The sequence below is a fragment of the Mesoplodon bidens genome, assembly GCF_964165515.1.
Source record: "Mesoplodon bidens genome assembly, chromosome: 2".
In the NCBI taxonomy this organism is placed as follows: Eukaryota; Metazoa; Chordata; class Mammalia; order Artiodactyla; family Ziphiidae; genus Mesoplodon; species Mesoplodon bidens.
Genome location: NC_138177.1, coordinates 125,671,648 through 125,743,736, shown reverse-complemented (window position 1 = coordinate 125,743,736; position 72,089 = coordinate 125,671,648). Strand labels below are relative to the sequence as shown.

At 37.8% G+C, this 72,089-nt stretch overlaps 2 protein-coding genes across 2 annotated transcripts in view; one reads left to right on the top strand and one right to left on the bottom strand.

Moving 5' to 3' along the window:
- ANKRD13C (ankyrin repeat domain 13C) overlaps window positions 1–14,057 on the bottom strand; it is an 80,897-nt gene extending 66,840 nt beyond the window's left edge. Inside the window, exon 1 of the mRNA XM_081214314.1 lies at window positions 13,124–14,057. Within this exon, the coding sequence (XP_081070440.1) occupies window positions 13,124–13,568 (445 nt within the window). The 5' untranslated portion in view covers window positions 13,569–14,057. The remainder of the gene's footprint in view (window positions 1–13,123) is intronic.
- A 32,868-nt stretch (window positions 14,058–46,925) lies between these two features.
- Window positions 46,926–69,877, top strand: CTH (cystathionine gamma-lyase). Its single transcript, XM_081224359.1, has 12 exons — window positions 46,926–47,204; window positions 50,610–50,691; window positions 52,274–52,369; window positions 54,879–54,988; window positions 57,060–57,191; window positions 60,096–60,153; window positions 60,596–60,673; window positions 62,272–62,424; window positions 63,957–64,078; window positions 65,836–65,888; window positions 68,898–69,036; window positions 69,324–69,877. The coding sequence occupies exons 1-12, from the start codon at window positions 47,037–47,039 to the stop codon at window positions 69,348–69,350; spliced, it is 1,218 nt and encodes a 405-aa protein (XP_081080485.1). The 5' UTR covers window positions 46,926–47,036; the 3' UTR covers window positions 69,351–69,877.
- Window positions 69,878–72,089: the final 2,212 nt, after the last annotated feature.

Here is a 72,089-nt window from a genome sequence, read left to right as displayed (position 1 = left end):
GTTGGCAAGGAAGAAAAACTGAAATCCTCAAACACTGCTGTTGGACCAGTAAAATAGTGCAACCACTTTGCAAAACAGTTTGGTAGTTCCTCAAGATGGTAAACACAGACTTATCACATGACCCAGCAAAAGATATATACCCAAGAAAATGAAAACATGTCCACACAAAAACTTATATACAAGTGTTCATAGCAGCATTACTCATAATAGCCAAAAAGTAGAAACTCAGATGTCCAATAATTGATGAATGTGCAAACAAAATGAGGTACATCCATACAATGTAATCTTAATCAGCAATAAAAAGGAATGAAATACTGATACATGCTACAACACGAATGAACCTTAAAAAACAATGTGCTAAGTGAAAGACCACAGATTGTGTGATTTCCATTTACATGAAGTGTCTAGAATAATAAAATCTAAAGAGACAGAAAGTAGATTAGAGATTGTCTAGGGCTGGAGGAAATGGAGTGATGGGCAGTGAAAGGAAAAAAAAATACATGATTTCTTTTTAAGGTGATAAAAATGTTCTCAAAGTGATTGTGGTAATGGCTGCACAACTCTGAATATACCAAAAACCATTTCATGGTACACTTTAAATGGTTCAACTGCATGCTATAGGAATTATATCAGAATAAAGCTGTTTAAAGATAAATAAGAGATAGGTGGCCGATAAGTAAAAACTTATTCACTCTCCTAATAATTTTAAAAGAAAAAGTCTTCCTTAAAAAGGCTTTTTTTTTTTTTTTTGCGTTACTCGGGCCTCTCACTGTTGTGGTCTCTCCCATTGCGGAGCACAGGCTCCAGACGCGCAGGCTCAGTGGCCATGGCTCACGGGCCTAGCCACTCCACGGCATGTGGGATCCTCCTGGACCAGGGCACGAACCTGTGTCCCCTGCATCGGCAGGCGGACTCTCAACCACTGCGCCACCAGGGAAGCCCTAAAAAGGCCTTTTTACTGGATTTATTGTTCCTTAACAACCATCACCAAGGTTAATCTAGCTCTCAACTAAAATAAGCTCTCTTGCCCACTTGCTTCTCTAGTGTGAATTTCTCTATTCAAAATATGGTACCAGAAAAAGTTTTATTTTTTTCCTACTGTTATAAATCTTAATGATAACAATAAATGAAGGCAGGAAGAAAGGGTAAGCTTGCTGTCGGGCACAAACTTGCTCCTGCCATCTGTTTCCCATATTAGAAACTTCTTCATCCTCTAATTCAGGGACGACGTAAAGTTTTACTGGAACACAGCCACATGCTGATTGTTTATGAACTGTCTATGGCTACTTTCATGCAACAAATGGTATGGCCTGCAAGCCTATAATATTCACTATCTTGCCCTTTAATGAAATGTTTGTAGACCAATGCTCTAATCACTAAGGGTTTCATGTCACATTACAGGTGACAGGATAGAACACCTGTCATTCATCAATATAATTTCTATATGTAATCACACTACATTATTATTATTGAAAATTTCTCTCATTATCTAGTTTACTTGATTCTAGAGTTATCATTGTATTTTAATACAAAGTTAGAAGGAGTTCATAGGTTCTGTTATTTCTCCAACATTTTACCCAGAAGGAAAATCCATTCATTTCCATTCAATAAATATTTACTGAAGATCACTATGTGCTAGGCATAGTGCTAGACACTAGAGATTCAACCATTAATTAGCTAGAAATAATTCTTGCCCTCGTGGAAGGGATGTGGGAACAGATGTATATGTATGACTGATTCACTTTGTTATAAAGCAGAAACTAATAATAAAAAAAAAAGCCAAAAAAAAATTCTTGCCCTAGTGGAGTTTATATTCATAAAAAAAGAGAAGTATAAAATTAAATAAAATAGATTGTAAGTGTTGAGAAAAATAAAAGGCTAAGGCTGAAAATAATAAGGACAGACATACTTTTTGATATTTAAGTCAGGAAAATCTCTCTAAAATGAGATCTAAAAGCTAAGTAAGAACTATGAAATCAAAGAATGAGTAGAAATGCTTTCCAGACAGAGGCCAGAAATAAGCTGGCATGTTCAAGGAACTGAAAGAAAATAAGTATGGCCAGACATAGAAAAAAAGGAGGGATTGGTAAAAGATTATATCAGAGAAGTAAGAAAGGGCTAGATCGTGCAGGGTTCTATAACATATGGTAAAAAATATAAACTTACTTTTAAGTGGAGAAGGCATTAAAGGACCTTGAGCAGGGACATGACATGATACAAATTACATTTTAAGATCACTATTCTTAACATACAGAGAATGGAATGGAAGGGGACATAGGAAGACTAGTTATGAGTCTGGTGCAGTATTCCAGGGAAAAGATAATAAAAATTGGTTGGTCTCAAAGTGGTAGCAGCAGCGACAGAAAGTAGACTGATTCAAAATAACTTGTTAATTAGACATGTATGGGTAAAAAGAGGGGGTAAGACAAAGAATGATCCCAGTGATTGATGCTTGAGAACTGGATAGCTAAATGATGTGATTTACTAGACAGGTGGGAAGTGGAAAATGATAACTCCATTTTGAACAAATAAATTTTGAAATATCTCTGATATTCCCAAGTGGAGATAATTATAAAATCTGGAACTCCAAGGAGAAGTCGAGGCTGGATATATAAATTTAAAAATAAGAAAAGAGAAAGAAATTTAAAATCAAACATATAAATTTCTGAATATCCATTTTTGTCCTAATAGTAGGAAAGGTTGTAATAGCTCTTTCTTCACTTCCCTATCTTTTAGGAGAAAAAAAAAGTACCATGTTCTAAATGGTAGCAGAAAAAGAAAACAAGGAACTAATAACACTAGCTGCTGTCAAAGAGGATAACTGGGTGGATAAATATGGGTGGGAGAGAAATTTTATTTTTACATCATATCCTTTTATATCTTTTTATACTTTTGTAGCATGTGAACATAGTAACTATTCAAAAAATTACACAAATTAAGGAGAACCTACCAGAGTCTAGACAGAGCATACAAGTGAAGAAACCAAGGCATTTATGCACCTAGATAAGTACTCTTTGTTTTCTTAAACCCTCCAGGAACATATAGATGAAAAGGTAAAAGCCTCAGCACCTACTTAAGTTACAAATAAAACTTCCCATTACTAGTCCAAATTAATCACGATTTCAAAAGATTTATGAACTAGAAATGACTTTGAGTTCAACAATCCAGTCCCTCTCACTTTAAGGTAAGAACATAATCAGAAATACATACTACTTACAATCAAGGATGCCAAATGTCATGCTATGATTTCAATATTTTAAACGCAAAATAATCTTCATCAACATCATTATCTACCCAATACCACATTTACTTTACTGACTAAATGTATCATGAAACTAAGCGCTCAAGTATCCTAGTTTGACCCTTCACCTACTATCCCCTCAGTTTTCTAAGTCCTCAACCTACTGCTTAAACTAATTTGTTACACAAAGGACACTAAAAACTTAAAATAACTTTCTCCGTTAACTTTTCAAAATATACATTTATTTATTTATTTACTTATTTATTTGTTTGTTTGTTTGCAGTACGCGGGCCTCTCACTGTTGTGGCCTCTCCCGCCGCGGAGCACAGGCTCCGGACGCGCAGGCTCAGCGGCCATGGCCCACGGGCCCAGCCGCTCCACGGCATGCGGGATCCTCCCTGTCCGGGGCATGAACCCATGTCCCCTGCATCAGCAGGCGGACTCTCAACCACTGCGTCACCAGGGAAGCCCCAAAATATACTTTTAAATCTGAAATTGGATGCCTTGGTTCTAACTTGGTAAACAAAACTGAACTCTGTTTTGTTAAATGAGTAAAAAACATTCCAGTAATATTAAGACCACTACAGTCTTAAAGTACGCAAATTATCAACCAAATGGCTGGCATTTACAGGGCATATATTATATACTATGTGCCCAGCACTACGCTGTATACTTTAGATATCTTATTTAATTTGCTCCCTAACTCTGTGAGACAAAGATTATTCCTATTTCACATGTCATAAGAAAAATACGTCTAAAAATGGTTAAGTAATTTCCTAAAATTACATATCCAGAAATTGTGGGAGTCATGACTCTAAAATCAGTATTCTTTTTACTATACCAACAGATTTCAAATTTTCTGGTTTCAAGACCCCATTATACTCTTAAGAATTACTGAAGATCCCAAAAATCTCTTATATGAATAAATCTATTGATATTTACACCACGTTAGAAATTAAAATTATTTTAAATTTTTCCTTATTAATTTTAAAATTACAGTAAAACCAGTACATGTTAATATAATTTTTTTATGAAAAAAAATTCAATTTTCCAAAACAAAACAAAAAGAATGACAAGAGTGGTACTATTTTAAATTCTTTAATTAAAAATAAAAACAAATTTAATTTAATGTCTGGCCTAATAGAAGACAGCTGGGTTTTTATAACTGGTTCTGCATTCAGTCAGGTGTAAATGCTGTTGTGAAGTATATGAAGAAAATCCAGATTCAGACGATATGCACTTGAAAAAAGAAGAGTATTTTAACAGCCTTTCCAAATAACTGGGGGTATTCTTTGATACTACACCAAAACTTAGTAAGTGGTTATTTCTTTAAGGTTTGTTGCCATGTGAGATCTCAAACCGTATCAATAAATTTTTTGTACTGTGGTACACTGAAATTCATTGGTTTCTCTTACACTTTGAATGGATCTTTTACTGATGCATGGTTTTGTAACATCAGGCATTGATCAGTCTAAAAAATACTGATTTACTGAGTTATGCAGATCTTCCAAATGTCAACACATTTCAGTATACAAAAATTTTTGAATCACATTTAGTAATATCACCAATCTGACCAGAACAGTCTTCAAATACTAGGAAGCTGTCAAGCTTACAGTGACAGAGACAAGTTTTCCAAATTCTAAATTTAATTTCAAAGCTTGAATTTTTTAATTGGCAACAAATACTGTCAATTGTTTTCCTTGAGGTCACAGGTTCACTTCATCCAATTTCCAGAAAATGTATGCCAAATATCCAAATTGTGATAACCATAGTTTGTGTGTAAGCTGTTCTTTCAAATAAAAATGGTGTTCCATGACAAAAGCAGCTAGTTTGGCTTACAACTCAACTGCACAAATGTTCTCCCTTTTTTTCTCTTCAGTATGTAGCAGAAAAGCATTATGCATAATTCGTATTATGTCACAAAGAATATAAAAAGTATGTACTCAAGATTAAAACTTTAAAAATTAACAATTTCTACACCTTCATCAAAGACATTGTGAAATTGGCTTTTTTTTTTTCCTACTTCAAGTACACGGCAGTGAATAATACAATGACTACTAGCAGTTTGGTGCCTTGATTCATGCTAATGTTCCAACAATTTTACCCACCACTGCTTTTGTACCATCAGTGAAAATGTCAGCGCTGTGAAAAAGGCAAACAATGACTTTGGGTTATTACAAAAATAGTTTTGACTTCATGTGCCCCCTAATGAGGGAGCAAAGCAGGAAATTACAAGTCCTAGAACCAACACAGCTCCAGCTTCCACAGACATCTTCAAGTCTCATCCAAGCAAGCAATAAAAAGGGAGAATTTTTGTGCTTTCTCTCGTAAATGGTACTATAGTACTAAAACTCACATACACACATATTACTTTCAATCTATCATCGACTCCTAACCAGCTCTACCTTCTCATTATTTCCAGTTACCCCCACTTATTATAATAGCATGTTAAATTGACCCATGCCCCCCCAACTGGTTTCTTTTCTGCCTCATATAGTAGCCAGAAAGAGCCTTTTAAAATCAGATCATGTTACCTGGCTACTCAAAACCCTCAAATAGCTTCCTATGTTACGCAAAGTAAAAGCCAAAATCCTTAACAATGGCCTACAAAAGTTCTACATGTTTACACCCCGGTCTCAAAAATCTCCCATATCCCACCACACTCTGCCTTGTTCCAGCCACACTATTCTTTGAACATGGTACTTTTGTGTTTGCAATTCTCTGCCTAAAACTCTTTTCTGCCATATTCTCTTTACCATATTTTTACTAGTTCGTTTATTATTTATCTTCCCCCATTAGAATGTAAGCTCCCTGACAGCAGGGATGACTTCGTTCATTTTGTTCACTGCTGTAACCCCAGCACCTAAAACACTGTTTATCACATATCAGGAGTTCAGTATATATCTGTTAAGTGAAGGAATGAATGAACAAAAAAAGGGGGAAAAAAACTATGAAGAACCGTTAGAATAGTGTTAAAATCTGTTTTTACTCTCCAAAAAGCATTTTACCTCAGGACAATGCAGGTCTCCACATGATTCTCTATGAAAGCCAACCAATATCCAAGAAGATATGCAACACAGCACAGGTGGCTTTACAGAAGTCAGCGTAGTGCTGATTAAGAGAGGATAAATTAACACACCTGACATATATCTACAGCCAAGAATCCAAATGCACTGAACCGAGTTACACCAGTAGTAGATGAAAGATGACTGACAGGAGAGTCAAATAAACCTTTTAGCAAACTGATAAGCAGTATAAATTCAAGAATCAGATAAAACCTCAATTGAATGAAGTCCTAACTAAACCTCAAAAACTAGAATGTCCTCTGCTGAAAGGTACGTCACAGCAAAAGTAGAGCAAGATATTGATATTAATGGATATTACTATGATATGAGCCTTCATCATTAAAATATTTTCAAGTGTGGTCTCCCATTTAATACTATAATGCCCCAAGAGATAGATATTATTATATCATCTTATTTCAGCAGTTAAATAAATAGTATAATTACATAAAAACCAGTTTGTAGAGAAGCATGGTCTCAAACTCAGATCTGACTCCATATATAGAAAAAGCCTTCTAGTTTTACAGATGATCTTTGGGATATCAACAAGACTAACAGGCTTAAGAACAGATGAAATGCAACCACACAGTTAAACCTCACATATCCTGATAACTAACACCATTCATAATCTTTAAACAGTTAGAAAAGAGACCTTTTCCCTTTTTCCTACCCTGATTTGACATGCTTCTGTCTTGCTCTAAAACTGATCTTCTACCACTCCCCAGTGAAATAAATGGTATACGAACAGGAATATACTGTTTGTCTTTCCAGCCCCTATCCAATTTTTGAGAATCTACATTCATTTTCTAGAACACAAAGCACCCTGACAATGACCTCGTACTCTTCATTTAGATTTCTATGACTTATGAATGCCATTAACTTGGGACAGACATATTCAGTTCTCCAATAAGTCCTCCAGAATTCTCCTGCCTCATTGCCGATGCCCAGGACACAATATCATCAGTAATTGCTCACTTCTGCTTCCTTTTTTGCCAAAGTTTGAAGGTCAGACTTCCTACTTCTACTGTGGTTCAATGAAGGCAGCTCTCCAGAGGTAGCTCTGCAGATGTGTTCATATCACAATTTCAAGTAGCAGTTCATGTTCTATAGTGCTAATGATGATGGCATCAGGAAACAGTCATTTAACACCAGGAGAGTCCTATTCTGTTGGAGATGAACATGCAGGAAAAGGTGAAAGGAAGAAGGTTCTATTCATACAGTCATGAAGATCAACTGAATCAACCCCACAGGATCAGTGGAGTGACAGATTTCACAGCCAAACCACCCTCATACCCAGTGACAGTGCATAAAACTTTAATGGATTATCTTGGGCCTCCAGAAACCACTTTTTTTCCTAAGGGAAAATGAGGTATGCCTTCCAAAAACAAAATTCAGAAAAGACTACAAAACACGAGGAGGACAGATACAAAACTACTAGTGTTCTTTTAAAGATGTGCCCCTTGACTAAAATTGTTCACCTGAGACTTCAAGATTTTTTTTTTCCATGCAAAGTTTACCCTTATAGTCACCTTTTCTCAGACATATTGTGCTTTATTCTCTTGTATCACCCATCAGGAATGTTAGGGACAAAAACGAAGCAGAGAAAATGATATCAAAAGAAAGATCAATTCATATAGAATAAGCCAAAATAAACATATTGTATGGGCACCAAAAAGATTTCCTATCGTCTCCATTCTCAAATGTACATTTTTAAATTTTCTGAACGTAAGATGTTTTAAAATCTCTGTCTGAAGAAATCTGTCAGCCACCAGACACAAGTTAACCGTTTCTTTATCACTTCATTGAGTTACCTGCATTGGCAGGAATATTCTCAAACTGACTTTTATTTTAAATTTGAAATCTCTAATCACTATGTAAAATAGCTTCAAGAAGATTACACTACAATTCAGTAAAAATGAAAATTAACTGTGTATAGAGAAGATGGCTTGTCACATGCCAGACGATGTAATTAAAGGCAGTAGAAACTGCCAAACCTCTCAGAATAGATCAGAAATTTTTCACATCTAGGAAAGGCTGGTTTGAACAATTCATACATCAAGGACTTTTGTCACTCTGTCCCCTAAAAGCTTCTGACTAATGTCCAAGATAAGGTGCTTAACTTCCAAAGATATTTGACTCAATTAAGGGAAAAAACAAAATTACAAGTTTAACAAATAGGATGCAGTCAAAATCAAGAAAGTCTTCTATAAACTTCATAAGCATTCTCAGTTCTAAAGGGGAAGAAGTAAATATCATTAGCATCAACTATAAAAAATAGCATGTTACCATGATGCTTTGTTTAACTACCAATGGCAAAAAAGGATTCAGAAAAATCTTCACACTCAATGTGAAAAAAAGCCTAGACTTAAACTTTAATCCTATACTAAAAAAAAAAGGGCATATGACTAAAGATATACTAATGATATAAAGTTTAAGTAATTTTTGTACACTTAATGTATCTTTTTCCCCACCCGAGAAGAGCTGTTATTAAATATACCATGTGACAAAATCATTGGCATATTTGAACACAGTATATATATGATATTAGGGCTGTTACTGTATTTAACTTATATTTCAAGAGATATGTTTGGATCCAAATATAATATTCCTTAATATAATTGATGGCTTAGAAAAAGCAATTCAAACTCAACATTTTTCCATAAAAGAAAAAGCTCTATCCTTGCTCCTACTCAATTTGACAATAATTTGTAAATACACATACATACTCACACACCAAAAACAGTTTTTCAATTCAGAGATCACTGCAAACTGAAAGAGCTAATGAACAGTGAGCTAAATAGTGACCAAATTCGGATTCAATAAGCTTTCCAGGTAGGTAGGATAAAGGATCAAGATTAACAAGATAAAAATTAATAAATGTAAAGTCTTGTTTTGAGGTTAAAAAAAAAAATAAGGACGAGAAAGGACAGAATGGAAAGACAGCCACTTACTTGAGAATAAACAGTATTTAAAAATCCAAATACTCTTGTACTATATTATTTAATGTATGCTCTTTACTAATATACATTACTAAATGTGTATTGCTTAGAGCAATAAATATAGTCTCTTTGTCTTTGCTGATGAGGCTACTATAGCTTCAACACTAAGGCTAGTTCTGGGCACCATCCTCAAAGGAAAGAACTAACAACCAGAGTTTCACTAAAAGAAGATGACTAAGATTTTCATTTACTTTTTTAATACACTTCTATAGCATTTACTGTGTTTCAGGGACCATTCTTAGCACTTTATAAACCATGTCATATGAAGAATGGATAAGGAAGTTAGGAATGTTTAACCTGAAGATAAGGAGAACATGATAGCTCTTGCTTGTCAAATAAGGGCTATCATGTGGACAAAGTAGCCTATTTATCCGTGCCATTACATAAAAAGAAACATAACAACAGTGAGAGATTTGGGCTCTACAGAAAATCTCTGTGAGCTGTTCAGTGGCATTCTCTCCCTACAAGTACTAAATGAGAAATATATATTAAAGAACTTTGCCATAAATTGCCACATACACATTATTAAAATTGACTTCTTTGCAAAATAGTGCATCCTGATCAACAGAAATATTTACAAACAGGCTGATCATGTGCTTTGAAGTTCCTGCTGTTAGTTCAGTTCCCAGCTTTGGAGCTTATTTACTAAGTATGCAACTTTGGCAAAGTTTCCTTGCCTCTCCAGGCTTCACTTTCCTCACCTTTAAAACAAGGATAAAGCTACCCTTTATAGCAGGGTTATTGTGAGAATTAAATGTAATAATGTATGTAAACACTTAGCATAGTGCTGATGTATTTAATAAGCTGTATCTGTGATGATGATTATCATCATCATTACATTCTGGAAGGAACATCTAGTGAATATAAAACTAACTATGTCATATGATGGGATATAATTGTATGCCTCTGCTATGCACCTGTATGAGTGTATGATTCTGCTATGTACTCATCATGCTATAACAATCCAAATATAACAAAGAGCTTGTTTTTGTTGGTTGACTCAAAATGCATTTATCTTTTGTAATTTGAAAGGAAAAATAATCTAAAAAGATTAAAGTATCCAGGTTAGTAAAATTTCGTAAGTAATGTAATATAGCAGGGAAATTATGCAGCTACAGGGGAAAAGGAGATTAAAGAAGTAGCACATTAAATAGAAGCTACTCTTCCTTAGGAGTCTTCACTGCAGGAGATGAGAATGTAAATTGCAGGCAAAACAATTACACTTTCCACAGGTATGTGAACCATTGGTTACATTCATCAAAAATATCAACAATGTAACAGAATGTAAACTGGTGCAGCCTTTAAGAACAGTATGGAGGTTCCTTAAAAAACTAAAGATAGAGTTCCCATATGATCCATCAATCCCACTCCTGGGCATATATCTAGAAAAGATGAAAACTCTAATTCAAAAAGATACATGCACACCAATGTTCATAGCAGCACAATTTACAATAACCAAGACATGGAAGTAATTTAAATGTCCATGGATAGATGAATGGATAAAGAAGATGTGGTATATATAGGCAATGGAATACTACTCAGCCATAAAAAAGAATGAAATAATTGCCATTTGCAGCAATATGGATTGACCTAGATTATCAGACTAAGTAAATCAGAGAAAGACAAATATCTTATGATATCACTTATATGTGAAATCTAAAAAAATGATACAAATGAACTTATTTACAAAACAGAAATAGACTCACAGACATAAAAAACAAATTTATGATTACCAAAGGGGAAAGGGGGAGTAATAAATTGGGAATTAGGGATTAACAGATACACACTACTATATATAAAATAGATAAACAACAAGGACCTACTGTATAGCACAGGGAACTATACTCAATATCTTGTAACAACCTATAATGGAAAAGAATCTGAAAAAATTTAAAATACATATATATAAAAAACTGAATCGCTTTGCTGTACACCTGAAACATTGTAAGTCAACTATACGTCAATAAAAAAAAATAAAATCAACAATGTAAGGGCAGCTAAGTACAATGCAAGCATTTAGTATATCAAGACGACTTATAAAGAGAATTTCAGTGGGCTAAGGAAGAGTTCAAGGGTATTCAGGATTCGAATTACTTTGAACACAATTTGTACTTTAACAAACCAACTCGTAAATGCTAGATGACAGATATTTAAGCCCAATAATCCTGCAATTCAGTACCTTCTGTGATCAGTCAAGAAAATCAGTTCTAACATACTATACTAACATACTGTGTCAGTCATAGTCACCTCTTTCGTCTTTCAAAGGGAATCAACTCTCAAAAACAAAGTTTTATCTGTTTTCAGGTACATTTCAATGTAATGGAACTCTATATTTTAAAGGCAATGGCCATAAGATAAACTCTATATAAATAGCTACTATGAAGACCAAATCTGAAAAATGTCCTAATAACTAAACAACCTGAAGCTACAACAGATCTCCCACTAAAAACTGTTTCCCAAAGGGTTAGAATATAATTACCATCAACGAACAATATTATGTCGTTGCAACAATAGTAAAGTAATTAAATAAATTAAATGTAGGAATGAAAAACTGGGTGCAGCTTTTAGGAACACTCTGGGGGATTTGATTTTTGATAAATGAGAGGTAGTAATTCTTACAATATTGGAAATTCAGAATACAAATGCAGTTGTTAGAGAATTATACAACCAACAGAAATCTTACTTTTTTTTTTTAATGGCGATTTTTGCCCTAATTGTACATAAGAAGCCTAGAGTCCAACAGAATTAAGGGAGGTTATTCCACAGGCAAGTATTTCATTAATGTGTTACACTATTTTGAGCAGAGTTGAGTGTGTTCTAACTGAATGTATACAATACTCACGTTCAGTTAAAAGCCGAGCTATTAAAAATATTTGCCAACTACCCAGTTTAAAATGGCCTATCAAATGTTGAAAATATCAGTGCTGACAATAGTTTTCATAATTTACTGTGGCTTAAATGTCAACTCAGTCACATTATGTTTTTAGAAGAAACAGAAAAAAATTCAGCTATTAAAGCAAAAAGTAGAAATACAGTCCTTGAATAACAAATGACACTATATGTTGTCATGGAGGATATGATGAGGTTACTATGAAAAATCATAGTACTATTTTTAGTCACAGATCATCAAGATAAAACATTACTATTAGCAATTATCTATCTAAAACAAGCAAAAAACTCTAAGCTCTACTTCAGCAAAATCTTAGCCACTCAGAAGTCACTTTACATGCTCTAGGTATCAAATGCCAACAAATTTGTACTGTGGCTTTCAGAAATCAAAGCATTTGCAAAGTGTAAACACTTTGTACCAAACTAAGCTTCCTAAAAGTAGAAGAAAAAAGAAAGAAGAAAAACAGACAACCTGATCGCACATAGAAATCACAACCAGTTGCAGTCAGGTTGGGATTTGTACCTGGGCAATGAAGGGAGGTGGGCAATTTATATGTTCAAAATTCAAGATCCCAAGGGGGTAGGGGGGTTGAAGAAGAAAAGATACAGTTTAATAAACAATGGATGATGACCAGGTTGGATGAGAGGCAATCTAAAATTTCTTATGGTCAAGAATCAACACACTGAAGCCCTGTCTCAAACATAAACAAAACAGCTTCTAAGAGTTTGAAGTAGCCAAGGAAGAAACATTCCTTCGCACCCACAAGAACCAATCCCGAAACCACTGGCATGCTATTACAAGATTTACGGGCATTTGGCTTAGAATGGTGGGCAAAAGAGAGGAAAGAAGGGTCTGTTAGGATTTCAGAGGCCTGGGGAGGCACAACCTAGGCTCTGGGAAGGAGAGGTGGACAGGGGCGAGCACTCCTCACCGTGATTATCTTTCTGCCCGATATTGTGCGTGCGGATGAGAGAGGACAGTCTCCTCACATCCCCCTTGAAGACGCACTCGTGCACCGGGTAGTGTGCGGGGAAACTGCCTCCACCTGCGACGACAGCAACGGGGTTGGTGCCTGCTAAAAGAGCCGGGGACTGGGAGGTGGTAGTCACGGAGGAATTGTGCAGCGGCAGGGCCGGGGCGCCGGGGGGATTGGAGGAGGCCGGAGCTGTCTTCAGCTGTAGCCGGTGGTGATGGTTACTGAAGATCTTATGACAGGCTCTACCGCCCTTGCTGCTGCTGCCTGTGCCAATCCTGCCTCCGGTAAAGGTGCCGCCGAGGGCAGCCGCCGCTTCCTCATCCCCGGGCTCCAGCAGGTCCCCCTCTTCTTTGCTGGGCTTGTGGTCCCTCCGCAATGAGCGGATCTTCTCCCCGGTCATCGCCGCCAGGGGCAGAGAGGGGATCCAGGAGGTTCACCCCTGGCGACGAAGCTTGCGCTGCGGCCGCACAAGGCGATTAGAGCGGTGGCCAGGATACCCCAGCGCAGCATGAACTCCCAGAGCGCCCCCGAGCCCGGGACAAACGCATCTCCCGGAGGAAGAAGAGCCGGCTCTCGCCTAGGCACGAAGGGACGCGCGCTCGCTGGGGGGAGCTAGAGTTCAGGTGTCCAAGACACCAGAATCCCAGTCTCCACCGCCGCAGCCGCCGCCACTGCCTCACACCGAAAAACAGGCGACGGCCATCTTCCCCTGGCTTCTCTCGCGAGAACTCCCCTGGGAGGGAGGAGGGAGGAAACACCGCGATAAGTGAGCTGCCTGCTCCCTCCCTTGCAGGTTCTGTTCCCAGGGTTGTAGAATGCCGGCGCTTCCGAGGCAATGGGTTCCCGCCCCAAGCTGGAGTCTCTGAACTAAAAGACCGGGATCCAGCGTCCTGATGGCCGCGCTTCTTGTGGGCCGTCTGAAACCTTAGCCTGCGTTTGAGATATTCGATGCACGTTATAAACAATGACAAACCCTGCGACCTCTGGGCCTCCCTCAGGAGTGTTGACTGACGCCAAGGCACACAGGATATGATGTCACTGAAATGCACAGGACACTCATTCAATAAACTTTCGCTAAGCACCTACTTCGTGCCGTACACTCTGCTAGTAGATTTATAAAACACCACTCCTGGCTCCAAGGTGATCGTTAGAGAAGGAAAGATAGTCAAGCAATTGACTACAAAATGTAACTGCGAATGAAGTGGATGCGGAGTGCTGGGTTGCACGAAAAAACAAAGCAGTGGGGTGGCGGGGGGAGAGGGAAATTTTAGTGTTGGAGTGTCAGAAAAGTCACCACAGAAGTTTAGGGACTGACCCTGGACAACAGGCTATTCAGCAGACTGGGAGAGGGGAGGTCACTCAAATTTGTCGGATGAATGAATTTCGGGCAGGCGTCAGAGTTAAAGCATGGGGAGTGGACCCTGAAGGATAGCAAACAATAATTGTGTAACCGGAATATCGCTGGACTAGTTCATGGCCAGCCTCGACCTAGCGTCAAATTCTGAAGAACATAAATCTGACCTTGACAAAATAACTAATGCTGTTGGGAACTGGAGGGCAGAGGAGTTAGCAATGTCCGAAAGATATTAACCTGTTTATCTCTCCTAAGTCCCATTTACTCTGACAGCTGCTTCTCTCAAAACTCTTCTTTCTTAAACCAACTTTATCACTACCTCCATAACACCACCCCTGCAAATAAAAACTCCTGTGGGAACTGTCCTCTCTTCATCCTTCCCTGCTACTCAGGTTTCACCTCCCATTGTCTTTCAAATCTATTCAAATTAGTGTCATTGTTCCCTTCTTCCTTTTCTTTCTTGTGTGTGTGTGTCGGGGCGGGGGCGGGGGGAGGCCAGGGGCTGGGGGTGGGGCGGTGTTCCAATTCTGTTCAAGCACTGCATGGGCAATCTGCACCTCAAAGGGCCCTCCTACTCAGAAAGCAAGAGGGACTGGACACCTATGTACAAAAACATTTTCTTCTTCCACAATAGCCTCTGAAACAGGTGGTAGGCTCAGCACTTTATATGCTATTTCCTTGTGGTAAGTATTATTTTCAATCTTCATTTGACAGTTGGAAAAACTTCCCAACGCATCAAAGGTGGAATGTAGCACAGTCAAGTCTAACTTCAGGGCTAGAGAAATAGGAAGGGGCCAGATCGTGTAGGATTTTGTATGTTATCTCAAAAGTTTAGACATTATCCTACAAGAAATGGATAGGCTTTTAGGGATGTTAAACAGGAGAATAGTAAACACACACACACACAAACAGGGGAATAGCATGATGCGATTTGCCTTTTAGAAAAGGCACCCAGTCACCCATACCTTAGAAAAGTATGTATCCAGAATAGATTACAAGGGGGCTACTATAGAGACAAGGAAACTGAGAGACTCCTGCATAAATCAAATAAAAATGTGTGTAAAAATATTCATGTAAAAGTCTGGTAGAATATACATCACACAGGGGGAACAGTAGTTCACTCTGGAAGATAAGATTGCTAAATCACATATTTCCTGCATTGTTTGAATTTCTTTTTACAAAGAGAAAGTATTCCTTTTTATTAATCAGAAAAAATAATAAATTAATTTTCAGAAGAAGTATGCGATTCAGGAGGTGAGATATTATGAGAGTATAAACCAAGTTAGTAAGAGTTAGGCTGGAGAAGGTTTAAGAGTTTAGAAAAAACTGAGTTCAGTTTTGGCATATTGAATTGAATGTTTGTGTTGCTCACCCATAAGGAGTTAGGTGGCAAATATTTTGGTATTTGGAAATGAACCTTAGGAAACAGAAATCTGGGTTAAGATTCAGAAGTTATCATTATACAGTAATTGATGCCACAGAAGTCATTGAGTTCCCCAAGGAAGATTGTGTAGAGTGAGAAATTAAGGTCCAGTCTAGAACAAAACCTTGAAAACACCAATATATAAAAGATGTGTACAGGAAGAGTGGCCAGAATCCTATTAATAAAAAATAAAAAAAAAACTTATACCAAATTGTCTACCATTATATCTGTGTTACCACTGGATTTAGAATTTAAAAGTACCTTATTAGTGGCTGCCACCCATGCACAGATGTGGAAACTCCTAAGGGTCCCCTCAGTAAAATTAAACACTACAAACATCAAAAATAATATTCAGCCCTTACTTTTAGGAACTCCACAGTATAATAGGGAAAAATGATATAGAAATATAAGTTTATAGTACATTGTGGAAAATACAGAATTGAAATTATATGAGAGCCTGATACACTACAGAAGAGGAGGTTATTAATTCTATCTGGAGGAAATGAAAGTTGGGTGATCAGAAAATCTTTCTGGAGGAGGTAATGTCCAAACTGGGTTTTAAAGAATGTATAGGAGTTGGCCAATTGGGCAAGGGGAAAAAGATATTATAGGTAAGAATAAAAATTACAATAATAATAATAGCTATAATTTATTGAGAGCTTACCACGTGTTAGGCATTGTTCCAAGCAAGTTTCAATAACTATTTGATTTAATCCCCACAACAATTCTATGAGGTACTTTCTGTCCCTATTTTACAGATGAGGCAACTGAGGCACAGGAAGTGATCATCCAAATGATGAATAGAGATAAGAAGAATAGTATGTATAAATATAGCATGATATTTGAGAATTATCAGAGCATGGTATGTGGCAGGAAAAGTGGTCGTAAATGAGACTAGAAAGGAAAACTGGGACTTGATTACAGGAGCAACTGTATGAAACTTGGACTATATATGCTAGGCAGTAGAGAGTTTGCAAAGGATTCCAAACACATTAAAGACAGAATCACATTTAATAATATAATGTACAACCAACCAATACCCCAAGGATATGAGATTTTGCCAATCTTTCCAGCTTAACCTCCTCGCATAATGCCAGATTCATTCTTCACTCTTCTGCTTTTTTTTTTTTTCTTTTTCTTTTTTTTGCCGTACGCGGGCCTCTCACTGTTGTGGCCTCTCCCGTTGCGGAGCACAGGCTCCGGACGCGCAGGCTCAGTGGCCATGGCTCATGGGCCCAGCCGCTCCGCGGCATGTGGGATCCTCCCGGACCGGGGCACGAACCCGTGTCCCCTGCATCAGCAGGCAGACTCTCAACCACTGCGCCACCAGGGAAGCCCCATTCTTCACTCTAACCAAAGCAATCTGCTGACAGTCCCTTATCCGCTCTCATGCCACCATGCCTTTGTACATGCGATTCCATACATCCTAAATTCATTTCTATTTCACTTACCTAGATACCTCATTCAATCTATCAAGAATTAGTTCAAATTTTATCTCTTCTTCACACAGGGTTTTTTGTTTTTTTTTTAACTTGGCATAGAATTCAGGAGTCCAGGAAATTACATTGAATGAAACCACTAAATAAAATTTAGCACATCCTTCTATTATGAATGTAGACCACAAACCACAATAATATTAGAGGTACCTGTGCCTCTACAACCAAAAGAAACCACAGATATTTTCATATCACATTACAGTTGCTGCAGATAACTCAAAATATCATTTAAATTCATCACTACCTCAAAATTATGTTAATAATTATGCTCACTGATAAATCTTGTTCTTCTATGAGTTAATAAAGAAGCACATATACTGCTATATCACAAATTTGTTTTTTCAAGTATTTTGATAGCTATTTCAATACTCTAAATTTCCTTCATAATCCAAAGTATTTTACACACTTAAAAACATTGTTCTGAAAATGGGTTCCTAGACTTCACCATACTGCCAAAGAGGTCCATGGCACAAAAACAGAAGTTAGTAACCCCTTCTTAGGAGTCTCTAATGACACCTGCCCTTCCCTCTCCTTGTCTCCTCTCCAACACACCACCATTCTGAATATGTGTCCGTTCTTTGCCTTCTTCTGATTTCCCTTTCTTTCCTAAATCTTTCTGATTTGCCTTTTCTGATTTTAACTTTTGCTTGCCTCTTTGATATTCTTGTCCACCTCTTCAACTAGTTCTTTGAGATTTCTCAGTACTGAAACTATGTTTATCCCTGTTGTACGCACAGTGCCTTACAGAGTGAAATAGTGAATGCTTAATATGAATAATAAACAGTTGTTGAATCGATCACCCATAACATAAAACCCCAAAGTATCTAAAATGTACCAAGAGAACTGTAAACTAAGTGATGAGATGTTAAGTAAACTTACTAAATAATCCCAATCTCACTATACTTTAGCTGACTACTAGTTACTAGAGTAAATATATATCACTTTGGATTTTTTTTTAACAAATAACAGTAAATTCAACTGAAACGGTCTTAAATTAAAGGGATTTATTGACTTACATACAGAACGGTACAGAGATACGTCTTCAAGAGGGGCCCCTCCAAACTGCATGTCAGGTTCTCTGTGACTCAGAGCACCTTCTCCCTGTTCGGAGCATTCTCTGAAGGCCAGCTTCTCTCAAGGACACAAGATGGCTGCCAGCAGTAACAGTGGCCTGGAGCTTCTTCCTTCAGGTCCAGAAGGAGGGCCCAAGACCCCACAAGTCTGCTGCTCGACATTCATAAGATGATCCTGTCCAATCTCCACATCTGGGAGAGTGTTGATTAGCTCAGACCTGGGCTACCTGAACCAATCCCTGTGGCGGAAGAGATTACCCTTATCAGGTTTGCCCAATCACAACTCATCTCTGAGCAGGGTGGGGTGAGGCCAAGCACTCCAAACTGCAAAACTATTTCATAATGAGAATGAGGTGGGAAAGACGATGGGGATACAAACCCAAGAACAGCCATGAAAAGAACTACATCCAATGACTTAAAGTGGGATTTTCCTTGTGGGTGGTGGTGGGGGAAGAACTGGCCTGTTATCACAGTGTCAAGACTAAATATGAAATATGTTGGTTATCAATTATATCAATAAGTAATGAGTAAATAACTTCACCATCAAACAACATATTTACGTTTTATTCAAATGTTACAGAGATAGAATTCAATCCAACAACTCAACTATATAACTCAACTTTTCAGTATACTATATTTACTCTGGTCTTACAGACTAGCACTTCTTAATTTCCCTCTGAGTATGGCTAAGAATCCAAATAATGATCAATTTGCCTTCAATAGCAGGAAGAAATACTTTCTGATAAGTGGAGTCCCAACTTTTTCTAATGAAAATTTTGTTTGATGCCTTACTGTTCACTATCACCCAACAATAACTGGAGGATTAAGCGTGGTTCTAAGAATGAATATTTCTGAATTTAAGGGGAAATGTATGTACCTGTATTAGCTTTAGACAAACACCTAATCCCCATCCTGGTGTCTTTATTTAATAAAAGCAGTAGTATCACAATATGAAATATGGAATGTACTGTATAAAATAATAAAATCCCACTGTTATAATTTATAAATGCTTCAACAGACCTACAGTTAAGATTGGTAGTTATGGACTTCCCTGGTGACTCAGAGGTTAAGAATCTGCCTGCCAGTGAAAGGGACATAGGTTCGATCCCTGGTCTGGGAAGATCCCACATGCCGGGGAGCAACTAAGCCCATGTGCCACAACTACTGAAGCCCGCATACCCTAGAGCTCATGCACCACAACTACTGAGCCTGCGTGCTGCAGCTAGTAAAGCCAGCAGGCCTAGAGCCCTTGCTCCACAACAAGAGAAGCCACCACAATGAGAAGCCCACACACCGCAACAAGAATAGCCCCCGCTCTCACAACTAGAGAAAGCCTGCTAGCAGCAACAAAGACCCAATGCAGCCTAATTAATTAATTAACTAATTAATTAATTAATAGAAGATTGGTAGTTACTAATCTTATGCAATCCTCTTTATGTTGTATATACCAATATGTTTCTAATGTAAACATTAGAGCAAGTTTAGTCTACATCTTTTATTCTCCTTCCCTCAAGGTTTGTATTTCATACTTTCACAATAATCTAGAATATGATTTCCTACACTCCATATTTGTTGAGATAGGCCTAGGAGAATTTTGCTTGGATAGATGATACAGCTGCCTAGCTAATGAGGTATTATGTTCATCAACCCTGACAACACTCCAAACAGTGCACTGACAAATGAAAATAACAAATTTTGTAAATCAATACCTTCACACGTTTTACATCCATCTCCTTAGGTCTCGGTATTTTTATTTCCTCCAAATTTGCCTACTCCTTTTCTCAGAAGGTACGCTGAGCACTTTTAATTCCTTCTACTATTTATGATCAGTGATTATTAGTGATTTAGTCAGATTTCTCTTAAGTAATCAGAAAAAATAAGAGAGGCAGGGGTTGCCAAGGAAACCAGAGCTAATAGCTGTGGAAGTTCCTGAAGAAAGCAATTCCTCTGAGAAAGATAAAACACACAGATTTTTTTTTTTTTTTGGTGGGGGAGGAAATATGCCAGGACCTTAATGAGAGGGCAAGTCAATATGAAATGAAAAGGAAAAGATAAATTGCAACATATGTAAATGAGATTATTTTTAGATCACCAACAGAGGCTTGGAGCAAGAGATACAAAGATATGAATAGGAATTTTAGTAAAAGAAGAGGTTAAGACACGATAGGTATATATGTAAGAAATTAAATGGAGCAGATGGATCAGGGTGAGTGTACTAGTGTCCATGGCTTCCTAGTTCTGCTTTATTTTAAATTACTTAATTGCCCCAAGATACATCCAATTACGTGCTATATTGATTAGCCTAAATATTCCTCAAGAGAACATCTAATTCAACATGTCCAATATAGAACTTATCTCTGTCAGCAATCTCACTAGCCATACCTGTACATCACTTTTATTATTCTCAACTCCTCCCTCTCCTCTACTCGCAGTCAACCAGTCACTAAATCTTGACCTTTCTATCTCCCATATAGCTCTAAAATGGAACTATTTCTCTCAACTTTACACTGGCCAACTTGGGTTCAGGCCACTGGCACTTGAAACTGTCCACAAACTCCTTTGTCTCTGGCTCCCAGTTCCCACTCCTGCATGAACACATACACAGAACCCCACATCCTCTCATCACTTGGATTGCCAGATTTATCGAAAAAAATTACAAGACACCCAGTTAAATTTGGACTTCAGATAAAAAAACAAATACTTTTTTAGTATAAGTATGTCCCAAATATTGCATGGGACAATATTGCAAGTATTACAAATATTCATTCAATATGTGGGACATAATTATACTAAAACTTTATTTTTTTAATCTGAAATTCAAACTTAACTGGTCAACTTGTATTTTATCTGGCAACCTTACTAACCTCTCAACCATTTGTTTGTATTATTTAGAGTTACATATGTAGTTAAAGTACAAAACCAAATATACAGGAATAGTAACATCAAATTTAAGAGAGTGATTTCTATGGAACACGAACAGGGAAATGTCATCAGTTAGGGATAGAGAAACAAATTCCAACATATATGTGCTTGTATTAAGTATGTTTTTTAAATTAAATTAAATTTATTTATTTTTAAAATGTATTTATTTTATTTATTTATTTTTGGCTGTGTTGGGTCTTCGTTGCTGTGTGAGGGCTTTCTGTGCTTGCAGTGAGTGGGGGCTACTCTTCGTTGTGGTGCGCGGGCTTCTCATTGCGGTGGCTTCTCTAAGTGTGTGGTCTCAGTAGTTGCAGCTTGTGGGCTCTAGAGCGCAGGCTCAGTAGTTGTGGCGCACGGGCTTGGTTGTTCAGCGGTATGTGGGATCTTCCCGGACCAGGGATCGAGCCCAAGTCCTCTGCATTGGCAGGCGGATTCTTAACCACTGCGCCACGCGGGAAGCCCTATTAAGTATGTTGTTTTTAATTTTTGCTTTTTGGAGTTTTCTCTTTCTAAGGGGATTTATGTTTCATTTCTTAAGCTTAGTGGCGCAAATAGATTTTTTTATATTCCTATGCTTTTTTTGTGTCTCAAATATTTATAATAACTATTTTTAAAAGCTTAACAGCCCTCAAGATGAAGTCCAAAGAACAGAACATGGATTACAAACACCTTCATGGGTTCACTGATCCTGTTTACCTCTCTAATTTTACCATGTCCAGCTTGTACACAACAGTCTGGTCATGCTGAACAATTTTCCTCAAAAGATGTCCAAGCCTTTGTACACAGTATTTCCCCTCTCAAGAACTCAGCCCCACCCTCCTCCTCTTGCTATTAAGTCTCAAATTAATTGTCAGTATATTCAGGAAAACTTCTCTGGCACCTTATCCATGTCTGGGTTAGGTCATTCTATGGACTTCCAGAGCACTGAGTACTTTCCCCATTACTTACCATCTATTTGCACTATAGTGTAACTGCTGACTTACTTCTCTGTATCGGTATACCATTAGAACATAAACTCTAAAAATATAGACTATATTGTATTTACCCTAATATCCATAGCCCCTGCCCCATTAATGAGCTCTCAATAAATATTTGTGGTAGGAATTAATTAATTAATGATGAGCTGGTTTATTTAACATTCTTAAGGCAGGCTATAATTTTACTTTTAATATGAATCCTGATTTATAATCAGTATTTAGACAGAATCATAAAATTTTACCACTTCGTAGTGTGAAGACTGAAATCATTACCTGGAATAAAGTTCTCTTCTGTCATTCATATTGCAAAGTTTGGTTTCAATATCATCTGTCACTTAAACTAGGTCTTCTTTTGCTGTTTAGGATTAGCACATCCTAAGCACTCATCAACTTCTACAAATGACACTTAGGCATAGGTGATATTTCTGAAAATTGCTTTTCATATTTCTGCATTCAAATTTGATGAATATAGTAGGCATTATTCTATTATACAGCAGGTATTAGGTATTGATACTCACCACTTGCATTTATTGAATCTAATACAAATTTTGTCGTTACCTATGTTTTCTGCTGTCTGCCTTTTTCCTTCATTTCCTTTAAAGTCCATGTGCTAACTAAAATTGTGATTTACTAACAGCTCCTAACCCCATATGTAAAAAATCCATACATTATTACCTTAATGAAATAATACAACTTTCCTTTACTATGCAGATTTGCCTTCTTGAGTTTTCTCTCTCCTGTTATCTGTTTTCTTGATACCACTATAAATTTTACCAGCACTCTTCCTTCAATCCTGATTTTAGGATCCTTCATAGAGTCTTTGCTCCTCAGGATTTCCCCATTCTCATTAATAGAAAAATAAAGGCGGATATTGGGAAAGCGTTGAGGCTGGAGCAGTTGGCACAGGGAAAAACAGTATGTGAGACAGGTATCAAGAGGATGCCATCTTTACTCCAAATGCACTCTCTTTATTTCCACTTCTCAAACTTTATAATTTCAGCTCTCAGTTAAGTCTTGTCCTCACATTCTACTTCTGCAATTTCTAAAATATTATTATCTGGATCATTTTGAGGCAATATCAAGAGAAGAAAAATAAGTCAAGCAATCATATAATTATTGAGGACCCCCTATTGCTAAAATCTAACCTACCATGGTTCCCTGACTGTTATGAACATTTGGTCCAGGGAATGCAAAGAGCTACCATTTGGAGAATGTTGGCTGACAGTCAAGAGCCTTCTATAGTGGAACTTGCTGCGATGGATTCACCATAGTCCATGAGCTGGTCTACAGTATGACAAGTGAAGAAATGTAACTTTGTCAGCTTCTTGAGAGTGAGTCTATTTTCCAGGGATGAACTTAACATAGCCAAGGATAAAAGACTGATATATGTGAATTCCAATCTAAAATTAATGATCAAGTGGACTAGAATTACTCATCAGCACATCCCCCTGTAGACAAACTGCATACAAAGCCAAATAAGCAGAATGCTGCTTGGTGAGCATGGAATCAGAATAAGAGGAGCCAGTTATTTGATTCTAATGTTTAATGGCATTGTGTTTTGTGAGCCTGATGTGCCCTGTTCCACAGGAGTGAAATTTCTGTCTGTGAGGCAGATGGAGATTTACAAGACGTGAGGAGCACCAGCCCACACCTCACCAGCACACCGTGTTCGGATGGCCAGTGCCAATTTGTGCCTCTGTGATTCCTTTTTCTTTGAATTCCTGGATGACTAACACCCCTATCCCCTTATCTCATATACATCTACTTGTCACTTTTTTCTTTAGATATATTAAAACATTCTGTGTGGTCATTGTCAAGTATGACCCAGGAAGCCATTATGATTTTTTAGATGACTTTGTACATCTCTACTCAAATTCACTATGTGAATTTCAAATTTCAAATTTTTACTTTCAAATAACTCTGCTTACTTGTAACCGTTATTTTTCTTCTGGGGGGAGGCTCCTCACTGTGGTGTCTATATACAGTTAACACATAAAATAAAAGCAAAATGTTTTTAATGTTTCATCTCAGGAAGTAAGGATTAGGAATATTACTAATGGATGTGATCTACCAACTGAAATATTTGTTAGACTTTTTAAACTACCCTTCTGCATGTGTATGCATACCCACATAATATAGGACAATTATTCTTAGTTCTTAAAGCTTTTCTAATTTGTTTTTAAATAACCATAGATAAATTTTAAAAGGAGGAGGAACTGGAGGTGGAAGAGGAAGACAGGGAAGAAGAAGAAGAGGAAGGGAAGTGGAAGGAGAAAAAGAAACTCATTCAGATTAATTTTAAACAAGACATTATAACATACGTACAGCTTCATTTTGATCAGTCAGTCTCTAATTTTTAAACACCATCTAATTTTTAAAACACCAACTTTTCCAAATTCTCTTTCATATTCCAGGCATTTATTATTACTCTGTGTTCCTGAATTTTCGAGTCCTAGATATATGCTCTTGTTTCCTTCGATGCTCTATTTTTCACTGTATAAATATTATTTCCTTTTGAATGCAATTTCAATTTGCTCAATTCTATGGCTATTCAACATTTGTGTTCTTTTGCTACACCTATTTTTTTTTAATTTATTTTATTTATTTATTTATTTTTGGCTGTGTTGCGTCTTCGTTGCTGTGCGTGAGCTTTCTTTAGTTGTGGCGAGCCGGGGCTACTCTTTGTTGAGGTGCGCAGGCTTCTCATTGCAGTGGCTTCTCTTGTTGCAGAGCATGGGCTCTAGGCGCATGGGCTTCAGTAGTTGTGGCTCACGGGCTCTAGAGCACAGGCTCAATAGTTGTGGTGCACGGGCTTAGTTCCTCCACGGCATGTGGGATCTTCCTGGACCAGGGCTTGAACCTGTGTCCCCTGCATTGGCAGGTGGATTCTTAACCACTGTGCCACCAGGGAAGCCCTACACCTATTTTTTTAATTGTTTAATTTATGTTACTTCAGCAACTCCTTATTTTCCAAGTTTCTTTCTTCAAGCATTTTATCCAGCACATATGTTCTCTGAGTGACCATTTTGTAATTAAAACCTTTTGATTGGGTATGTTTCATGTATACAATTACAATAATATTTTTATTGGTATCATAACACATTGGCTTATTAGTAATTAAGGCATTTTGCATACACAGTATACAAGTGTGGACAAAATAATTTTAATATTGTTTATTTGCTATGATGTTTTAAACTGTCACAGTCTTTTCAATATAACAGATGCACATATTTATCAAATAAAACACAATAAAAAATTAATGATGATTGGTCTTTGTGGTTCCTAGTAATAAATCTGTCTTCTTAAAAAATCATAGCATAAATTATATTCTTATGCAATACACAGGATTGCATGAAGACCTAGTAGTTCTTAAACAATATTATCAAATAACCATATAAATTTCAAATGCAGCAAAGCCACCACAAAATTAAGAGGAACATGCAGAGATATCCCATTTACCTCCTGCCCTATACATGCACAGCATTATCAAAATCCCTCACCAGGGGTGTGCATTTGTTATGATTAGTGAACTTGCATTGACACATCATACTCACTCGAAGCCCATGTTTTACATTATGATTCACTCTTCCATTTTTTTAAGTTTTTTTTTTAAACCCTCAAGATGATTACCAGTCAAATAAGATTTGAGTAAGTACAGCTGCTTTTACCATTTTATTTTATTTTGAAGTTTATTTTACTTTATTTATTTTTTAAACAGCAGGTTCATATTAGTTATCTATTTTATACATATTAGTGTATATATGTCAGCCCCAGTCTCCCAGTTCATCCCACCACCACACCACACCTCCCCCACCCTCCCCACCCCCGCTTTCCCCAGGGTTCACTCTTGGTGTTGTACATTCTACGGGTTTGGACAAAAGCATAGCATCACTATAGTACCATAGAGACTATTTCCACTGCTCTAAAACTCCTCTGTGCTTCACTTCAATTGCAATACTCTTTTTACTCACCTAAATACAAATTTTCATTAAACACTTGGAATAACAAACTTTATTCCTTACATACATTTTTTACACATTTTTCAATCAAAAGCACAATCAATCATTAGAATGAATATATTGCTATTAACTCATAGTGACTCTAATTTATTGTACCTTATGGTTGTTCAAAGAAATAAAGACTTATAGGCCTGGACATAGTTAGCCAGACACAGAATAAACCAATGGGATTCTATTCTGAGCAGTCCAAAGGAGAAATTGTTTCTATTACTTAGAGACTGAGAGATTACAAGACTGACATTCATAATAATAGCCATTCATCAGTTACTTGCTACATAACAGGTACCATTCTACAACATTTACTCCCATCTTTGCAGTGAATCTCTGACAGTTTCTCTCAAGCCACCTGTGATAAAGTACTAGCTTTGTTTTATTCACAGTCTGTTGCAGACTAATATTTTGTAAAATAGAACAAAAACAAATACCTAGAAAAATTTAAATGTCATAAAAATTTTATTATAGTCAAAAGATATAAAATTACTGTGTCAAATTTTTATAAAAGTTTCTATTGCTCATTCTTCATTTTAAAAAATATTTATTTATTTATTTATATTTTGGCTGTGCCAGGTCTTAGTTACAGCATGAGGAATCTTTGTTGTGGCATGTGGGCTTCTTAGTTGCAGCCTGCGGACGCTTAGAAACCTGCATGCGGACTCTTAGTTGCGGCATGCATGTGGGATCTAGTTCCCAGACCAGGGATCGAACCCGGGCCCCCTGCATTGGGAGCATGGATTCTTACCCACTGGACCACCAGGGAAGTCTCTCACTCTTCATTTCTAACCTGCAGCAAAGAGACTATTGTTGGACGTTGACACGAAGACCACACTTTGAGTAGTAGCACTATCCTATACAAAATATGGATTATTATTTCTACTTTTCTGCTGAAAACAAAAACTGAGGCTTGGCTCAGTAAAATAACTTGCTTAATTTCACTCAGATAATCAAGCAAAGACCAAATTTGTAACCAGGATTGATTCCCAATTTGAAGTTTTAAATAATTGTGGAACATGGTTTCACTGACAATTCTAAAGTTGTGCTCTCCAATACAATAGCTATTAGCCACATGTGGCTATTTAAATTAATTTTCATTATGTAAAATTAACTTTATCGGGCTTCCCTTGTGGCGCAGTGGTTGAGAATCTGCCTGCTAATGCAGGGGACACGCGTTCGAGCCCTGGTCTGGGAGGATCCAACATGCCGTGGATCAGCTGGGCCCGTGAGCCACAACTGCTGAGCCTGCGCATCTGGAGCCTGTGCTCCGCAACGAGAGGCCATGGCAGTGAGAGGCCCGAGCACCGCGATGAATAGTGGCCCCCGCTTGCCACAATTAGAGAAAGCCCTTGCACAGAAACGAAGACCCAACACAGCCACAAATAAATAAATTAATTAATAAATTAAAGTATCCTTAATTAAAAAAACAAAAACAAAAAACAAAAAACGCAAGCAACTGGTTTAAAAAAAAAATTCCCCACTTTTGCTGTTTGGGGAGACACTGCTTTGGGAAAGATTCCCATGTTCTCCTTACTTGCTGCAAGTAATAAATCCTTCCTTCTCTTGCTTTTTGCCTTGGTTGTATCTTTTTGTTGCAGGAGAATGGGGAAGTGAGAACATGGTCACATCCCAGGTCTCGGGTTAGTCCCTGGGGTGGGCTGCCAAGTTTGGGTCCTTGGCTTCGCGCAGGAAAGAATTCAAGAGTGCGCCATAGTAAAGTGAAAGCAAGTTTATTTAGAAAGATACACATTCCATAGGCAGAATGGGGACTGTCTCAGAAGGTGTGAATGACCCCAGAGTATGGGGTGGGGTAATTTCACAGGCTAACAAGTGGGAGGATTATTCTACTTATTTTGGGGAAAGGGTGGAGATTTCCAGGAATTGGGCCACCACCAAAATTTTGGCTTTTTATGGTCAGCCTTGGAACAGTCATGGCGCCTTTGGGTGTGTCATTTGCCACCCTGATTATTATAATGAGGCTCAAGGTCTATGGGAAGTCAAGTCTTCCATCTTGGGGCTAGTTGGTTCTAACTAGTTTTTGTTGTCTCCTCAATAGCTGTGTCATTCTTTTAAAGGTTGTGCCCTGCCCCTCCCCCTGACCTGTCTCATTTTGGCTCAACACCCACCAAGAGGTAAACCCAGTTTTTTGGGTAACTGTGAGACCTTATTTCCTCCATGGTCCTCAGTCTCTCCATACATTCCCTATCACAGGACAGGGAGGTCTGGAGGACCAGGACTTCCCACTGGGGTCTGATGTTGACTCCTGTCTTACTTCTAGTTTCCCATAAGCCCCATGTCACCATTTGGCTCAGGAGAGGCATATGAATGGGACTCAGAAGTGGAGGTCAAGAAATCTCATTCAGGTCAACAGATTTCCAAGATCCTACTCAATTTAATTTTTTAAATGCTTTCAACACAAGTAATCAAAAACTTTTCAGATGTCAGATATTTTAATTAAATTATGTCCTTTAATGTTTATTATAAAATGTTCATATGGAAGTTCTCTGAAATTTGGAAGAGAAGGGAAAATAATGCACAGGAAGAGGAGAGGGGGAGATTGAAGAGTTGATTTTTAAAAAATTAATTAATTAATTTGTTTGTTTTCATTTTTGGCTGCATTGGGTCTTTGTTGCTGTGCACGGGCTTTCTCTAGTTGCGGCGAGCAGGGGCTGCTCTTTGTTGTGGTGCGGGGGCTCCTCATTGTCGGGACTTCTCTTGTTGCAGAGCACAGGCTCTAGGCACGCAGGCTTCAGTAGTTGCGGCATGTGGGCTCAGCAATTGTGGCTCACAGGCTGTAGAGCACAGGCTCAGTAGTTGTGATGCACGGGCTTAGCTGCTCTGAGGCTTAGCTGCTCTCAGGCATGTGGGGTCTTCCCAGACCAGGGCTCGAACCTGTGTCCCCTGCATTGGCAGGCAGATTCCTAACCACTGCACCACCAGGGAAGCCCCTGAAGAGTTGATTTTTTAAATACATGGATGTACATGTTACTGTAGTTTTTGTTTTGTTATTATTACAACTGCTGTTCTAGCACATCGATTCTTACCATATCTTGCCACAGATTTCTAGGACATCTCCCTAAGGAGCTGTGGAGAAATTAGGAGTCGACTATGAAACTAATAATAACTATTTTAAACTTAGAATGAAAGTTTTAAATTCTCAAAATCTTATGTTCTGATGCTGTATACTTTTAAAGTGATACTTAGTAGCTCACATGAAACAATCTATAGGATAAATACCTCCCAGAATTCAGTGCCTAGAATAAAGCTTTTCTATTGAAAGAAATACACGTTTCATTTCAACTGATATGAAGAGTTACAGGGCACTTTTATATTGATTTTTATTTTCTCTGGCTTCCAGGAAATCTATAGTAAAACAGTTATTTTAAACAGTTATTGTAGTAACTATTGTCCTTCCAATTCCTTGTACAATTATCTTCTCTGCCTGTCTAGAGGTGTTGGCTTGGATTCTGAGTATTGTGGATTTTGATGTGGCTGAGTGTCTGGATTTTGTTTCCTTTAAAGAATGTTGAAGTTTATTGTGGAACTGGTGAAATTACCTCTATCAGCTTGCCCCTTTAAAGGCTTGTTTTTAAGCTTTGTTAGGTTGGTCATAAAGTATCCTTTACTTTGTGGCTGGTTTAGCCTACTACTGAGATGCTGCACTTGCAGAGTCACTATTGAATGTCCCAGAAGTCTGAGGTCTTACCCTGTGGTTCTAACTCATATGTCTCCCAGCCTTGTGTGAGCTCTGGGAATTGTTCAGCTTTCAGCTATCCCGTAGTTTTTCTTTTCCCAAGCTTGTGGAATTTCACTTATGCACTTGTAGCTTAGTTTTCATCCAAAGACACAAGGAAATGCCTTATACAGATTCCTAGGGCTTTTCCCTAGATAATTTCCCTCTCTGACATTTTACCTCAATCTTCTGAACTCTGATCTCTGTCTTCTCAGCTAAATGAGGCCATCATGTCCTTTTTTAAAAAAAAAATTATTTATTTGGCCGTCCCAGGTCTTAGTTGTGGCATGTGGGATCTTCGTAGCGGCATGTGGGTTCTTTAGTTGCAGCATGTGGGATCTTTAGTTGCAGCATGATAACTCTTAGTTGCAGCAGGCGAATCCTTGGTTGTGGCAAGTGGGATCTAGTTCCTTGACCAGGAATCGAACCTGAGCCCCCTGCATTGGGCCAACATGTTCTGCTTGAGATCCCTCTCTCTCTGGTCCAGAAAGTTACTCCAGGTTTCCTGTTGGGATGACAATACAGCTCATCTTGTTTGTTTCCTTCTCTAAGATATAATAATTCTGCATTGCCTGTTGTCTGATAATAGTTTTTAAAAAATCATATTTTGTTCAGTTTTTTAGTTGTCTGTGTCGAGAGAGGAAGTCAGGTAGCAGTTACTCTGTCTTTGCTAGAAGTTGAGACCAATTCTCTTATTTGAAAATGTGTGTGTCTTGTCTATTACTGTATTTATTAATGTAACCAGCATCTAGCACAGTGCTTGACATAGCTGGCATTCAATAAATAATATTCAATGAATGACTAGATGGTGATATTATTCATCCTAATGGTTGTGACTCAAAACTTTTGTTTGAGGCTCTGTTAATAATGAAAATTTAGCAAGAGACAAATAAATGGACTTGGAATTTCTGCTTATGGAAGAAATATCTCAAAGGATGTATCTAGTGTTGAACACTTTTTGTAAAGATTGAAGGAATTTTAAATAAATAACCATGACATTATAAAAGAGAGAACATGGCTTTCAGGCCTGTTTCTAATAAAAACTATTATACCGGGAGCTCAACAGTGCCTAAGTATAATTGGATATATTTATCCAATCATCTTGAAGCTTGAATAATTTGTTTTTTTTGATGATTAGATAGGGTAGTCACATAGAAGACAAAGTATTTCTTGTTTATGATTAAAAATCTGAATATAGAAGACTTAGGAGCAGCAGCAACTACTATGCTTTTCTCCTCCTTTTCTTGAACTGCAACCATAGGAAGAAGAGTTTAACCTGCTAATTTACTTTTCCTACTCTGCCATTTTTCCTTACTTCTTAACAACTACCCCTCCATTTTCATATTTATTTATTTCTATGGTGCAATTTGTACTTCAGAAAAACCACTCCAATAGGTATCAAGAGGTTTATGTATATATCTATAGATTTCTTATAATACTCTGGTTAATAATTCATCTGGGAACAAATTTCTACTATAAAGAAGTTAGCTTCATCTAAAACAAATACACAGCACAGTAAGTAGTATGACAATACTGATGTATTTCCACTACTTACTTTTTAGACTTCTTGAGGAGAAGAATGAGGTCTTGTTATTCCCTCAATTGCCTAACATTTATTCAGTCATTTAACAAATATTTATTGAGTGTTTTCTGTATGCCAGCTACAAAGCTAGGTGCTGGTGACATGAAGATACTGCTGCCTTCCTTCCAGGAACATGTAACCTAGCAAAAGATGTTTAAACAAGCAATTTCAAATAAAAACAATAAGAATTGTATGGAACTCACATCTGTGGGAGGGAAAGCAACTCTGGGGAGAGTAACTTCAGATAAATCTTGCCAGAAGAGGAAAAGCTTGATCTGAGATATACAGAACCTATAGCAGTTAGCTCATCTGGTGAAAAAGGGAGAAGAGAATTCCAGCATAAGAATATGTATAAAGACCCATAATCATGAAAGGATATCGGCACATCCAAGGAACTGGATGTAGCTTGGTATGGCTGGAGAGGGGTAGGGACCGGAAAGAGAACCAAGGGTTTTGGATGCCAGGTGAAGGAATTTAAACATTTTCTGGGCAGGGCATACCATAATCAGTTTTGCACCTTCATTTTCAAAGTTCTTCCAGCTAGAATGGATAGAATAGATAGTCCAGGTAACATATAATAGGAGACTTGAGCCAAGACAAACCATTATGCTTATACATAATTGACATTGAGTGGTTGTTTGTTGAATGAATAAATTAATAATAAATATAACTCATTGTTGGTCATTGTCACACACGTATGTACAGCTCTAGGAACAAAGTACAAATAGGAGTCCTTTCTTGAGAAGAGGGACTTGAGGGGGTCAACGTGATCAAAACTGCACTTTAAGACTTCCCTGGTGGTCCAGTGGGTAAGACTCTGTGCTCCCAGTGCAGGGGGCCTGGGTTCGCTCCCTGGTGGGGGAGCTAGATCCCGCATGCATGCCTCAACTAAGAGTCCACTTGCCGCAACTAAGAAGTCCATATGCAGCAACTAAAGATCCCTCATGCCGCAACTAAGACCCGGCACAGCCAAAACAAACAAACAAACGAACAAAAAACCTACACTTCAGAAGAATTATTCTGCCTGTAAAGTACAAGGTGAACTGAAACGGGAACAGGCAGGAGCACACGGTAGCACCTGATCAAGGATGCTGCAATGGGCATGAAGAAGAGAGGATATATTTAAAAGATACATTGATTATAGAAAGAAGAATATATTACTGTATAGCACATGAAACTATATTCAATATCCTCTGGTAAACCATAATGGAAAAGAATGTGAGAAAGAATGTATATGTATGTATGTATAACTGAATCACTTTGCTGTACAGCAGAAATTAACACAACATTGTAAATCAACTATACTTCAATAAAATAAGAATTTTAAAAAAGAAGAAGATAATTAAAGTCATTGCTAAAGAATGATGAAGTGTTGAGGGAATTTTTTTGTTTGTTTTATAAATTTATTTATTTATTTATTTTTGGCTGCATTGGGTCTTCATTGCTGCATGAGGGCTCTCTCTCGTTGTGGTGAGCGGGGACTACTCTTCGTTGCGGTGCGCGGGCTTCTCATTGTGGTGGCTTCTCTTGTTGCAGAGCACGGGCTCTAGGCACTCGGGCTTTAGTAGTTACAGCATGCAGGCTCAGTAGTTGTGGCTCGTGGGCTCTAGAAAGCAGGCTGAGTAATTGTGGCGCACAGACTTAGTTGCTCCACAGCATGTGGGATCTTCCCGGACCAGGGCTCGAACCCACGTCCCCAGTGTTGGCAGGCAGATTCTTAACGACTACACCACCAGGGAAGTCCCATTTGTTTTTTTACGGGAGGGGCTTGAGCATGGTTGTAGCCTGAGAGGAGGGAGTTGTGTGGGAGAACATAATAAAAATATAGGAAAGGCACAGGATGGGATCTGGAATTTAGAGGCTCTATTCACTGGCCCTGTGACTGGAACAAGTAACATAAACTCTTTGAATCTCAGTTTACTCATTTATAAAATTCAAATAATTTCTATCCTTTGGAATTGTTCTAAGAATTAGAAAATAATTATGTAGAGCCCTTAGAATAAGTTGGCACTCAACAAAAGGTAGTTGTTATAGCTATTATTATTACTGTAAGGGTGTGACTTTCAGAGAAAAGACAATAAAGAGGTGGAGTAAAGTTAGGGGGGAGCAGAAGGGAAAATTGAGTGAATTCACACCTATTTTTCTGTGAAAGTGTTACAAGAGAAGGAGGGTGATGAAAGAGAGTGATGAAAGCTTACAGTAGCTATAGTGGCCATTCAGAGAAGAAATTAACCAGTTGTGGACATTCAAAGGAATTTCTGATTGGTTGAAGGATCAGAGGAGAGAACCTTAAAGTACTGCCCATTTCTTTCACATATAAAAAAATTAGTGGAAGAGTTGGAATTACTCTTTACTATTTAATGACATCTCCAATGCCAGAATTATTTTATATTTTTTTCTTAAATACAGGCCTACCTCATTTTATTGTGGTTCACTTTAATTGCACTTTGCAAATACTGGGTTTTTGACAAATTAAAGGTTAGTGGCCATCCTGTGTCGAGCAAGTCTACTGGTGCGAATTTTCCAACAGCATTTGCTCACTTCATTTTTCTGTGTCACATTTTGGTAATTCTCACAATGTTTCAAACTTTTCTTTATTATTATATGTATTATGGTGATCTGTCATCAGTGATATTTGATGTTACTATTGTCATTGTTTTGGGGTGCCACAAACCACACCCATATAGGACAGTGAACTTAACTGATAAATTTTGTGTGTGGTCTGACTGCTCCACCAACAAGCTGTTCCCCTTCTCTCTCCCTCTCCTTCAGCCTCCCTATTCCCTCAGATGCAACAATATTGAAATTAGGCTGATTAATAACTCTACAAAATGGCCCCTAATGGTTCAAGTGAAAGGAAGAGTCACTTTAAATCAAAAGCTAGAAATTAAGCTTAGTTAGGAAGGCAAGTTGAAAGCCGAGACAGGCAGATAGCTGGGCTTCTTGCAGGAGTTGGCCAAGCTGTGAATGCAAAGGAAAAGTAGGAAACTAAATGTGCTACTTTCCAGTGAACAAATGAATAATAAGAAAGTGAAACAGCCTTATTGCTGATATACAGAAAGTTTTAGTGGTCTGGATAGAAGATCAAACCAGCTAAAACATTCCCTTAAACCAAAGCCTAATCCAGAGAAAGGTCCTAACTCTCTTCAATTCTATGAATGCTGAGAGAGGTGAGGAAGCTGCAGAGGAAAAGTTTGAGCTTGCAAAGGTTGGTTCATTAGGTTTAAGGAAAGAAGCCACCTCCATAACATAAAAGGGGGAGACTTCCCTGGTGGTGCAGTGGATAAGACTCTGTGCTCCCAATGCAGGGGGCCCGGGTTTGATCCCACATGCATGTTGCAACTAAGAGTTTACCTGCCAGAACTCAGGAACCTGCTTCTTGTAACTAAGACCCAGTGAAACCAAATAAATAAATAAATAAATAATATTTAAAATAAATTAAAAAAATTTTGAAGTGCAAAGGGAAGCAGCAAGTGCTGATGTAGAAGCTGCCGCAAGTTATCTGGAAGACCTAGCTAAAATAATTAATAAAGGTGGTTACACTAAACAACATATTTTCAATGTAAATGAAATAGTCTTATATTTCACTGTAGATTGAAACAGCCTATATTGAAAGAAGTTGCCATCTGGACCTTTTCATAGCTAGAGAGGAGAAGTCAGTGCCTGGCTTCAAAGCTTCATAGGACAGACTGACTTTCCTGTTAGGGACTAATGCAGCCGGTGACAGTAAGTTGAAGCCAATGCTTGTTTACCAAAAATCCTAGGCCCATAAGAATTATGCTAAATCTGCTCTGCCAGTGCTCTATAAATAGAACAACAAAGCCTGGATTGATAGCACATCTGTTTATGACATAGTTTACTGGATATTTTAAGGCCACTTTTGAGACCTATTGATTAGGAAAAAAAGATTCCTTTCAAAATATTACTGTTCATAGACAATGCACCTGGTAATCCAAGAACCCTGATGGAGATGTACAGTGAGATTAGTGTTGTTTTGTGCCTGCTAACACAACATCCGTTCTGTAGCCCATGGATCAAGGAGTAATTTTGACTTTCAAGTCTTATTATTTAAGAAACAGAAACAGACTCAAAGACATAGAGAACAGACTTGTGGTTGCCAAGGGGGATAGTGGGTGGGGGAAGGACGGACTGGGAGTTTGGGATTAGCAGATGCAAACTATTGTATATAGAATGGATGTCATTACGAACACTGATGATTCATGGGAAGTGGTCAAAATACCAACAGTAACAGAAGTTTGGAAGAAGTTGATTCCATCCCTCATGGTTGACTTTGAGTTCGTTCAGAGTTTGAGAGGATTGGCTCCAATTGTGAAGGAAGTTCTACTGTGGGTAAGATGCTATCAAATAGCATTGCATGCTCCAGAGAAACCATTCATGAAAGGAAGGGTCAATTGATGCAGCAAACTTCATTGTTCTCTTATTTTAAGAAATTGCCACAACCATCCTAACTTCAGCAATCACCACCATGACTAGCTGGAAGCCATCAACATTGAGTCAAGCTCCTCTTCCTCCAGAAATATTATATCCCACTGAAGTTTCAGATGATGATCAGCATTTTTTAGCAATAAGGTATTTTTAAATTAAAGTACGTACATTGGTTTTTAGATATAATGCTATTGCACACTTAATAGATTATATTATAGTGTAAGTAAAATTTTAAATGCACTAGGAAACCAAAAAATTTGTGTGACTCACCTTATTGTGATATTCACTTTATTGTTGTGGTGGTCTGGAACCGAACCCACAATATCTCTGAGGTATGTCTGTATTTTAAAGCCTGTCCGGAGAAGCTCTTTTAATTAATTAATTTATTTATTTTAATTTTAACTTTTTATCTTTTTAAATTGCTGTTAAGAGAAAAATGTTACAGTAGAAATGGGAGATGAGTCAGAAGAAGAGAGCACAGGTCTATGGAGAAGAGTCTTCCCTTTTGAAATATATGATACTTGGTTTCTTGTTCTAAGACTTCTCTGACCTTATCATGGTAATAGTAGGCATTGTAACTCTAAAGATGACTGACTAACTGTGTAGTGTTTCCTAAACCTTTTTGGCCACAGGCTGTTTGTTTTGTACAGAAATTCCTAGGGACCCAGTTTGGAGAGGTTTTGTCTAGTATGTCTTATATGTCTTGCTTTCCTTTTCCAAGATACCAGAATCTTCAAGATAAGGTAATTTTCTCCCAAAATTCTCCATGTGTCTTCTTTACCAATCCATTCTCCTGTTGGTTAGATTAAATTCAGAGCAGTCCCTTAGTTCCTCTAGTCATGGTTCTCAAGTGGGATTGGTCTTTCCACGTTTGGAAATCTTTGGAAATATGTAGGGGTGTGTCATTGTCCACCAGGGAGGTTAATTGCTCTGCAGTGAGCCAGCCAGTCCTGGAACTTGGAGAATTACTCTTAACACGTTTTCCCTATGATATAAAATTGTCAGCAAGTAAGTCAAGAGCTTTTCAATTGTTGTATTACCAGTTGAACAAGACTTCTGCACATCTGAATAGTTCAAGTTACCTATCACTCTTATATCTTATCTTTGTGGTGGTTTATGGGCTGTGCAAAAAGGCACAGCTTTCTCCATTGGACCACGTGGCCTATGTAGAGTATACCTCTGCAAAGATTCTGAAATATCAAAAACACTGAAAAGTAGCTTTCTGACCAAAGTGTTGCCCACTCTGTCTACTTGCCCCATATCCTATCCCTGTCCCATATTCTATCCCTGCCCCCTATCCTATCCCTTGCCCCATATCTTATCCCTGGCCTGCCATGAGCTTCTAAGGACCTATTTTTGAAAACTGTCAAGTATTATTATTTGTCTCATTTTTACAGATGAGAATACTGAGATTTACAGAGGTTCAGTAAATTGACTTCTCAAGGTCACAGAGGTTGCAGGTGCTAGAGTTGAGTTTCAAACTCAAGCATTCTGACTCCAAAACTCAGCAGCTTCACCGTTACTCAAAAATGCCCCGGTTGGTACTTCATTATATTTTTCAGTCATACTTGGCTACTTTTATATCACTGTGGAATGCATCTTAGTGATTTCTGGGTTACTTTATTATCCCAAATATCTGAACTCTGTTTATTATCAGATTAGATGCTCACCATATATGCCAGCATGAGCAAGCCACAACTTTTTTAATCTCGTCACTAAAACAACGCAATTGTGCTAGAAACTCAATCTCTGGTGTCTCTCTTGATATTAAATTTAATAATTCCATCAACAGTGTTTAGACTTCTATGCTCAAGATTTATCACTTTCAATTACATCATACCAAAACCAGATTCAGGGTTTTTTTCTAATTATTTAAAAAAACTATTTTTACAGGCAAATGAAAGTAGGTTCATAAGTGATATCCTCAGGGCTTTGGCTCACTGTAGTGATCTGCAAAACCCAAATTAAGGACTTGTGTTGTAAAGTCTTTCTCCTCTGCCTGAGCTTCAAATTTCCTGCCTTCTCATAAATTTGATTGTCAAAAGCCAAGGAGGGCAATTTTATTCTCCTCTGAGGTAAAACAAAGCAGATCTAATCACTGCCTATATTTATGCTTTACAATAATAACATATTATAGGAACATCTCACTAAGGTCCCTACTGTTTTCTCTGTTCAGTCACAATATCTCTATCCATAGTTTGACTTTAATGACAATGCTATTTACATAGTGTGTAAAAAGTATTTATTATAAAAATATTAATTAACTTTGTGTTATGAAAGAAATGTAAAAACTAAGAAGTCTCCCATTTCCTCTAAAATATATGTCCATGTAGAATCCCATTACCAAGAGGAATTAATGTTTTTTCAGTAAGTGTTATGATAATGCTGTTTTGTTGTTTATAAGCTAATTTACATGAAAAATTACCACACACTCCAAACTATATAGCGTTTATTATATTTAAAGTAGCTGTCTTCATTCACTTAAAAAGTTTCTTTCTAGGTCTTCCCTGGTGGCATAGTGGTTGAGAGTCCTCCTTCCAATGCAGGTGATAAGGGTTCGTGCGTCGGTCTGGGAAGATCCCACCTTCCACGGAGCAGCTGGGCCCATGAGCCATGGCCGCTGAGCCTGCGTGTCCGGAGCCTGTGTTCCACAACGGGAGAGGCCACAATAGTGAGAAGCCCGCATACTGAAAAAAAAAAAAAAAAAAAAAAAAGTTTCTTTCCAAATAACTTGCTTAACTGAAATTTTAAAATTAGGATTGCTGGTATTAATTTTATTGTTTAAAGGTAACATATGCCCATGGTATAAAACTTGAACACAAAAGCAAATAAAATGTAAAAAATTTGTCTTTCTACTGCAGATCCATGCTTCAAACTACCAGAATGATTTTTTTTAAAATATTTATTTAGCTCTTAGATAGACACATCCACCAGAGGGCAGACAGCAGAAGAAAGAAGAACTACAAATCTGCAGCCTGTGGAAGCAAAACCACATTCACAGAAAGACAGACAAAATGAAAAGGCAGAGGACTATTGCACCAGATGAAAGAACAAGATAAAACCCCAGAAAAACAACTAAATGAAGTGGAGATAGGCAACTTTCCAGAAAAAGAATTCAGAATAATGATAGTGAAGATGATCCAGGACCTCAGAAAAAGAATGGAGGCAAAGATCGAGAAGATTCAAGAAATGTTTAACAAAGAACTAGAAGAATTAAAGAACAAACAAACAGAGATGAACAATACAATAACTGAAATGAAAACTACACTAGAAGGAATCAATAGCACAATAACTGAGGCAGAAGAATGGATAAGTGACCTGCAAGACAGAATGGTGGAATTGGTGGAATTCAGTGTTGCAGAATGGAATAAAGAAAAAAGAATGAAAAGAAATGAAGACAGCCTAAGAGACCTCTGGGTCAACATTAAATGCAACAACATTCATATTATAGGGGTCCCAGAAGGAGAAGAGAGAGAGAAAGGACCCGAGAAAATATTTGAAGACATTATAGTTGAAAACTTCCCTAACATGGGAAAGGAAAGAGCCACCCAAGTCCACGAAGCGCAGAGAGTCCCATACAGGATATACCCAAGAAGAAACACATGGAGACACATAGTAATCAAACTGAGAAAATTAAAGACAAAGAAAAATTATTGAAAGCAACAAGGGAAAAATGACAAATAATATACAAGGGAACTCCCATAAGGTTAACAGCTGATTTCTCAGCAGAAACTCTACAAGCCAGAAGGGAGCGGCAGGATATACTTAAAGTGTTGAAAGGGAAGAACCTACAACCAAGATTACTCCACCCAACAAGGATCTCATTCAGATTCTATGGAGAAATCAAAAGCTTTACAGACAAGCAAAAGCTAAGAGAATTCAGCACCACCAAACCAGCTCTGCAACAAATGCTAAACGAACTTCTCTAAGTGGGAAACACAAGAGAAGAAAAGGACCTACAAAAACAAACCCAAAACAACTAAGAAAATGGTAATAGGAACATATATATTGATAATTACCTTAAACATGAATGGATTAAATGCTCCAACCAAAAGACACAGGCTCACTGAATGGATACAAAAGCAAGACCCATATATATGCTGTCTACAAGAGACCCAATTCAGACCTAGGGACACAGACAGACTGAGAGTGAGGGGATGGAAAAAGATATTCCATGCAAAAGGAAATCAAAAGAAAGCTGGAGTAGCAATACTTATATCAAATAAAATAGAGTTTAAAATAAAGAATGTTACAAGAGACAAGGAAGGACACTACACAATGATCAAGGGATCAATTCAAGAAGAAGATATAACAATTATAAATATATATGCACCCAACATAGGAGAACCTCAATACATAAGGCAACGGCTAAGAGCTATAAAAGAGGAAATCAACAGTAACACAATAATAGTGGGGGACTTCAACACCTCACTTACACAAATGGACAGATTATCCAGACAGAAAATTAATAAGGAAACACAAGCTTTAAATAACACAATAGACCAGATAGACTTAATTGATATTTATAGGACATTCCATCTGAAAACAGCAGATTACACTTTCTTCTCAAGTGCACACAAAACATTCTCCAGGATAAATCACATCTTGGGTCACAAATCAAGCCTTGGAAAATTTAAGAAAATTGAAATCATATCAAGCATCTCTTCTGACCACAGCGCTATGAGATTAGAAATCAATTACAGGGAAAAAAATGTAAAAAACACAAAAACATGGAGGCTAAACAGTATGTTATTAAATAAGCAAGAGATCACTGAAGAAACCAAAGAGGAAATCAAAAAATAGCTAGAGACAAATGACAATGAAAACACAATGATCCAAAACCTATGGGATGCAGCAAAAGCAGTTCTAAGAGGGAAGTTTATAGCAATACAAGCCTACCTCAAGAAACAAGAAAAATCTCAAATAAACAATCTAACCTTACACCTAAAGGAACTAGAGAAAGAAGAACGAACAGAACCCAAAGTTAGTAGAAGGAAAGAAATCATAAAATCAGAGCAGAGATAAATGAAATAGAAACAAAGAAAACAATAGCAAAGATCAATAAACCTAAAAGCTAGTTCTTTGAGAAGATAAACAAAATTGATAAACCTTTAGCTAGACTCATCAAGAAAAGGAGGGAGAAGACTCAAATCAATAAAATTAGAAATGAAAAAGGAGATGTTACAACAGACACCGCAGAAATACAAAGCATCCTAAGAGACTACTACAAGCAACTCTATGCCGATAAACTGGACAACCTGGAAGAAATGGACAAATTCTTAGAAAGGTATAACCTTCCAAGACTGAAACAGGAAGAAGTAGAAAATATGAACAGACCAATCACAAGTAATGAAATTGAAACTGTGATTAAAAGTCTTCCAACAAAAGTCCAGGACCAGATGGCTTCAAAGGTGAATTCTATCAAACATTTAGAGAAGAGCTAACGCTCATCCTTCTCAAACTCTTCCAAAAAAATTACGGAGGAAGGAACACTCCAAAACTCATTCTATGAGGCCATCATCACCCTGATACAAAAACCAGACAAAGATACTACAAAAAAAGTAAACTACAGACAAATATCACTGATGAATATAGATGTAAAAGTCCTCAACAAAATACTAGCAAACAGAATCCAACAACACATTAAAAGGATCATACACCATGATCAAATGGGATTTATCCCAGGGATGCAAGGATTCTTCAATATATGCAAATCAATCAATGTGATACACCATATTAAGAAACTGAAGAAGAAAAACCTTATGATCATCTCAATAAATGCAGAAAAAGCTTTTGACAAAATTCAACACCCATTTATGATAAAAACTCTCCAGAAATTGGGCATAGAGAGAACCTACCTCAGCATAATAAAGGCCATATACAACAAACCCATAGCAAACCTCATTATCAATGGTGAAAAACTGAAAGCATTTCCTCTAAGATCAGGTAGAAGACAAGGATGTCCACTCTCACCACTATTAATCAACATAGTATTGGAAGTCCTAGCCATGGCAATCAGAGAAGAAAAAGAAATAAAAGGAATACAAATTGGAAAAGAAGAAGTAAAACTGTCACTGTTTGCAGATGACATGATACTATACATAGAGAATTCTAAAGATGCCACCAGAAAATTACTAGAGTTAATCAATGAATTTGGTAAAGTTGCAGGATACAAAATTAATGCACAGAAATCTCTTGCATTACTATACACTAACAATGAAAGATCAGAAAGATAAATTAAGGAAACAATCCCATTCAGCAATGCAACAAAAAGAATAAAATATCTAGGAATAAACCTACCTCAGGAGGTAAAAGACCTGTATTCAAAAAACTATAAGACACTGTTGAAAGAAATCAAAGATGACACAAACAGATGGAGAGATATACCATGTTCTTGGATTGGAAGAATCTGTCTTGTGAAAATGACTATACTACCCAAAGCAATCTACAGATTCAATGCAATCCTTATCAAATTACCAGTGGCAGTTTTTACAGAACTAGAACAAAAAATCTTAAAATTTTTATGGAGACACAAAAGACCCTGAATAGCCAAAGCAGTCATGAGGGAAAAAAGCGGAGCTGGAGGAATCAGACTCCCTGATTTCAGACTATACTACAAAGCTACAGTAATGAAGGCAATATGGTATTGGCACAAAAACAGAAATATAGATCAATGGAACAGGATAGAAAGCCAGAGATAAACCCACGCACCTATGGTCAAGTAATCTATGACAAATGCGGAAGGATATACAATGGAGAAAAGACAGTCTCTTCAATAAGTGGTGCTGGGAAAACTGGACAGCTACGTTTAAAAGAATGAAATTAGAACACTCCCTAACACCATACACAAAAATAAACTCAAAATGGATTCGAGACCTAAATGTAAGACCGGACACTATAAAACTCTTAGAGGAAAACATAGGAGGAACACTCTCTGACATAAATCACAGCAAGATCTTTTTTGACCCACCTCCTAGAGTAATGGAAATAAAAGCAAAAATAAACAAATGGGACCTACTGAAACTTAAAAGCTTTTGCAAAGGAAAGGAAACTACAAACAAGATGAAAAGACAACCCTCAGAATGGGAGAAAATATTTTCAAATGAATCAATGGACAAAGGATTAATCTCCAAAATATATAAACAGCTCTTGTAGCTCAATAATAAAAAAACAAACAACCCAATCCAAAAATGGGCAGAAGACCTAAATAGACATTTCTCCAAAGAATACATACAAATGGTCAAGAATTACATGAAAAGCTGCTCAACATCACTAATTATTAGAGAAATGCAAATTAAAACTACGATGAGGTATCACCTCACACCAGTTAGAATGGGCATTCAGAAAATCTACAAGCAGCAAATGCTGGAGAGAGTGTGGAGAAAGGGGAACCCTCTTTCACTGTTGGTGGGAATGTAAATTGATACAGCCACTATGGAGAACAGTATGGAGGTTCCTTAAAAAACTAAAAATAGAATTACCATATTATCCAGCAATCCCACTACTGGGCATATACCTAGAGAAAACCATAATTCAAAAGGACACATGCACCCCAATGTTCATGGTAGCACTATTTACAATAGCCAGGACATAGAAGCAACCGAAATGCCCATCGATAGATGAATGGATAAAGATGTGGTACATATACACAATGGAATATTACTCAGCCATAAAAAGGAAGGAAATTGGGTCATTTGTGGAGACGTGGATGCATCTAGAGACTGTCATACAGAGTGAAATAAGTCAGAAAGAGAAAAACAAATATATTAACACATATATGTGGAACCTAGGGAAATGGTACAGATGAACCAGTTTGCAGGCCAGAAATAGAGACACAGATGTAGAGAAGAAACGTATGGACACCAAGGGGGGAAAGTGGTGGTGGTGGTGGTGGTGGGATGAATTGGGAGGTTGGGATTGACATGTATACACTAATATGTATAAAATAGATAACTAATGAGAGCCTGCTGTATAAAAATATGTATATATATATATTTATTTATCTATTTTGGCTGTGCTGCACCTTAGTTGCAGCACGCGGGATCTTTAGTTGTGGCATGCGTGTGGGATCTAGTTCCCCAACCAAGGATCGAACCCACACTCCCTGCATTGGGAGCGCAGTGTCTCACCCACTGGCCCACTAGGGAAGTCCCCCAGAATGATTTTTATACACATTAAATCATATGTGTTCCTCTAAAAATAACACAACATGGTATATACTCTTTTGAAAAAATAGGAGCATAACATATGCATTGCTTTGCACCTTGCTTTGCTGTCTCAGAAAGTAGCAATCATGACATACCAACTCAATCAATCTCACCTGCTTCTCAGCTATACTGCAGCCATCACAGAACTGTATCAATAACACACTGACCAGTCTCCTATGGATGGATAACTAAGCTGTTTTTCATTCTTTTGCTATTAAAAAGAGCAAAAATAGGTACAAAGAACATCCTTATTCATCCTCACACACATACAGGAATACATTTGAAGGATAAATTCCTACAAGTTACTAAATCATAGGAATCCTTGATACCTAATAGTGAGCTGCCACCTAATAGAGTTTTCTCAATTTACGAGCGTAAAAAAGGCTCTATTTAGAGCATTTATATTAGTGTTATTTTTATTTATTTTTGTCTGTTTTGGGTTTTCATTGCTGCGTGCGGGTTTTCTCTCTAGTTGCGGAGAGCAGGGACTACTCTTCGTTGCGGTGAGTGGGCTTCTCATTGCAGTGGCTTCTCTTGTTGCAGAGTACGGGCTCTAGGCGCATGGGCTTCAGTAGTCGTGGAACCCGGGCTCAGTAGTTGTGGCTCGTGGACTCTAGAGCACAGGCTCAGTAGTTGTTGGTGCATGGGCTTAGTTGCTCCATGGCATGTGGGATCTTCCCGGCCAGGGATCAAACCCTGCATTAGCTGGTGGATTCTTAGCCACTGTGCCACCAGGGAAGTCCAGTGTCATTTTTAAAAGAATCTTTTGTTATGGTAATACCCAATAAAATATCCCTATTCATGCAACTCAGTGTTTGTTCACAAATATTAGGAGGTAAACTAATTAGGACTGTTTTAGACCCTCCGGGTCCCTAAGCACCTATGATATAAAAACATACCCATGTACAGCTATATATCTCTTGAGATGAGTTGCAGTTGATGTTTTGGTTTTTTTTTTTTCCGCGGTACGCGGGCCTCTCACTGCCGTGGCCTCTCCTGTTGCGCAGCACAGGCTCCGGACGCGCAGGCTCAGCGGCCATGGCTCACGGGCCCAGCTGCTCCGCGGCATATGGGATCTTCCCGGACCGGGGCACGAACCCATGTCCCCTGCACCGGCAGGCGGACTCTCAACCACTGCGCCACCAGGGAAACCTGATATGTTATTTTTTAACAGAAAATATTAATTAAATATACATTAATATCTATTAGTGTTTTGGAGTCCATCCATTTTCCCCCCAGGGCTAAAAATTTTGCTAGGTTTCTAAAAGTTTGCATGTCCGTAGGCCCAGTTCTCCTAGTGCTTAATGGCTGTGTCCTGGTAGTTAATTTGAAAAGCCAATTGCCTCAGTCCTGTAATTTTAAGAGCCGTTTGTTCAGTATTCTCTTCTTTCTTAAATGGTTTAATAAAGTTTCAGATAGTTAGTTAACACTGCAGGAACAGAAGTATTCCTAACCCTAGTCCTAGAAAATAGTCACAATAGTAAATAGGTCAAGACTGTATTGTTTAGGGAACAAGGAGATTTTTGTTGTCTGTTTTAAAGGAGTGCTCCTTGTGAGAATTGGGCTCTGGATACAGGTGAATAAATTGTGACACGGGACTGCTTCCTTTTTCCTACGGGGATGTTGCTGTCAATTGCATAACAATGAAGGTATTTTGTGTAAAGATTTGAGGCTCCAATAAGTTTTTCAAAGACACACACACACACACACACACACACACTATATATATATATATAAAATTATTTTTTTTTTTCATCAGGGAGAGTTTCTCTGGGTACTTCAGATGAAGATAATGATGCTTGAAAAAAGTCGTTTGAATAGCTCTTAGGAAGCTGCCGGAATCCTGCTTAGAGATCCTTATCACAGTAGCTCTACTATTATGTAAGAAAAATATGACCCTCACTCCTGTTTCAATCAACGTAAGTACTGAGTCATTAGAGTTCAGCGTTGTTTCAAAGGCAGGCTGCCCTCAGTTAATGAGAATCCAAGCTGCACATTTGGCAGCTTGGGCCACCGTTTTCGTCACCGATCTCCACTGTCGCTTCGTCCGTCAGACCCGCCCTCAGGACAAAGGGTGGTTGGTGGAGGTGGGAGGGGTCGGGGCAAGGGCTACGGTAAGAGGAGGATATTTCCGTGGCCTGTTTACAGGTTACTCGGTTTCAGTGTCAAGCCAGTTTATTTGCACATCTCCGGCGAACCTCCGGTCTGAGGTCACACAGACGCTTGGGTGGCTTACAGGAGCCAGCAATGAAGCTTCCCCTGGGCCGGGACTCAGGAACTTCACCAGCAGGGACCAACCAAGGGGCCCAGGGACGCCGGCTTCACTCCAAGCCCTGAGCCAGAGGGTTGGCGGCGACGCTCCGGGCAACGCCTCCGCTGCCGGCCAATGAGGAGCGGGGACCGCGTAGGGGCCTGCGCTCATTGGGTCGCGGTGGTTCCGCCCCGAGGTGAAGCAAAGCTCCCGGCCCGCTAATAGAGTCTCAGCTACATTCCGGCTTTTGTGCGCTCGCCGCTGGTCACCCTGCTGGGCATACCTTTACCTCTCTTTCGCCTAATTCTTCGGTGTCTTTTTCAAAACCCGACTCACCAGTTTCATAGTTTTATCTTCCTTGCTCTTTAACTCTCACCTTCCTTCGCAGATCAGCATGCAGGAAAAAGACGCCTCCCCACACGGTTTCCTGCCTAGGTTCAAACATTTCGCTACGCAGGCCATCCATGTGGGCCAGGAACCAGAGCAATGGACTTCCCAGGCTGTAGTGCCCCCCATCTCACTGTCCACCACGTTCAAGCAAGGCGCTCCTGGCCGGCACTTGGTGAGCTGGGTCTGTCTGGGGCGGTCCAATGTTGGGCGGTAAAAGAGAGGTGGCTTATAAATTAAGAAGGCACGCAAGTAATTTGTGAGGTGTAATTTGTGTATATCAGGAATGATGTTTACTACACCTGTGAACCTCCTTGTAATAAAGCTTAATATTGAATGGTTCAATGATCATATTTCTTTTGATAAGCATTTCTTTTGATAAGCAGGACTGGAAGGAACAGTTTGTCCAACATGCCCTATAGATTTGGACTGATATTCATGTGATTTTGGCAAATTTGCAGTTCAAAACTGAGTGTCATAGCTTCCTTGAGTTACCTTTAGCAACAAAAATTGTAAAGATATAGTAAGTAGTCAACTAAGAAAAAAATTAAGAGTCTCATAACTCACCTGGAATCAAGATTATTCCCAATAGCTATTAATTCCCAATATTATTCCAGTAGTTATTAATAGCCATTGAGCCAGATTCATAGTTACATTATATCATGTGTTTTACATATATTGCCTCAGATAATCCTTACAGCAATTCTAGTATGAACTAGGTTCTTATTTCTCTCATGAAAAACTTGAGGTTTGGGGATAAGTATCAATGCAAAGGCCACGTGGCTAGTAAGTAGTAGAGCTGGGATTCCAATGCAGTACTGCTCTGGAACCCCACCCACTCTTGGGCATTAGTCTATCCTGTGCTATACTGCAGTAATGCTAGCAATAATCTAACCCATTGCATCAGTGTGGCTTAGTAATTAAGAGCTTAAATCATGTAGTCAGAGGACCTAGGTTTGAATTCTGATACCACCTCTTTTTAGCCAGGTGATCTTGAGCAAGTTACTTGACTTATCTAAGCCTCAGGTTGATCCTGTGTAAATGGGTTAATAATAGTACCTACCACATAAGTTGTTGGTATGTATATTAGACTGCATTGTACATTATAACTGCTCAGTAGTTTGCTATTTCAGGGTGTTCATATTTGTGCTTTTTCTGTTTGATCTGGACAACAACCAGGTTAGAGAGCAAGACAGGTATTATGTACTTTTTATAGAAAAGGAACCTACCCAGAGTCATAGATGAGATAGCCCTCTGTGTTAATTACATAGCTTTTCCTTTTTTGGTAGCATACTAGATGGATCTTGGAGTATTTAAAAGTTGCTGAGGTCCAGAAGAAATTACAGTTGACCCTTGAACAACAGGGGTTTGAACTGTGCAGGTCCACTTATATGTTGATTTTTTTCAATAGTAAATACTACAGTGCTGCATAATCTGCAGTTGGTTGAATCTGGGGACGTAAACCACAGATATGGAGGAACCTCGGATATGGAGGGCTGACCATAAGTTGTAATGGATTTTCCACTGAGCCCTAACCTGGGAGTTGTTCAAGTGTCAACTGTAATTGAATAAACTTTGTAGATCCAAAACCTTGGTTATACTTCAAACACCTTTTAGTGTGTTATGTTATATAAGTTGAGGAAAATTCTTTTAGACGTGGCCCTTTGTTTTGTGAAGTAGAGTTCTAAGAACATTTCTACAACTGGTTTAGGGTACTTCAAGCTACTATATTTTGTAATCAAAATGTGTACACAACCTGTCTTCCAAGTTTCTTCCTCGTGTAGGGCTTTGTGAATGTGTAGCTGCCCAAGCTTTAGGATTTAGTGCAAAAGTTAATAATTTAGCTGTGATATTAATAATTAAATGTTTTCGGAGAGCCAGCAGGGGTGGTAAAATCCACAAACTCCTCTTAATATCTTTAAAGTGTCAGTTAAGAGGACTAAAGGGAATTTGAGGAGCTGAATGAGAAGCATCTAATTCTCCAGTTCCATTTGGAAAGTCATTGAATGAATGAGAGTGTGAGAATTGGCACTGAAATACGCTTCTCCCCCCCACCTCCCCGACCCCAAAGTTAAATCTCTGAAGTGAATATTTAGGGAGACATGGACTACCTTTCCAAGGCAATAGCCACATGAACCTAAACTGTTTTTTCTGTCTGGAGTACAGCTGCAGGTCACATCAAGGAGGTGATGGTGGCCAGTAATGAGGATATCCTGGAGCCCTATAAAATGTCTACTCGGTTTGTCAAAAACGAGGAAACAAAAAAGGCAACAAAACTTAAATATCTATATCTAAATCTAATACTGGGAGCTCCTGAATCAGAAACAGGTGTAAAGAGTGGTTGTGTTTTGTTATGTGCTATGTGGGGCAGGAGGAGAAAAGTATGTATAGGATTTTTAGTGAGTGTTTAAGTCCTGGCTTTGAATTCTGGCACTGACATTCCCTGTAACATTTGGCTTTACTTTCTTTAAAGCAGATTGTGAGGATTAAATAAAATGACCGGATACAGACAGAGACTGACAAATACTGTATGATATCACTTATATGTGGAATCTAAGAAATAAAAGTAACTAGTGAATATAACAACAACAAAAAAAAAACAGACAGATACAGAGAACAAATTAGTGGTTACTAGTGGGGAGAGGGAAGGGAGGAGGGAGGTTAGGGTAGGGGATTAAGAGGTACAAACTACTATATGAAATAAATAAGCTACAGGAATATATAGTACAGCACAGGGAATATAGCCAATATTTTATAATGACTACGAATGGAATATAACCTCTAAAAATTGTGAATCACTATGCTGTACACATGAAACTTACGTAATATTGTACATCAACTATACTTCAATAAAACTAAATAAATCAAATAAAATGACTGGATGAATTCAGCTAGTATAGTGTCATACATGTAAAAGGAATATAATGCAAATTTTGAAAAGGGGTTGTATAGAGCTGTTTTGCCGAGAATTACTCTCTTTTTTGAGTTGCTTTTGTAGAGCTAAGGTATGAACTTCGAGCATTTGTAAGGTCTGTTCATAGCTTCCTGTTGGATGCTAAACAGAACTCACATCACTTATGTTTTAGGAAATGAAATGCAGGTTAGAAATAGGTTTACTCTGTTGGTTCAGGTGGTTCCTGTCTCCTAATATCCCTAGATTAATGAGTAGAGGTGAGTCTAACATAAAAACCACCATTTATCTAGTGGTTAGCACATGCCAGGCATCATGCAGAGAACTTATCTCATTTTATCTTCACATCAATTTTATGAAGTAGATATCTGTATTTTATTCCCATTTTAAAGGTATGGAGATTGACTCTGGGAAATATTAAGTAACTAACCTATTGGCATGTAGCTCATAAGGGGCAGATACAGAATTCTAATTCAGTTTGGCTGACTTCAGGGCCTCTCCATACCACTACGGCCACAACAGTGATGCTTCTGTCTAATGGCAAGACATGCAATAGATAAAAAACAGAAAGGCATGGCAGGATGGACCTGTAGTTGAGGAAATGTCTATGTTAAGACTCTGATAATAAATTTAGATCTCTTAGGACGAACTCTAACTTCTTTCCTTCAGGGTTTTGAGTACAGCCGTTCTGGAAATCCCACCAGGAATTGCTTGGAAAAAGCAGTGGCAGCACTGGATGGGGCTAAGTACAGTAAGTAACTGTCATTTCAAAGTTTGTAAAATCTAGAATCCATTCTTATTTGGATAGAAAAAATTATAGAGGCACAGAATGTAGAATCGGAAAGAAATAAGGATTAGCTAGTTCAAAACTCTTATTTTTTTACGACATTGAATTATTTGCTTGAGGTCCCACAGCTGACTTCATATGTATATGTGTAATTATAAGGTGAAAATAAATATGAAGGGAGGCGAAATGGCAGAATTTGCCACTTGGTATTCATTTAGCTGCACTCTTCGTCTGAAGCTGTCAGTATAAATAGATACAAATTAACTAAGTTTTATAATACCACCTATGAGAATATAAGCTTTCTTATACTCTGGTTCATTCACCTGCTATTTTGTGCCTGAGAGTAGCACCAAGGAACATTTGCAATAGCCAGGTACCCTTGATACTGTGCTTTCGGAGACTAGGGATTAACTCCTCAAAACTTGAACTTCTTCCATGAAGGGAGTGGACTGCTGTTAAATCATCTTTGTACTTTTTATACAAATGATACTAAATGAGGGCAGAATAGTGAATAAAAAAAATGAGAGTCTTAGGAGTTTTCTCACAGCAAGAGTGTAGGAATCAGAAATGTTAATATGAGCTTTGGGGTTTGTTTGGGATTGGGGGAGTTTCATTTGTTTTGGATGAGAGGGGGAGTTTTTTAAACACTAAATTTCTTAAATTTAGTAATGTGTGGGGAATATTATTTCCCACAGAAATTATAAAGGGTGAGGGTTCATATGGCAGACACTTTTTTCAGGTGGGCTCCAGAAAACATGGTTGTTTTGAACTGGATTTAAAGGTTAGCTTTCTGTATGAATTCATTGTTGGACCACAGATCTGCTTAGTAGAGAACTGCAATGTCAACCTCAACTTTTCTGAAAAAACTTTGCAAAAATTATATTTTCCAAGTTAATTGGATATCCCGTCTACTGGTCACAAGCGATTTTTATCATCAAGGTGATACACTGATAGTTTATCAGGATATTTTTCTTTACAGTGTTTAATGTGTACAATGCCAGTTATTTTTTTATTATTCAGTTTCACTATTTTTGTCAATATGAGATTCAGGATCACATGTGTTTAAAGAGAATCCACATTAAAAAAATTTTTTTAATAAAATTTATTAAATTTTTCAGGTCTGATTTTGAGTTTTGTTAAAGTATTTTCTCAACTGCATATCCATATAGTTAATGGATGAATCATATCTTAGGTCTATTCCTTAAGTTTGAAATTTCTTTAGAGTTTGATACTTTTAAAGTGTAATTTAATTGGCAATTGGTCTTTTGTCTCAGAATTTTGTAAAGAATTATTTCTTTGAAGCTTTTCAGAGAAATGTTATAACCAAAGCAGAATTAAGTATTTTTATTTTAAAGATATGTTATTTTTGAAATAGAAAGGGGGATTCTGTAATGGTATTCATCAGGGGATTTCTGGTGACTCAGTAGTGATGGTTGTCTTTCAGTCAGCAGAGAGAGGGATATAAAGTAATGCAAATAAATACTGTAGGTGTTTTTAACCTATAGTTCTGACATTTTGGCTTACTCTAACTTGGTTTTTACCTTAGGTTTGGCCTTTGCTTCAGGTTTAGCAGCCACTGTGACTGTTACCCATCTCTTAAAAGCAGGAGACCAAATTATTTGTATGGATGATGTGTATGGAGGTAGGTGACCTCTCTTATTCATGTTGTTTCAGCTGACATTTTAAAGACAATAAAATGGGTCCTGAATTATATTAACAGTGCTACCAGGATTATTGACTATTGATTATCTTTTCAAAATATGATGAACACCTCTATGCTGGTTCACACTTGATAAAGGAGGATCATAAACACTTAGGGTCTATGCTCCAGAACTTGCTTATAAGAGAGATTGTTTAATAACAATTTTATTTAAGCAGCTGGAATGAGCTTATTCCAGACATATTCTACTCTAGAGAAGATAGTGTTTAAAGAGAGAGTGTTCAAGTGTAATTTAAAATTTTTACCTGCAGTGAAGATGGTCTATAACCCAAGTCATTCTCAAAGGGCTTACCTCTACCCAACCGTTAACCACCCCACCCCCCTGCGTTTTTTTTTTAGGGAAGCTTCTGAAAATCTGTTGAAAGCTATAGACCTCTTTCTCCAAAAAATGTACTTAAGACTATACCCAACGTTTATCATTTTAATTTTAAAATGATAAGGCTCCTCTCCAAGGACCCTTACCCCTTGAAGCCTATCCATGGATACAAATTTAAGAACTTTCATTCCAAATTGTTTAAATGCTAGTTATATAAAGTGGTAAGTGGGAAGGTAAGGAAGACAATTTGCCCTTACCTTTAAGTAAGACTGATTTTTGTGTTCAAAACAACAGCAAAATATTGTGTAAGTATATTATACGTATATACCAAATGCTTCCAAATAATTAAAATGTGACTTATGGAATATTATTATCATTTTATCTATCTCCTATTGAACAAAAAGTTAAATCTGTAAGTTCTTTGAAGGAAGAGACTTATTCTTAGTAATCATTTTATCCCTCTCAGAAATTTGCAAAATGCTTTATATTTTATCATAGTACCCTATGATAGTCTGATGAATTGAAATTATAGAAAAATCAAACCTTTTGTTACTATTATAATGTATTATAAAAACCTTTTGGAAAACATAGGTACAAAATCTTGAAAATTGCTGTTGATTTTTAAACAATTCTTTACATTATATTACCTAGGATCAGTCTACCAAAAGTCCAGTATATCTTTTTTTAAAAAATAAATTTATTTATTTATTTATCGGCTGCATTGGGTCTTCGTTGCTGCCTGTGGGCTTTCTCTAGTTGAGGAGAGCAGGGGCTATTCTCTGTTGCTGTGCGCGGGCTTCTCACTGCCGTGGCTTCTTGTTGCGGAGCACGGGCTCTAGGTGCACAGGCTTCAGTAGTTGAGGCACGCAGGCTCTAGAGCACAGGCTCAGTAGTTGTGGCGCACGGGATTAGTTTCTCCACAGCATGTGGGATCTTCCCGTACCAGGGATCAAACCCTTGTCGCCTGCATTGGCAGGCAGATTCATAACCACTGCGCCACCAGGGAAGTCCCTCCAGTATATCTTTGATGAGAATTTTTTTTTCTTTTTTGGTTCACTAGCAATAACAGCAAATTTTTCTTTAAATTTGCATATATAAACATCAAATCCAGAACCGTATTTTTATTTTATTTTATTTTATTTTTTATTTATTTTATTATTAATTTTTTTGTTTTGCGGTATGCGGGCCTCTCACTGTTGTGGCCTCTCCCGTTGCGGAGCACAGGCTCCGGACACGCAGGCTCAGCGGCCATGGCTCACGGGGCCAGCCGCTCCGCGGCATGTGGGATCTTCCCAGACCGGGCACGAACCCCTGTCCCCTGCATCGGCAGGCGGACTCTCAACCACTGCGCCACCAGGGAAGCCCCAGAACCGTATTTTTAAAAGAAACTATTCTAAGTTGAATGATTTATCTTCTTTCACTGTAAAACTCTAGTAGTTTGATTTACATTGTCTTATTTGTCTACTAAAGCTTTCAGAACCGCATAACAAAAAGATTGAGAAAGTACAAAGGATGAAAACCAATTATTTTCTCTTACCAAAGTATAATCAGTTTGAAATTTTATTTTGAATATTTAATTGGCATTGATTCATTTATTTTATTTTTTTAAATTTTATTTATTTATTTATTTAGTGGCGCTGGGTCTTAGTTGTGGCATGTGGGATCTAGTTCCTTGACCAGTGATCGAACCCGGGCCCCCTGCATTGGGAGCCTGGAGTCTTAACCACTGGACCACCAGGGAAGTCCCAGTTCATTTGTTTTAGATTTGAGTACTAGGAAGGAATTGTTTTAAAAAATATTGATATTTCAGGAAGCATGCCACTTCATGTTTGAAGAGTAGAGATTGTGTATTTTAAGAAACATTTTCTGCTTCACACCACTTGGTCTGGGTATCAAGTGTATTTTATTTGACTCTGATTTTTAGTTTAAAATTTAAGCCTATATTCTTTAGTATACGAGAAGGTCAAAATATTCAAACAAAGTAGAATTGCTTTTAGTTGTTTCTTTATTGGTGATTGACACTTCCTTATCTTTTTAAAGTGCTTATACTTTTAAGGAATTAATATTTCCTAATACAGTTTTCTTTTCATTTTATCTGATTCTCTTCTGCCTCAGGTACAAACAGGTACTTCAGGCAGGTGGCAGCTGAATTTGGATTAAAGATTTCTTTTGTTGATTGTTCAAAAATCAAATTGTTAGAGGCAGCTATTACTCCAGAAACCAAGGTAACTCAGTTTTCAGTTTGTCTGTTTTCCTTGTGATGTTTTGTTTTCATCATGTCTGTTTGCTTGAGGACATAATTTAAATCTGAATAACAAATTTTACTGGAAGCCATTGGAAACCATCAAGATTAGGATAGGTCTGACTTCTGTGTAGTATAGCATAATGGTTAGGTACATGCATTCTGTAGTGGGATTCAAATTCTAATTCTGTATCATGGTTGGTGTATTATCATGGGCAAATTATTTAACCAAAGTCTCATTTTTTTTCATTTGCAAACTGGGGACAATTGTACCTGCCTTATTGAAAGGTGATTGTGTGAACTAAATGAGGTAAGGCGTATGAAATGCTTATTACAGTACCCAATACATGATGACTGTTAAAAAATCTGTTAGCAAAAGCAGACAATTTTTAACTGCATTACCAAGCTAGTATTGGTAACAAAAGTCATCACAGAGTTTGGGTTACAGAAAAGGAAGCTTGTAAGGAAGGCCCCAAGCCCTAAGCATAGTTTTAAGGGTTCTAAGGGATACTTCAGCAAAATGATAGAAACAGAGAATGGGCCACAACAATCTTTAGCTTCCACCCTGGGAAGCTTGTATGCCACCGGAAGGTGTTTTGTGCTGGAATGAATGGCATATGTGATATTCTTTCTTGGGACTTCATTGAAATTCTGCATGGGGAAAAGAAGGACCAGTGCCTTTTATAAGTATCGGCCTTTTCCAACTTTTTGCTAATGATTAAAAGGTTTGAATTGTACTCAAGATTATGTTGCAGTGAATGCTAAAAAATGAAAAAGTTTTCTCACACAAATTACTTTGAAGATTAACACCAGGGTGAGCTTTGAGTGATTAAGGTTTGTTTTCAAAGGAACTTGTTTTTTTTTTTGTTGTTGTTGTTGTTTGTTTGTTTTCTTGCTTGGGAGAAAAGATTCTTATTAAAATAGTTGGTCTGAGTCTTTCTAAGGGAGGAAAGCAAATTGTCTGTATATTAATTCTTGTCAGTAGAACTTTATATAGTGGCTCTTTACCAACTTGAATTAATACATTTTTCCCCCTGAGATGTCTCATCATTTGAAGTAGATTTTTTAAGTCTATGTAAAATCTACTTTGTACTTATTTACTTATTTTTATTTTAATTAATTTTTTATTATGAATGAGAATAATAAATTCTTACCCAGAAATAAATTTTTATATGTTCATAAATAATTCTGTTCTTGTAGAATATGCATTATTTTAACTACCATGTCTTTTCTACAGTAAAACTCTAGAGTATGAAGAGAGTTAAACCAGACCTCTTGCCCACTTACATAGAAAAAAGAACCATTAACACTTTTAAAAAGAAAGCTGTAGATAATGTCAATCAATACAGTGGCAGCTTGTTTAACAAACAGAAGTCTTTTCTTTGGTCTTCTCTATAACTATCAAACATCCATGATGTGCCTGGATTGTGCTAGGTTTTTGAATAGACAGATAAATATGATACTGTCTCTTAAGTGAGCTGTGGCCAGGTTTTCTGTTGTGTGTGTCACTTTTCTTCCTCACTCTAAAACCCATTCTCTTCTTCAAGTTCTGGGGACTTATTTTGTAGTTTCTAGTGCATCTGGCGTTAAGTTACTATTCAGGATATTTTTGGCATCATAGAGATAGTTCTCTTTACTGAAAATTCCAGAATGTAAGCTTAGACAATCTATATTATTTATCTTTGAGAACAAAATTCCCAGACATTGAACTATCTCTTTGGAATTCATCCTCTTTTTAATGGAAAATAATTACAATAATTAACTTGAACGCTTTTCTGCTTATATGTACATTATCTCATTTGATCCTTAGAACAACTGTGTAAGGTAAATATTATCAATCCTATTGTATAGATGAAAAATTGGAAGAACGTAGAGGATTAGTTACTTACCTATGAAGACTTCTTAGAAATTCATGGGGCTAGGATTCAGATTCAAACCTTTAAACTTCATCATCCATGATCTTCCAGTGTAGCCTCCCAGATGGTTACAGTATATGAGATAGATGTTTGGCAGTGTGTTTTTACAAACTATTGTCATTTACTGAATTGTTTTAGCTTGTTTGGATTGAAACTCCCACAAACCCTATCTTGAAGATGATTGACATTGAAGCCTGTGCACATACTGTCCATAAACATGGAGACATTATTTTGGTCGTGGATAACACTTTTATGTCGGCATATTTCCAGGTAAATGAAAATAATATTTTTGGCATGATTAGTAGACTACACAGGTACCTGTAATTAGGAGAGGAAGGACTTGTTTACATTAAATTACATGAAATCTGCTCATAATTATTGATTAGACAAAGAATTAAAATTGGATCTTTTCTACCATTAGTTAATATCTTTTCAACCCTACCTTAATATGTTGTGTGGGACTTCGTGTGTTTTAAATGTTGTCTTAATTAAAGCTTTTAAGTTCTCTGTGTAAACTCTCTGAAGACCTGGCTGTATTATATGATTGTATATGTCAGTGCCTTACACATAGTAGGGGTTTCAATGTTTATGTTTTGGTTCCAGGTCAGTTATATTATTGTATATATATTTAAACCTGGCTAACTTTGCAAATAAAAGGAAGAGAAAAGCTATACTCAATGACATCTCAGTGTACATCTCACATTATTTCTCCATTTGTCTTCCTTCTTTCTAGTTTGTCTTCCCTCAGTGCTTCAAAGACCATGCCTGGCCCTCCGTATCTTTACCTTATTTGTATCATGAATTTCTACTCCATGTTTCACCTTGTATCTGTGTGTACAGCTCCTTTACAGTGCTCCTTTTATACTATCTCTTTTCCTGCCTGTCCTCTACATACATCTCTTCCCCACTCAAACCCTCCCATTCATCCTCAGTTCCTTTCTTTCTTTTCTTGTACATTTTTCCAGATTCTTCTTCTTTTCTGCTTTGCTCCTTTTGGTAAATCATCTTGAGATCTCTCTATAATTGACTGGTTGTTTGCCTTTTCCCCACACGTTCTTCCTTTCTTTCCTCTGAGTAACCTAACTCTGTTTCCTTTCCTTATTAGGAGTTACCATCTCCCTGCTATTTCCTTTTTGTCTGTATCCTGTGGTCATTCTTATTACACCTCCTGTAGTTCACCTTTATTCTGCAGAGCTCCTGAAACCCCAGCTCATTTTCTCCAACTCTTCAATTAGGCAGATGTTTACAAACTCAATTGTTTATATTCCCTGCTTCTGTTCTAGGTCCCTGAAGTTGGCTGACTCCCTAGGAGTCTGCACAAAGCTGTTCTTCACCTTACTCCATTTTATTCAGAAGGCACTACCATGTTTTACCTTCCTTTCCTGAAACACATTTCCTGGCTACAATGTGTTCAGATGACTTCATGTGTCATCTACCTTTGGCTCATGATATAGCTTCAGCTGATTCTTATATCAAGTAAGGCAGTCTGTTTCCAAGTGAAAATCTCCTGGCATCATCTATTTGTCCCAGGTGATTTTCACTCTTGGAATCTTTATCCCAGCTCCTTACCCCATTTACCACTTACAGTAGGGCAGTTACTATAGCATAGGATTACTCTAGCTGAGTCATCATGAGTCCTGTATATTCCCAAAGAGATCGCATGAATTGTTTTAGCTGGGCCTGCCCAGGTTACTCATCAGGCCTAGCCCTTTTTCTCCTATTGCTGTCACTAAAATAGGTCCAGTTTTTCCACCTTTCTGAAGCCCACATCACAATCCTCATGCCAGGGACTGCAATTTGCTTCATTTCAATCTGGATTCATTCCAGTTGAATTAATCAGAATCACAATTCCCTAGGCAACCACAAACCAAATGTGGAACCACATTTGGTTCCACAAAGCAAATCTTCTGAAAAGATCCTTTCATTATTTTACACTCATGAAAACTGGGTATGTTCTTTCTTTCCTGTCTTTTGTCTTCTTGATCTTTTATAAGTCTCACAAAAGGCAAAATGGACATACAAACATAAAATTTCCACGTAGAACCTCTGAATTCCAGTAGTCTGAGTCCTGTCTCTACCAATTTTTTAAATCTGAGTGATCTATTTTATTTTTCTTAGTCCCTTTTCCCCACCCGTACAATTAGAGTCATAAACATACTGATTTTATTGAGTTAGGTAAAGTATTTTGAACAGTGCTTCACTGGGTTATGTAAAGTAACTCATGATTCTTGGAGCATAATGGCATCAACAGATGTTAGTTATTGGTTTTTATTTTTCCTTTTGACCATAGAGTTTACAGCATGTTAACACTGGAGGAGACCTCACACAACATCTAGTTTGACTCATCACTTTAGAGATGAGCAAACACATGTGTAGAGAGTACTTTGAGGAAAACCACACTTAAAACGTCCTATTTTTGAAACCCTAAATGAAAAGTCCCATAGCCCCCAGCTAGGGAGGTTAAACACTCACACACACACACACTTTATTTTAAAGGAAATTTAAATGGAAAGATGTTGATATTACATTATTTAGTGAATAAGTTGATTATTACTTTAATTTTCACTGTAAACAAAGACATCTAAGACTAAAGAATTACTTTGCAGGGAAGTTCAGTGAGGGAAAACAATCTAAACAAATTTCCTTATAAGTGATTTTACACTAGACAAAACTAGTATAATAAAAGAGTAATTAAGAGTCAAGATCATGGCAAATCAAATAAATAACCACAGCATACATTGTAAGGTTTTAATGATTAAAAACCTAAGCAAATCACTTTTATACTTACTTGACAGAACAATTGCTAAATGTTTGTGTTAACTATTCTGTTTACTGAGTCATAAAATGCCAACACCTCTGCTAAAGGTAATAAATTTAGGGGCTAGTCAGCAAGTGCTCTAAAGAAACAAGTTCAGAAGACCTGTTGAACTGAGTTTATCTGCTATTTCCAGAAAATTTGTGTCTTTGGATTTAATACTGGTTCTAATACTTTGTATTTTTATTTGGTGTGAGGGAGGAAAGGGAAAGATAATATCAGAGTTCCTGGAAATTTTAAGATGTGTGTATTTTTAAAAGTTAGAATAGGAATGGAATTTACAATAATAAATAGGCAGGCAATGAAGCATATTTTCAAGTGATTTCCCATTTGGAATAAAAACCTTTTATTCCTTTCAGCGGCCTTTGGCTCTGGGAGCTGATATTTGTATGTATTCAGCAACAAAATATATGAATGGTAAGACAGTCTTCACTTAGAATGTTCTTTTCCATCAATAGATGAAAGTAGCATAAGGCTTTATCCTTTTATCCCTTTTCTTCTATTATTCAGGTTTTCTCTGTGACTCATGTAGAAAGTAAGAAAATACTTTGATTAAATATAGGACTTCATTTATAGCAGACAAAACTATGTTCATGATTTAACAGCAAAGGATTAAAATTTACTATAAATGTCATATTTTTATCCTGCTGATAGCTTAAAAAGAAACATTTAATTTTTACATGATTTTAATTTTATTGTTTGAGGTATAGCTTTTGCTAAAGTTTATTTAAACTGATTCTGTAGGGTTTTTTCCCAGAGTTTTTTCAAATGAAAGTCACATTTTAGAAATTATAAGCTGAGGAATAAACATATGTTGTTTTTAACTTAAAGTTTTTTGTTTTTGTTTTGTTTTTTTTAGGCCACAGTGATGTTGTGATGGGCTTAGTGTCACTTAATTCTGAGAGGCTTCATAATAGGCTCCGATTCTTGCAAAACTGTAAGTATTAAAAAACCCAGATTTCCCCTTATGCTCTCAAAGTGACCACATTTGATATTTGTATTTCCACTAAGTGCTGTGAAGTGATAGCATTCCACTAATTTAGGAAGAAATGAGAAATAGTGGGAAAAATTCTGATTTTTTAGAGGAAAGAAACATTGGGTTATAAAAATACAGTTATAACATAATAGGGCTTTACAACATGACCAAGAGATACATTTTGTTATTTTTCAAAGCCATGTTAATTTTGATCATAATTTGGTAAAGCTCAAGTAAATTTTTTTTTCTGCTCCACCGAGCATCACGTGGGATCTTAGTTCCCCGACCAGGGATCAAACCTGCGCCCCTTGCATTGGAAGCGTGGAGTCTTAACCACTGGACCACCAAGGAAGTCCCTCAAGTGAATTTTTAGTTTTATGACTTAATGGATTTTTTTGTCTTTTTTAAAAATCATTTGGAATGATGGCTTTCTTACACTATACCTTTTATATCTGAAATGATGATAACTTTTAAATGGCACTTAACATATAAACTTATATTTTTCAACAGGTATCTAAACGTCTGTTTTCTGTTTAGATTGTTTTGTTATCTCAGGTATGGAGAAGGGTTTATTGAAAGAGACTTGATTTAACCACTGTGATTTGACAGAAAGATAAGATACAAACATAATTAGGAATAAAAATCCCTTTCCAGGGAATACATGTTGGGTAGCAAAAGGGGGCACTGAGGAAGGAAACCAGAATTTATTGCTTGATAAATTCCTTTCATTTACAAAAAAAAAAAAAAAAAAAAAAAAAGGACTGAGGCACGTATCCTGGAGGCATGGGAAATCACAGTCTGCTTTAGACAAAAGCTAAATAGAATATTGGTAGAACACTCAGAAATAATAGGAACTGCACTGCTATTTTCTCTGTGTATTATAATACTCTGTCAAAGAAATACAAGATAAAACTATGTGCAGTATGTCCTTTCATTAAAATCATAAAAAAGACTATTGATGCTCATATTTGAAAAGTTCATATCATTGTATTTGTACTTAGTTTTCAGGATAATTTATTTTCCCTCTCATTTTTTAAAAAAAAATTATTTATTTATTTATTTTTGGCTGCGTTGGGTCTTTGTTGCTGCGCGTGGGCTTTCTCTAGTTGCGATGAGCGGGGGCTACTCTTTGTAGCGGTGCATGGGCTTCTAATTGCAGTGGCTTCTCTTGTTGCAGAGCACGGGTTCTAGGCACGTGGGCTTCAGTAGTTGTGGCACTCCGGCTCAGTAGTTGTGGCTCACGGGCTTTGTTGCTCCACGGCATGTGGGATCTTCCCAGACCAGGGCTTGAACCCGTGTCCTCTGCATTGGCAGGTGGATTCTTAACCACTGTGCCACCAGGGAAGCCCTCCCCTCTCATTTTAAAGCCCATTTCACTAAGCATGTTTTATGCTTCATTCTCATGTTTCTAATTTGATATATTAATTTTTCCCACTAAAATGCAAACATTGGGCTTTGTAGCTAACTTCTCAGAGTCACTACAATGAAAAAGAGCAGTGAGAGGCTTTTCTGGGTGCCTCCTCACCTTCAGACTAATCCAGGACAGGTTCATTTTGCAGCTCTTGGAGCAGTTCCATCTCCTGTTGACTGTTACCTCTGCAATCGAGGTCTGAAGACTCTACAAATCCGCATGGAGAAGCATTTCGAAAATGGAATGGCAGTTGCTCAGTTTTTGGAGTCGAATCCTTGGGTAGAAAAGGTTATTTATCCTGGTATGTTAATCTGCTTTCTAAGCACATATGCTTACACTAGGATTTTAAGTGTTATCCTATGCATCCTGTTTATGTAACATTTGTTTGTAAGTTAGGTGCTTTCTTGTATTTTTATGTTGTTCACTTATTGAGCTTTTTGTGTGTCTGTGTGTCAGGCTTTTTGGTGGGTCTGATGGTAAAGAAGAAGGACATGATCTCTGGCCTAGAGTTGTCTATAGTCTAGTGGTTGCTTGGATGTTAAAAAATTAATCTTGCAGGGCTTCCCTGGTGGCACCATGGTTGAGAGTCTGCCTGCCAATGCAGGGGGCACGGGTTCGTGCCCCGGTCCGGGAAGATCCCTCATGCCGTAGAGCGGCTGGGCCCGTGAGCCATGGCCACTGAGCCTGCACGTCCGGAGCCTGTGCTCTGCAGCGGGAGAGGCCACAGCAGTGAGAGGCCCGCGTACCGCAAAAAAAAAAAATAAAATAAAAAAAAATAATAATAATCTTACATATTAGATATTCCTGTCTTTAGCTTGAAGGTTTGCATATACCTGTTCCAAGATTGCAACCTTGTACTTTCGAGTAATTTGCTTGTAATCTTATCAGTCTGATATTCTGCACTAGCTCTAATTTTTATCTGATATAGATTGAGACTTGATACTTGGTACCAAAACTCCCCCGAAATTCTCTTACTTTTTTTTGGAATTTCTTCACCTCTTACAACATCTAGAAATGCTCATGTGAGTTAGCAGACTTACATGTTACTCTTTGAATTTATTTTACCAGACTTTTTAATTGTGGTGGTCTTAAGTAAATAGTTCTTTTAAACCCTTTTGAGATGTGCAGCCATGTAGTCTTGGGTGTAAAGGAGAATTAAGCTTGATCCCTGCCCTTAAGGAATTTAGATAAGGCAAGGCAGAAATACATATGAGATTAAATGCCCTAATATATACACTAGGTATAGAGCTGTTGACTGGTGTGCATTTTGAATGGAGGAAGGGAGAAAAGTTTTGGGCTGTGCCCTGAGGATTGGGCAGCATTTGTTAAAAGGTCGTGGACAAGACATTTCAGATTTTTTCCATAAGTGTTTATTAATGCCAACCATGGGCCAGCCCTTGCACTCGGAACTAGGATCCAATTATTAATAAAAGAAATAGCTTTCTCCTCATGGAGTTAGTCTGGTGGATAAGAAAGATATTAAGCAAAAAATTACAGAGGATATAATTAACAGAGGGAAGGGGGCAGTCGGTGGAGAGAATGTTCCAGGTTAAAGGGACAGCATATGCAAAAGTCCAGAGATGAAAAAGAGTGTGGTGCCACTGGTGTAAAGAAAGCTGACATGGTTAGAGAAAGGAGAGACCAGAAAAGATAGGTCAAAATGAAACTAGAGAGATAGACAGGGACCAGAACAAGAGGTCAGATGTCAACATGGCATAAAGCTCATTATTAGGCTTATTTGCAGTTGACTTAAGCAAATGGTGATTTTGTTGTTGTTCTGAAATTACATGTTTGACTCTAAAATAAGACATTCATTATACCTTATGACTACAGGGCTGCCCTCTCATCCTCAGCATGAGCTGGCAAAGCGTCAGTGCACAGGTTGCCCAGGGATGATCACCTTTTATATCAAGGGCTCCCTTCAACATGCTGAGACTTTCCTCAAGAACCTAAAGGTAAACTTTCAAAATAGTTTTTTAAACTGTAGATGTTAAGACCTTCTTATAGCATTATTATAGTCATTATTTCTCACTTCCACCTGACTCATATTAATGTTGTTGTACCTGGAGTTCACACCCACAGGCCTCTTTGTCATGAAATGCTTTGGGCTGGAAAATCACTTGAAACAAGAGTGATGCAGTAGCAGATATATGAGTCTGCTTACTTAACTCTGCAGACACTGCCATCCATTTGAGAGAGACAGAATGTTCTAATCCATTGGTTTTTAAATTTAAAGTGAACCGTCTTTTCAAATGAAATATTATGTGAAACTGCAGCAGTGTGTGGTCAGTGCAATGCCGAAAGGCTCTTCTGAAATCCAGCCTAGGAATGGCTTTCTAATCCCTGCACCACCCAGGTTGCATCTGCCTGGAGTGACGGAAGGGAGGCCTTTGCCTAATGTTCACAGAGGCAGGAGGCTCTCAGGGGCCCTGGGAGAGAGGCCTGTGTAACTCCATACTTTGGGCTTACTTAGAGCTCATGCAGTAATGTATTTAAGACTGAGTTTTAAATACTACAGATCTAAAGAAAAGGATGCTGCTGGATTAGTCAAAGTTCTATTGGTTCTAAAATTTGTGCACTTCTAAAATCAGAAATATAGTAGTGCACATTTGATTTAACACAGTTGTGAGAATAATTTTTAACATGTTGTGAAATTCTATGACACTATAACACTAAATACAACAGCCGACTTTTTTTCCCTTCTTCCCTAGGAAAGGGTTAAATAGATGTATTAATTTAGTAAGTGATACATATTAATGAGTAAGTTTGTATAACTTGATAAACATTTAGAGATTTTTATTTAAAGGGTAACTACAGAGCTAGGTCTCAAATGTAATAGTTCTGAGGTTTTAGAGCTCATGTTATTGTGCTGGGTCTTAGTTGCAGCTCAAGGGCTCCTTAGTTGTGCCTCATTGGCTCCTTAGTTGCGGCACATGGGCTCCTTTTATTAGTTGTGGCAGGCGGGCTCCTTCCTTGCGGCTCAAGGGCTCCTTAGTTGCAGCTCGCCATCTCCTTAGTTGTGGCACATGAACTCTTATTTGTGGCATGCATGTGGGATCTAGTTCCCTGGCCAGGGATCGAACCCGGGCCCCCTGCATTGGGAGCGTGGAGTCTTAACTACTGTGCCACCAGGGAAGTACCGATCAAGTTTTAATATTTTAAAAGTTAACACATAATATGTCTAATTGGGGCTTCCCTGGTGGCGCAGTGGTTAAGAATCTGCCTGCCAATGCAGGGGACACAGGTTCAAGCCCTAGGCTGGGAAGATACCACATGCCGCGGAGCAACTAAGGCTATGTGCCACAACCACTGAGCCTGTGCTCTAGAGCCCGTGAGCCACAACTACTGAAGCCCATGCGTCTAGAGCCCATGCTCCACAATAAGAGAAGCCAGCACAATGAGAAGCCTGTGCACTACAACGAAGAGTAGCCCCCGCTCGCCGCAGCTAGAGAAAGCCCGTGTGCAGCAACGAAGACCCAATGTAGCCAAAATAATAAAATTAATTAATTAAAAAAAAGTCTAATTGGTGAAATCATTGTTATGGATTTTATTCTCATTTTTTCTCCAAGTTTTTAATCCAATTTGTAGTTTATTCATAATTGCACCATTTTCCATCCCCCATGCCAAGGCCATTTTATTAACAACATTTATTTTTAGATTTTAGTATTTTTATTTTAGTAGAAGATTTATATTAATATTTTCTTTGCCATAGTTATTTACGCTGGCTGAGAGCTTAGGAGGATATGAAAGTCTTGCTGAGCTTCCGTAAGTATTTCTGTTTTTCTCAGTATTTTAGCTTTGATTTCAGCTGTAATGATTGTTTGGAAAAGGAGTAGGATAAAATCGGGGATCATTCAAGATATTTAACAATAAGAGCAGCATGGCACTATCTAGTTGGAATGGACTCTAACTCCATAGAATGGAGACCCTGATAAAAATCTAATGGGGGCTACTAACCAGTAAACTGCGTCCTCCCAAATTTTGCTTTTTTCCTGTTTGTCTGAAGGAGATTCCAGCAGTAATTCTCTGACCTCCGAACCAGGGCTACTTGTTCTACTCCAATCTGCTCTGGAAGGGACGTTGGAGACTTTGTACCAGAAGGGCTGATTTCAAGACTCCAGGGGAAATGGAGAATGTGTTTCTGATAAAAAACCTCCACACTCTTATTTATCAGAGGAGAGCCCTGCTAGTTACCATTAAGTCTGTTTGTTTTCTGTTCTCTGTGGGGTAAATGGCTCTGTGTCATCTGTGACATAAACCCAAAATCCAGCTGTATTCCTGACCCTTCATTAACTGACCCAACCAATTCATCTAATTTTATCAAAGCACCAGAGGATATTAGAACACAAAACAGCCTAAGATCAGGGAGTCCAACAGCTTATATTACAGACAAGGAAACAACGATTCAGAAATTTTTGCTGATGAATCAAATGTCACACAGGAATATGTTAGCAACTTCACTCTTGAGGCTTTACGTCAGAAACTGTGAGCGTAGAGGTTAAAGCAGCCTCGATCTGGATTTGAGAACATCAATCACTTAACCTTTGTGCTTCAATCATTTCATCCATAAAATAGTATTAATAATTAAAATAATGATTATCTGTCCCAGCAAGCATTCCTGAGCTACATCCTGTTTTTCTTTTTATGTTTCTATGACCATATATTATAATTATTGCAGGGCTAAATCAATATCATTACCTATTAATTTTCAACTATATTAAATGCATGGTATGTTTCTATGTTTTAATGTTCATGAACATTTCTGAAATAACTATGTGCAGAGGAATGTCAGGGATTACTAAAATTTAGGCACATTTCCTTCCCTGGTTTAGTAGTTTGTAGTTCATGCAGAGAGTCAGGCAATTTCATAATCTTTAAAAAAAAATGAAGCCCAAATAATGATTCAAATAATTAAGATAAGCCATAGAGGTTTTTGTTAGTCTTTCAGGAAAATGCTTGCTAATAAGTCTGGATGCACAAGAGGGCACACTCAGCATATGAAATTGGTTTATTTTTCGTAGTAATGCAATGTATATTACTTCAAGGCTCTCTTAAATGTAGACCTCACTTGATTTATTTAGGGATATGGTTTAAAGTTGCTTGGCCCTCAGGAGCTCCACCTAGGTGCTAACCCCAGTGCCAGTGGAAGAATAAATTTAGGTCAGAGCTTGTCTGTTTTATCACCCTCATTCTGTGTCTCCCAACAACGCTGCAACCAGTGCAGCATTACAGTCAGTGGGGAGGAAGCTGAGCCAACATGTACTGGGTTTGTCTCCCAGCCTAACAACGTGTGTTAACTTGGTGACCTTAGAAAACTTACTTATACACTCTCAATTTCAGTTTTCTTGATTGTAAAATGTGAATAACAGTGTACTGAGATAAGGAAATTGACTGAGGACAGGTAACTTTTACAAGCCCAACACAGCCAGTATGTGGAGGGGCTGAGATTCATACACACGTGTATTGGTCCCAGAAGTCTAAGTTCTTATTTCTACACATTGACTCTCTTTTAAGGAATAAGTGCCTAAAAAGGCAGAACAGGGCTTCCCTGGTGGCGCTGTGGTTGAGAGTCCGCCTGCCGATGCAGGGGACACGTGTTTGTGCCCTGGTCTGGGAAGATCCTACATACCGCGAAGCGGCTGGGCCCGTGAGCCATGGCCGCTGAGCCTGTGCGTCCGGAGCCTGTGCTCCGCAACGGGAGAGGCCACAACAGTGAGAGGACCGCGTACCGAAAAAAAAAAAAAAAAAGCAGAACATTTTAAGGAGGATGTTTGCATGTAAAACTTCATTGGAGTGATAAAAGATGATATTCATTTACTTTGGACACAACTCAGATTTTCTTTCCATGGGCCTGAAGTGGATAGGAGAAAGTGATTCCTTCTGCTGGTGGTGTAAGGGGATGGTTGAGTGTTGGGAGCAGTGTACATCTAAGCGCTCCCTAAGACTATAAGCCTCTCCTCTGTGATGCCTCAGCCCGCAGAGATTCTCCCTCCTCTGAACTCCGGCAATTCTTATTGTCCATAATTGTTTGGCATTTGCTGTAGACTGTTCTGCTTTGTGAATTGTCATAGTCTTTAGCTCCTGCTTTGTTACCTAGAGTAAAGAAAATATCTCATTCTTCTTGGTTTCCCAATTCTTACTATAGAGCCTGAACCATAGTAGGTACTCTACCCTTACACATGCTGACGATGATGATGAGTTGCTACGTGGTCTTGAACATCCTCTGAGGCCTCTGTGTCATGAGTTATGTGCTGGAATTAATTCCTAATGCTTAGTGATTGCTACCAGTGATCGTAGGTTGTCTTTCCCCGATCTGCCTCAGAAGGTCCAGTTCTGGATTGATCCTTTGATCCAGATGGAATTAATTCTGACCAGCTCTTGATCCAAGAGGCCTCTTATAAGTGCAGCTGGTTGGTCATGGGGTGTATGACTTCTGGCCAAGGCCTCATTCAGGTTGGTGTTAAAATCCACACACTGGAGGCTATGTCTTCCCCTCCTGCATGGGGGTGCTTGACTGACATCTTCAGTGTCCAATTGAGTATACCTTACTGATGGTATGAAAATAATAAAATATCTTTGTGTTCATTTAAAATCATGACTCGAAATGATAATTTTCACAATTCCTTAATTTTTTGTCTGAAAAACATTGTAGGTGTATGAAGCATTTGATATTTAGAGTAGAAAAGTTTTGAAAATAGTTACAATTTATGAGATAGAAACACGCATCCCCTGCTACAATATAGTGATCAAAATCTTGCTCATTCTTTCTTTCAGGGCAATCATGACCCATGCTTCAGTGCCTAAGAGCGACAGAGAAGTCCTTGGAATTAGTGACACACTGATTCGACTCTCTGTGGGCTTAGAGGATAAACAAGACCTACTGGATGATCTAGATCAAGCTTTGAAGGCAGCAGTAAGTTTTATTTTAGTGTGTGTGTGTGTGTGTGCGTGTGCACATGAACGCTTAATCTTGGGGGCGGCGGGTCACTATGTTTATAGAGTGGCCTCACTATGTTTATATAGTGGACTGTAAACGTTTTCTCTTTTCTTATTACAATATACAGGGTGTATAAATGTATAGGGAACTCAGTCGAAATGCAGATTTAAAAGAATGTAGTCTTCAGGAAAGAATTCTTGGAGGAGGTGAAGTCTTTGCCTGAAAGTTTAATAACATATTTTTCTTGTGCACCGTTAATACAGCACCCTCCAAATGCAAGTCACAACTAGCATTCCAGAACTGCTATTAGAGTTTGCTTCCTGCGAAGATCAAAACTTCTGAATAATTGAATGGACCATTAATGAGCCTTTGCAGAATTTTCAAGTGAAAATTTTAAGGCACCTTATTACCTTTCACAACTGTAATCTTCCTGGGATCATTCTTGTTAAAAAGTTTCCTCTTTCTCGTATTGTAATTGACAAGTCAATTCTGTTAAGATCTTTTTGTTAATTTGGATATACATTTGCCTCTGAAGGAGGTGAGATTTGTGCTGCTATTGGGGATTGTGTTCTTTTTTTCCAGCTTAAGATTTATATTGATCATGTTTACAATATAATGGTATTTCATTTTTGATGTTTTCTGAGGTATTTAAATTATTAAATGAATGTTCTTAAATCAAGGGTGATTTTGTATGTTGTTGAAAATAGCACTCAAAGCAATGGTTTACACTTAATTACCATGAGCCAAAAATCAAATATCTGAAAAGTCTGTGAAATTCTACTGATTTAAGGTTGTACTTACTATTTTTTAAAAAAATAAATCTAATTATCAAATGTATCCCATTGTGATATTTCTGTATTATGTGACATTAAATTGTATTCCTGGGCCCTTTTAATTCCCAAGTCTTAGAGGTCTCAGCCACTTAATTTTTATAAATTCAATTGTGTAATTATCATGCTCAAATCTTAGTGTTTTCAGATTAGTTATAAAATCTGTACAGAGCAGGTCAAAAGCCACTTTTATAGAGAAATATTACTTCTTATATTTTTATCTGAAACAGTAAATTTGTTGAGGCTAAAGGAAGAAATACTTTCATAGCTAGAAGCATAATCAGCAAGTTATTGTCAATACATCGTAAGTCAAATAATTGGATTTTTTAAATTGTTTGTACTAAAAGCTTTCAGTCACATTTGCTATCACCATTTGTTTCAGTTTAAAAAAATCCTATCATTGGGACTTCCCTGGCGGTCCAGTGGTTAAGACTCCATGCTTCCATTTCAGGGGGCATGGTTTGATCCCTGTTTGGGGAACTAAGATCCTGCATGCCCAAGGGCATGGCTGGGATGGGGGAGCCTATCATTGAGCTCGATTAATAATAGTGCTGGGTAGGAGGAGAATACATACAGATACATATTCTTATGTATTGTGCACTTCTGAATTATGTGTATGGACCCTGGAAATTCTGTCTCTGTAGGTAGCAGCATTTTGAGGCTGGTTATATCCCACTGGTTTCTGGAAGACTTGATTTCTTGCCATTTCAGTACCTTAAGACTGTGGGGATAAACAAATGATCACTTGAATAAGAAAAGCAAAGGCTATTTATTCTAAGCTTACAAGGGAGGGAGTCAGCTACTGTCACTTGTTTTTTGGCAGACTCAAATGAAGGCAGAGCATAGGAATTGCAGAGATTTTAATGCCTGTTAATGTGGATGAGAAACAAAAATTTCCATATTTAAAACTGTTAGATGACTTTTAAATGAATAACATTAAATCACTGTCATAAATGTTAAAAAATAAAAGCTAAGAAAAACAAAGGCAGACAGAAGAATGAAAACGCTTTGTAGTGTAAAAAGAGAAGGCTTCAAGTATGCCCTGATTAGAGACTGTTGGCCTAGGGAAGCGGTGGGCAGGTTGACTTGAAGTGGGGATCCTGTGTGATTGGGTAGGGGAGCATATTTGGTTTTCTAGGTTTGGTCCTCAGTCAAAAGCAGGGACAAAAATTAAGGAAGCTGTCAGTTATTAATCAAGTCCTAACCATTTGGGGCTGATTATTACAGAAGTTATTGTTTAGCTTCCTGGATTGTCACTAGAGGCAGCAATCAGATTTCCTGCACATCTGCCTTATAGCAGCTGGCTTCCTGGGTTGTTTATTGTAGATAAGGAGTTGGTTTTCTGGGGAGATTGCTGCAGATGGTAGGTCAAAGGTCTATTTTTATATATGGTCTATCCATTGCCTGAGCTTCTGATGAGCAATAAGTAACTACATTTTATTAGTCAGGATTCTCCAGAGAAAGAGAACCAATAGGGTGTGTGTGTGTGTGTGTGTGTGTGTGTGTGTGTGTGTGTTTGTGTGAAGAGAGAGACTGAGAGAAAGAAATTTATTTCAAGGAATTGGATCATGTGATGGTGGGGGGCTGGTAAGTCTGAAATGTGTGGGGCAGGCTGGAGATTCACCAAAGAGTTATTGCAGTCTTGAGACCAAAATCTGCAGGACAGGCCAGCAAACTGGAATCTCAGACAAGTTTTCTGTGTTGCTGTTTTTGAAGCAGAATTGCTTAGCCTTCAACTGATTGAGAGAGGCCTACACACCTTATAGGGACTAGTCTCCTTTACTCAAAGGCTACTGATTTAAATGTTAATCACATCTAAAAAATATCTTCACAGCAACATCTGGATGAGTATTTATTTGACCAAACAGTTGACATTATAGCTCAGCCAAGTTTGTGGATAAAATTAACTGTCACAACCATGTTCTAGGCAATTTCCCTTATTGCCTGAGAAGGCACCGTTTTGTTTATTAGGGTTTAAGAATCTTATCTACACTTTTGGTTATCTGCAAGTATGTCTCCATTAACATAGTTCACACCGAGATGATGATTCAGTGTTTAAACACTGCACCTCACCCCTTCCCACTTCATAATACATCTAGCTTTGTAGAGGGTAACATAACTGGACAGCCACATACCGATCAAGTTAGATGAGGTCAGGCTTCCAGGACACTATTTTTCACTGATTTGCTTTATAAGGCA

Bases quoted from the DNA above. Each gene is read 5' to 3' on its own strand.
- CTH (XM_081224359.1), top strand. From the start codon at position 47,037: ATGCAGGAAAAAGACGCCTCCCCACACGGTTTCCTGCCTAGGTTCAAA. The intron at 54,989-57,059 runs GTAACTCAGTTT...GAATTGTTTTAG, and splicing joins CTATTACTCCAGAAACCAAG to CTTGTTTGGATTGAAACTCC. The intron at 69,037-69,323 runs GTAAGTTTTATT...CCGTTAATACAG, and splicing joins ATCAAGCTTTGAAGGCAGCA to CACCCTCCAAATGCAAGTCA.